A 72,089-nucleotide genomic window follows, 5' to 3' on the forward strand; every position below is an offset into this window, starting at 1 on the left:
GGTATACTATACTTGGGTAGTTTTATGGGAAAAGCGAGAGAAAAAGCGGGTTGAAGAAATCATTCATTTCATTCGCGTGCACGCATACATTCATATGAGTGTCGTATATGCGTATTATATTGATATCCTCAATTCTGCAGATAAGAAGAAAAAGAAGCCCGACGGGGGCCTTAAGCCAGTGAAGATACTGGAATGCAAACGTTTGCATTCAGCATCAGTCGCAGCTGACGGCAAGAAAATATACGTCAACTCAGACTCTTATCGGGTGACCTTCGCCGGCTCTGCCCTGCCCAATTACCTCCTCTTTGACAAGGTTCATCTACCTGTTCGCCTCTTTGTGCCGCGGGTCATGAACTGTACTAATTGCAAACAATTGGGACACACAGCCTCCCATTGTAGCAATAAAGCCCGCTGTGGGAAATGCGGTGGGAATCATGCGGATGATTCCTGTGGTAGAGATGTCGAAAAGTGTCTCTACTGTGGGGGAAACCCACATGATCTCCCTTCATGTCCCGCGTACAAACAGCGCGAGGAAAATCTTAAGCGTTCCCTTCAGGGACGCTCTAAGCGATCTTTCGCAGAAATGCTTAAGATAGCTACGCCACCTGTCTCTACGAACATCTTTACCAACTTGTCTACTGACGAAGGCGACTGTGATGAACCCCAGGAGGGAACATCTTCTGCTGTGCCTAGAAGTAGTAGAAAAAGGAAGAACATTTCCTCTTCCAAGCTTCGTCGTAAAGGCCAGAAGGTGTCTCTTCATGGTCCCCCTAAAATAACTACTCAAGGAAGTACTAGTGCAAAACCGAAGCAAGTCGCTCCTGGTCTCAGTAACCTGAGCTCAGAAAAGGAGTTCCCAGCACTTCCAGGAACATCAAAAACCCCAAGTGTTCCCATATCTCAGCCAGAGAAAGAAAACAGTGCTGGCTTAATAAATTTCTCTGACATTGTGGACCGTATTCTTACAACGTTAAACATTTCTGACCCCCTTAAAAGTATCTTGATAAGCTTTCTCCCCGCAGTAAAAACATTTTTGATGCAGTTCACTGCGAAATGGCCCCTTCTTTCAGCGATTGTATCCTTCGATGGCTAATTCATCGAACGAGGTCAAGGATTTAATCACTGTTCTACAGTGGAATTGCAGAAGCATTATCCCGAAAATCGATTCGTTTAAAATCTTACTAAATAATTTGAAATGCGATGCATTTGCCATATGCGAGACATGGCTCACTTCAGAAATAACCCTACACTTCCACGATTTTAATATTATTCGCTTGGATCGAGAAGACTCTTACGGAGGAGTACTTTTGGGGATCAAAAAGTGCTATTCTTTCAATCGGATCGACCTCCCCTCGACACCAGGTATTGAAATTGTCACTTGCCAAACCAGAATTAAAGACAGAAACCTTTGCATTGCTTCCACCTACATCCCCCCTAGAGCCTCAGTTAGCCACCGACGGCTTTGCGATATTGCGGAACTCCTCCCCGCACCGAGGCTAGTTTTAGGTGACTTCAACTCCCACGGCACGGCATGGGGTTGCCTTCATAACGATAATCGATCTACCCTACTCCATGAGCTTTGCGACAACTTCAATATGACTTGAATACGGGTGAAATGACACGGATTCCTGCCCCTCCAGCGCGACCGAGCGCCTTAGATCTGTCCCTCTGCTCGACATCGCTGCGGTTAGATCGCATGTGGAAGGTAGTCTCTGATCCCCACGGCAGCGACCATCTGCCAATCGTAATTAATATTGCTAACGGTTCAGGGCCACCGAATACAATCAATGATTCGTATGACCTCACACGAAATATTGATTGGAAGAGCTACGCGTCCGCGATATCCGACAAAATCGAGTGCACTCAAGAGCTTCCTCCGGAGGAAGAGTACGGGTTCCTGGCTGGCTTGATTCTCGATACCGCGATTCAAGCTCAGACTAAACGCGTTCCAGACGCGAACTCACGCGGGCGTCCTTCCAATCCATGGTGGGACAAAGAGTGCTCAGGCGTGTACGCGGAGAAGGCCGCTGCGTATAAGACCTTCCGGGACGACAGGCTGCCAGCTAGCTACCGACAGTACGCGATGGCGGACACGCGCATGAAGAGTTTGATAAAAGCCAAAAAACGTAGCTACTGGCGCCGGTTCGTCGACGGACTAACGAGAGAAACATCGATGAGCACTCCTTGGAGTACGGCCCGGCGCTTACGAAACCGAAACAGTACTAATGAGAGCGTGGAATATTCAAACCGTTGGATATTCGATTTTGCCAAGAAGGTTTGTCCGGATTCCGCCCCGGCACAGAAGATCTACCGCGCCGTGTCCCCTCACAATAACGCGAACAAAACACCGTTTTCGATGGTGGAGTTCTCACTTGCTCTCTTATCATGTAACAATAAAGCCCCAGGGCCAGACAGAATCAAATTTAACTTGTTAAAGAATCTGCCAGACTCTGCCAAGAGACGCTTGTTGAATTTATTTAATAAGTTTCTTGAGGGTAATATTGTCCCTCATGACTGGAGGCAAGTGAAGGTCATCGCCATCCAAAAACCAGGAAAACCAGCCTCCGACCACAACTCGTATCGACCGATTGCGATGCAGTCCTGTATCCGAAAGTTGTTCGAGAAAATGATCTTGTTTCGCCTCGATAATTGGGTTGAAGCAAATGGCTTACTGTCCGATACACAATTTGGTTTCCGCAAAGGCAAAGGGACGAACGATTGTCTTGCGTTGCTCTCAACAGAAATTCAAATGGCTTATGCTAGCAAAGAGCAGATGGCATCAGTTTTCCTAGATATAAAGGGGGCTTTTGATTCTGTTTCTATCAAAATTCTTTCTGAGAAGATGCACCAGCATGGTCTTTCACCGACTCTAAACAACTTTTTGCTAAACTTGCTGTCTGAAAAACATATGCATTTTTCGCATGGTGATTTATCGACATCACGAATTAGCTACATGGGTCTTATCCAGGGCACATGTCTAAGCCCCCTTCTCTATAACTTTTACGTGAATGACATTGACGAATGTCTTGTCAATTCCTGCACGCTAAGGCAGCTTGCAGATGACGGTGTGGTCTCTATTACAGGTCCCAAAGCCGTCGATCAGCAAGGACCATTGCAAGATACCTTGGACAATTTGTCTGCTTGGGCCCTCCAGCTAGGCATCGAGTTCTCCACGGAGAAAACTGAGCTAGTCGTATTTTCAAGGAAGCGTGAACCAACGCAACTACAGCTTCAATTAATGGGTCAAACTATTGCTCAGGTTTCAACTTTCAAATATCTCGGGGTCTGGTTCGACTCTAAAGGAACCTGGGGATGTCACATTAGGTATCTGAAACAGAAGTGCCAGCAAAGGATCAACTTTCTCCGTACAATAACCGGAACATGGTGGGGTGCCCACCCAGGAGACCTGATCAGGCTGTACCAAACAACAATATTGTCGGTGATTGAGTACGGGAGTTTCTGTTTCCGCTCCGCTGCGAACATACATTTCATCAAACTAGAGCGAATCCAATATTGTTGTTTGCGTATTGCTTTGGGTTGCATGCACTCGACACATACGATGAGTTTAGAAGTGCTGGCGGGCGTCCTTCCGCTGAAAAATCGATTTTGGGACCTCTCATATCGATTGCTCATCCGATGCGATATCTTGAACCCATTGGTAATTGCAAATTTCGCAAGGCTTGTCGAGCTCAATTCTCAAACCCGATTTATGTCCTTGTACTTCGATTACATGGCACAAAATATCAATCCTTCTTCATACTATCCCAACCGTGTCAATGTCTTTCATGCTTCTGATTCAACTGTATTCTTCGACACATCCATGAAAGACGAGATTCGTGGAATCCCGGATCACATACGCCCGCAAGTGATCCCAAGCATCTTTCATAGTAAATTTCGAGAAGTCGACTGCAACAAGATGTTTAACACCGACGGGTCAAGCCTCGACGGCTCCACTGGCTTCGGTATATTCAATCAAAACCTCACCGCCTCATTCAAACTCAATGATCCTGCTTCAGTTTACGTCGCAGAACTTGCTGCTATTCAGTATACCCTTGGGATCATTGATACTTTGCCCACCAATCATTACTTTATTGTCTCGGATAGCCTCAGCTCAATCGAGGCTCTCCGTTCAATGAAACCTAGAAAACACATTCCATATTTTCTGGGGAAAATCTGGGAGCGCCTGCGTGCTTTGTCTGTAAGATCGTACAAGATTACCTTAGTTTGGGTTCCCTCGCATTGCTCCATTCCAGGCAGTGAAGAAGCGGACTCTTTAGCTAAGGTGGGCGCTTTACAAGGTGACATATATGAAAGACTAATTAGCTTCAGCGAATTTTTCAGTATTACTCATCAGAGAACCCTCGAAAGTTGGCAAACTTCATGGAGCAATGGTGAACTGGGAAGGTGGCTACATTCGATAATCCCTAAGGTATCAACGAAACCTTGGTTCAGGGGGATAGATGTGGGTCGGGATTTCATTGGCGTGATGTCTCGGCTCATGTCCAATCACTACACGCTAGACGCACATCTCCGGCGTATTGGGCTCGTGGATAGCGGTATCTGCGCTTGTGGCAACGGTTATCACGAAATCGAACATGTTGTCTGGGTATGCGCCGAGTACTGTTCTGCCAGATCTCAACTATTCGATTCCCTTCGGGCCCGAGGAAGATCACCCAATGTCCCGGTTCGAGACACATGTCCCTTATATACACGTTCCTCAAAACCATCAATATCCAAATTTAAATACCCCTATCTTTTCTCTTATCATTCCCAGAAGTGCCCTCTTCCGCCTACCGTACCCCAACGATGGTTTGATACGACTCCAAGACGAGACAAAACATCTGTCGAATGAACCAACAACACGAGATCTACAGTACAACATCACACGCGCAGCGCAGTGTGTTTCCGATCCGTATCTGAGCCGTACTACGAAGTCATCTGGAGGAACCCCTGCCGGCTCGAGGAAAACCGCCCGGCGTCCCAATACTTGATACATCCGTTCGAATCTGTAATCCTGGCCGTTGATTCCTGATGCCGGAAACTGAAAGTTTATATCCCCCCCCGTTCAGCCTTGTCCACCCTCTCTCCCATGTCTCTGATACACAGATGTATGACTTCACCCCTTCTCCCCTTGAATATCTTCCCAAAACTTATGTGCCCCCCTATCTTCTAGTTTTAGTTGATCAATCCGTTCGAATCTGTAATCCTGGCCGTTAATTCCTGATGCCGGAAACTGAAAGTTTATATCTCCCCCCTCCCTTCAGCCTCGTCCACCCTCCCTCCCATATCTCTGATACACAGATGTATGACTTCACCCCCTTCTTCCCTTGAATATCTTCCCAAAACTTATGTGCCCCCCTATCTTCTAGTTTTAGTTGATCAATATTTAATCTCGTTAAGAAATGCACAACAGTACCACTACTTTAAAATAGCCCTAATTAATTCCCCCTAATCTTGAACCACTCTCTCTAATTTTTTCTAGTTAATAAGCTCGTAAAATGTTCCGCTTAGTTAATAATTAATTTCTCCTACAATCTCCCTTCTAAAAATCATAAAGTGAATTACTATAAAAACAACACACAAAATGACCCGTCCCCCAAATCTTACGAATAATATATTATACCCTCTTTTGTATGTATAAGTTAGCTGTAAAGTTTTTTTTTAGTTTCATTATATAAAACAAAATAATATTGAAATGTGTAACCTCCTAGTTTTAAGAAATTCAAGAATGAACAATGAAAAAATGGCACCTTTAAGCTAACGCATACGTGCCTTATCAAATAAACAAATTGAAAAAAAAAAAAGACTAAATCTTTGATTTTTCCAGAAGCATGAAATTGGTACATAATATAGAATATTTTAATCAGAACAAATATACGTAACAAAACAAATATTTTGGCAACATTGGTCGCACGCGCATGCATGATGTCGATTTTGTGTCAGACCGGACTAAGCGATATTATATTGATACAGAGAAAAACCTGTACAAAGATTGAATCTTTGCATTCTTTACGGTATTATTCGCAATGGATTTATTCCACAATTCATGCTAATGATAATATTTTTCAAATATGGCGCAAATGAAATGTAGCTGAAGAAGAAATTCTTGATTCAATCCTATCATCATCTCATCTTTTGAGATTTTGCTACTTAGTCCGGTCTGACTTTACACCGATCATATAGCACAATGGTGAAACAGGTAAGAAATCACAAATGTCGGTTAGCCGCATGCTACCACATGGTTGTTTATGCAGAGCCACATGTTTTCCCATTGATGATTCCTATGGTCTGTCTGTTGATTTGAATATTTCATTCTTTCCGATATGTTATTATAGTTATCAAACTGCCTGGGCGTTCAATAATAAGGGATGCCGTTGAGGTGGAGCTTCCATACTGCATTGTCAGTAGCTTTTCGCAAGTTCTTGAGAGGTGAAAATTTGGTTACCCACCCACTAATGAAGAATAAATAGACGATAAACTACTTGGCGGGGAAATAAACGCACAATTCAAATGTTTATATTTACCAGTCAATCACATTGTTGAATGCCACCTACAAAGTGTTCACCGCTGCCCATAGAGAAAAATGGGGAATTCATAGCAGGTTTTACTGGGGCATGCATCACAACAAACGAAATATTCTCGATTCGACTAGTCTTTCAAAAATGTTGCGATTACAACGTGCCACCTGTTTATAGATTTCAAAGCCGCATATGATACAATCGATTGAGATCACCTATGGGATCTAATACACGAATATGTGTATATGTTTCCGGCTAAACCGACATATTTCATCAAATCGACAATGGATCGAGTGATGTGTTACGTCCGAGTATCGGGGACACTATCAAGAGCTTTTGAAACTCAGAAAGAACTACGGAAAATATGGAGCCTCTTATCTAATGTTTAATATCTTCTGGAAAAAAAATGCGGTAATAAATGGTAATAAATGCATCAAAGACAAATACACGGTAATAAATGGTAATATGTACACGAAAGCAAGAGGTTCGAAGGAAGAAACATTATACCTTATACTCATATGCTCGGTTCTAAACCAAGAGGCGTGATATAGGATCATATCAATCATCATTTCAACACTCTAATAACCAGACATCGAAAGCAAAATTTCCAACTCGTTACATCTTAGCAGTTTAGAAAATATTGCAAACTACAATTTATTTGAGCTATCTAGACTACTGTATTACTACTACTGCATTTAGATGCAACCAAAGTTGAATTTTCTACGACTAAAAAGTCGGTGCAAGTACAGTAATGTTTGGATTATATCATGGTCGGTTTGTATTTTAGCGTGATATATTTGAAACGTGATATAGTGAAAACAAAACAAAAGATTACATTTAAGCATTAATCTATGTATTTCTATAAACAAAAAGTAATGAAAAGTTAAAGTTAGTCACAAAGAATAAATCATAGTAGGGTGATGAGCCTATCTTTGCCATGTTTCTATTATCACACTACTTATTTGAAGCCGTTGGATGGAGCAGCGTTCGCCATCTTTGTTTAACGCATTGGGTCAAATGGTATGGCATCAGCGAATAGTTTATTTACTTATTTATTTATTTATTTCGTCAATCGATGTAGACTACAGATTTCCTTAATTACTAATGTGTATATTTCGTGAATTTAGTATAAGTGAAGCAATTTCGGCTTTTACAGAATCATCCTCTTACGCGTTAGAATTTATTTTGTGTATAAAATATTGTTTTAGTTTCAGTTTAGATATTGTAAAATCAATTGAGTTGCAATAGTGATTATAAATAGCCATCATTCGATTTATGGGGCTATATTTTGCATAGTTTGTGCGAAAAGGAGTTATTGAAAATATACTTCGATTTTGTAGCTGTCGTGAAGTTGCATAAAAGTTCAATTTGGATAAAATTTCAGCTGAATCGATACGATGCGAAACGATATTATTAATGAATGAGAGCATTGCAAATTCGCGACGCTCCTTTAATGTTTGAATATTGATAAGCAAGCAGCGTGCTTCATAAAATGGCAGAGGGAATGCTGTCCATCCTAATTTACAAAGGGCAAATAATAAAAACTGTTTTTGTACCGATTCTATTCGTTCTTCATGTCTGCTTGAAAAAGGGCACCAAATAATACTGCAATATTCCAATATCGACCTAACATATGCAATATATAATATTTTTATTGTATAAGGATCTTCAAAATGATAGCTAAAGCGTTTTATAAAACTGAGCATGTTGTTAGCTTTGTGTATAATTGTGTTATAATGATCAATAAAATTTAACTTTGAATTTAATATAACACCTAAATCCCTAATTCTTTCACATTTTACTACAGTCTGATTTCCTAAGGTAATCTCAACATTCGGTGTTTGTCGTTTTCGACTAAAGGTTATTGAATTACACTTTTTCACGTTCAGTTGTAAGAGGCTTTTTTGACACCACATGTGGAAAATTTGTATTTCGTTTTGAAATGTATTAATATCCTCGGCATTCCTTATCTCCAAATAAAGTTTCATATCGTCCGCATAAATTAGTATTTTCAGTTTTTTGAGAATGAAGGAGATATCGTTCACGTATAAAATAAACAAGAGAGGGCCTAAATGAGAGCCTTGTGGAACTCCTGAGGTGACTTTAATTGGATTAGATTGCTTTCCTTTAAATTTAATTATTTGCTGACGTTCGGAGAGATATAATTCTAACCATGCAAGTAGCCCAGGCTCAATGCCGATCTTTGTCAATTTATAAAGTAACATTGGGATGTCAATGCGATCAAATGCTTTACTAAAGTCTGTATAAAGTGCCTCCACGTAGTTTCCATTATCCATTGCAATCAGTGTATAATTAATAAATTCTAGTAAGTTTGTTGAGGTCGAACGACCTTTGAAGAAGCCATGCTGGAGGTTGGAAATTCTGTTTTTTATTTGAAGAAATATTTTTTCGTTAATGATTGATTCGAAAAGTTTCGGAATACACGAGATTATGGCTATCCCACGATAATTACGAACGTCAGATTTTTTGCCAGATTTATATATAGGCACTAAAAAAGATTTTTTCCATATTATAGGGAACTGTCAAGATTGCAAAGACATATTAAACAGCCAGAACAATGGGACAGTTAACTCGGTTGCTAGGTTTTTCATAAATAATGGTGGGATTCCATCAGGGCCAGAACCTTTTGATACATCTAAATGTTTTAGAGAATTGAAAATGTCTTCCACTATGACATGATTGACACTAATATCCAAAGGAAAATCGGGAAGAAAAGCGAAGTAATCACGATCACGGTCTTGTTCAGAAAAAGTCGTATATATTTCTTGGAAGAATTTTGCAAATAGGTTGCAGATTTCTTCCGAGCTATCACGTACGTTGTCATCCAAGTGCATTGTTGATGGGAAATTGTCTGATTTTAATTTAGTTTTGACGTAGTTGAAAAAATTCTTTGGACAAGATTTGATCTGCTATTCCGTTTTTGAGTTATAATCCGCAAGTGCAGAATCTATGGCCATATTTAGTTTATCGCAAATGTCGAAATATTTTTCCAAGTGCTCATTATTTTGGTTTTTCTTATATAGCTTATGGGCTTTTTGCTTCCTATTTTTCAAACTCTTAATTTGTCTATTATACCAAACGGGGTGCTTCGAGTTGCCGTGTCGTCTTTTTTTCCTTATAGGCACCTCTTCATGAATTATCTTGAAAATAATTTTGTAAAATACGTCCACAGCGGTTACAATATTTCCTTCATTTCTAAGGCTATTTTGCCAGTCGACACTACTTAGTTTCCGCCTGATATTGTCATAATTGGCTTTATGGTATTCAAAGACTTCCTCAAAGTCACAATCACTGGGTTTTTGAATTTCATGGATGAATAAGGAAAATTCAATAGCAGTATGAAATGCTTCATTTTTCCACAAAGGAGTTAGAGATTCAGATACACAGAAGTCTTCCTGAATGTTTGTAAATAAAAGATCAAGATAGCAATTCTGTCGATTTTTTACGTGATTTATTTGATTTAGTCCTATGCTAGCAGTTTCGTCGAAATTATACTGCAATGTTTCGTTTTCTCCCACGACTGGGATTAAAATATGTTCGTTTTCAGAGTCCGGAATAAAATCTGCGTTGCGTTGGTTAAAGACTCCGTAAATGTGAACTTTAACCTCGGCTGGGAGTTCAGATAAAATTTTCTCAGCAATTTGGAAAAAAGCTTCGTACGATGTTATATTAGCATGCTCTGGTGGGAAATATACAGAGGCAAAAACATGCATTTCGCCGGCAATGTTTGATTTAACCCACACATGTTCAAATTCCTTAAACTTCACTGTGACTAGAATTTCTGAATTAAATTGAGCCGAAATACCCACAAGAACTCCCCGCCAGACTTCTTTTGAGATTCGTGAAGATTTTGGTCGTCTCTGAATACGTTAAAACCACTGCCGAAAATTTCTTCACTTTTTACGCTATCATCCCAGCTAGTTTTAGTACCTAATATAACCAAAAATGACGAACCTAATATACGTTTATGAATTTCTGCCATTTTGGCTGGACTTTTCATCCTATTAAAATTTTGACAATACATTAATAATTCTGTCGCAGTCTTTTTTGTATTGAAAAGTCTACCATCATTATCTAATTCTTGGAAAACACTGTGCTCAACAGCACACTCGTCTTTTTCTTCTTCTAAGGAAAGTGTCGAAACTACCGAAAACACGAATGTTGAAAGCGGCATGCCTCAGACGGTGATGATGATGGCGAACATTCCGTATTCACTGCATTTAATTGTTGCGATGATCTTGATGTATCACGTGCTGGGTAGGGATTCAAAATCTCGCCTCGTGTAAATTGAATCGATGGAATATAATTTGTAGATAGGCCGGAAAAACGATCCTTGGCTGCTGCAAGAAGCACTCTATCCGGTGGTAGAAGATTCGTGTTGCAGCTATGATTGGGATGACGGTTTTGGTTATGACTGGAGCTACTGGCACGATTAAATAAGTTGCGATTGGAAAAATTGGCCGGCGGGCCATAATAACGATCGTTTATTGTTGCAGGGGATCGGTCTCCGATCAGGTGGAAAAATATTGTTGTTGTTGTTGTTTTTAATATTAGTGTTCCGGTTTCTAAATATTTGTTTCTTTTTACGCCTTCTAGCCTTATCCGCCTGTTTTGCCTTTCTCATATAGAAAGGTTATGCAATCACTCTGAAAAACGTCAACCTAATCCCGGCCCGGAGGGCCGAGTGTCATATCCCATTCGACTCAGTTCGTCGAGATCGGAAAAAGTCTGTATGTGTGTGTGTGTGTATGTATGTGTGTGTATGTGTGTGTGTATGTGTGTGTGTGTATGTATGTGCGTATGTGTCAAATAATGTCACTCATTTTTCTCAGAGATGGCTGGACCGATTTGCCCAAACTTAGTCTCAAATGAAAGGTGTAACCTTCCCATCGGCTGCTATTGAATTTTGGATCGATCGGAATTCTGGTTCCGGAATTACGGGTTTCAGAGTGCGGCCACACAGAAATTTCTCATAAAAACTATAGAAAAAATTAAAAATAGAATTTTTATTTTTGATGCTAAATGTATTCAAGGTGCATAAAACGTCGAGATTTGATGCAAACACGAAAAAAATTTGACGAAGATTCACTTTTTTGGATTTTGCACATTTTTGCCTTTCTCATATAGAAAGGTTATGCAATCACTCTGAAAAACGTCAACCTAATCCCGGCCCGGAGGGCCGAGTGTCATATCCCATTCGACTCAGTTCGTCAAGATCGGAAAAAGTCTGTATGTGTGTGTATGTATGTGTGTGTGTGTGTGTATGTGTGTGTGTGTATGTATGTGCGTATGTGTCAAATAATGTCACTCATTTTTCTCAGAGATGGCTGGACCGATTTGCCCAAACTTAGTCTCAAATGAAAGGTGTAACCTTCCCATCGGCTGCATGTTGAATTTTGGATCGATCGGAATTCTGGTTCCGGAATTACTGGTTTCAGAGTGCGGCCACACAGAAATTTAACCTTCCCATCGGCTGCTATTGAATTTTGGATCGATCGGAATTCTGGTTCCGGAATTACGGGTTTCAGAGTGCGGCCACACAGAAATTTCTCATAAAAACTATAGGAAAAATTAAAAATAGAATTTTTATTTTTGATGCTAAATGTATTCAAGGTGCATAAAACGTCGAGATTTGATGCAAACACGAAAAAAATTTGACGAAGATTCACTTTTTTGGATTTTGCACATTTTTGCCTTTCTCATATAGAAAGGTTATGCAATCACTCTGAAAAACGTCAACCTAATCCCGGCCCGGAGGGCCGAGTGTCATATCCCATTCGACTGTGTATGTATGTGTGTATGTGTGTGTATGTGTGTGTGTATGTATGTGCGTATGTGTCAAATAATGTCACTCATTTTTCTCAAAGATGGCTGGACCGATTTGCCCAAACTTAGTCTCAAATGAAAGGTGTAACCTTCCCATCGGCTGCTATTGAATTTTGGATCGATCGGAATTCTGGTTCCGGAATTACGGGTTTCAGAGTGCGGCCACACAGAAATTTCTCATAAAAACTATAGGAAAAATTAAAAATAGAATTTTTATTTTTGATGCTAAATGTATTCAAGGTGCATAAAACGTCGAGATTTGATGCAAACACGAAAAAAATTTGACGAAGATTCACTTTTTTGGATTTTGCACATTTTTGCCTTTCTCATATAGAAAGGTTATGCAATCACTCTGAAAAACGTCAACCTAATTTTTTTTTCGACTCGCATAAGGTTTCTGGATTTTAACAGGGGCGTAGTTGATGGTTTACGGAGAGGGGTTACACCCCCCCCCCTCTACTGTTCACTCCCCTCCTTTAAAAATCTCCTTAAATCACCCCTCAGACCACCACCTCATACCCCTCCCTTTCAACCCCATCATCTTTAAACCACCACTATATTACAAAGCATACCAATTTATGCTGGGGAGTCGTTCGTTCATGGGACTTTCGCCCTCCTCACATACCCATCCCCGCATGACAAAATGAGTTAGCAAGCAGATAACATTGATCTAATGCTGATTAGGCTAATGGAGTATGATATTTTTTTGTTTCAAGTGTTTCACCGTCGACACCGTAGGACATTTCCACAATTATGTTGAACATAAAAAGCCTCCGTGCCATAGTTTAGAGAAATGAGAAAGGCACAATTGCACCGCTAGGTGGATTAAAACAGGTTTTTGTTGATTCAATCGATTTATTTCTCGCGCATCGTACTCACTCCAGTCAGCTTTCCATACTTTTTTCGTGCCCAAGAAGCGCCATCCTGAGTTAATAGCGTTATTTAGTTCAATTTTCAAACTGGGGCGTGAGTCATTCGGCGATAGCAATTGCGCGGTCTTATTGTTCGCATATACATATGCTTACATCGATTTAACATCGTTGAGAATTTCTGACAGCAACGTTGATTCATGTGACGACCGTAGTTGCCTGGTGCTTTTGTTTTCATTGAGGGCAACTGAGACCGACTTTAACTCGTCGAGAATCTCGTATCCTAGGGTGGAATTTGGGTTCATAGGATTGCTGTTGGCTGTGTCTAACGACAGCTGACTAAGCTGACTTATTTCCGCGTTCATGTCACGCAAATCAGCGGATAATTCCGAAGTAACTGTTTTTAACGATTCGTATACACTATCTGATGTTGACTTAATTGATGTGTCAAGCAGAGAGGTAACGTGGTTTTTTATTGCAATTTTTCCCCACACAGCTTCACTTTATGTATCCCGTACCATTTCTTAAAATTGTTGAACCACCCAAGACTAAACTTGAAGGAACCTAGCACGTTAAGATTCTGGGCAAATATCTTGACTATTAAAATCAGTGTATTGTACTGTACGTACTCCCCAGTAAATTACCCCTGCGCATCAACCCAATAACTTTAATTAAACTAATCTAATTTAATTCATCCCAAGACAAATCATCACGCCAAACATTCCCCGCAATACTCGATGACTTGCTTAACCGTTGTGTGTCCGACGCGGTACCCGGGTACCTTTTTAAGTTTCAATTAATTAAATTCCTATGTTTTATCCATAGCTGGAAATTGGAACTTTGTGACATCTTAGAACTTCACTAAGTCAAGTTTTTGGGTTAATAATATTGCTGATATAGTAAGGGTGGGAGTGAGGAGGCGCTCCTGAATTTTTTTACTACGTAACAGGCCGACGTGGGTATACGGGTACCCACAAAACTAAAATGCCCGTAACTAAGGTAATATCCAACCGATTTCGATACTTTTGGCCGTTTTGGATTTAGGAACTCATTCACTTTTGGACTAGGTAAAAATGAATCGGGTTACTTCATTCGGTTCCCGGGAATCCGGGTTTCCGGAAGCAGGTTCCAGTGCTGGGGTACTATTTGCTAACTTCGATGGAATACTAGCAATATGGGTATCATATATATTATGGCGTGCACTGTACAGTGGTCCCAAAGAGCAAAAAATGGGTTTTTTTTAGATTGCATCAAAACTGTTGACTTTAGCAATGTGGTGTCTTCGAGAAAAAACTCCCCTTCGTTCTGTCTTATCTTATTGATGATTAATGCCCCTAGTAGTGAGTTACAAAATTTATTTTCTGCAATAATTCAGATAGACAAACACTTACTTCAGTAAACTAGTGGAGAAACTCACTGCAAACATTCTACCTGAAGACTTAACTCTCTAGCTTTTATGCTTTTTGAAATATAGGGGATTATTTGTGAAAGGACCCTTAAAAGCAGTTTTTTCATCATAAGTTTTCTTCTAGATTTTTTCCACCATATAAATATTCTAGAACATTGTTTAGACTGTTAAACTGCATTACTTTGCCAAAGACGGAAACTTGATATCGTTGGTATGTGTGGAGATAATAGCGATTCTTGATTGAAAATAGATCTTTTTCCAATACCGATTACTTTTAAATGGGCAAACCACTCGGTAAACAAATTAAAGTGCAGAAGAGCACAACAAATGTTGGAAAAATTAGATCTCCCCAAAGCGTCCCTCTATGGAAATACTCGAGTTAAAGTTTGTCTCATTCCGTCATCAAATGCATGTTCCCCTACTTACCATTTTGTTGCACTTGCGCCATTATTATGAAGTAGGCGCAACGGAATTGTCAGTTTCTAATGTCAGACGTATGTATTAAGTTGTTAAACAACTGTAACTTTCGATTTACTTAAGACGTGCCAACAAAAGTAAGAAAGGCTAATATTGCGACTTTATCCCTTCATTTCAGAACTAATAGTAATATATAGTAATGTAATTGATGACGGAATGAGACAAACTTCAACTCGAGTATTTCCATAGAGGGCCGCCTTGGGGAGATCTGTTTTTTCCAGCATTGGTTGTGCTTTTCTTGCACTTTAATTTGTTTATCGAGTGCAGGGTTGTTAATACGATACATTTTTCACGATAATTTACCGGCGTTACTCGTTAACGATAATGCATCGTCATCGGAAACTCCGTTAACGATAATGTATCGTCGCCTTCATCGTCATCGTCGATAATTGTATCGTCGTTTTCATCGTCATCGTCGATTCATCGGTTATCGCGATACATTTTGCGTTACTTTCCCATTTATTGGAGTTGAAGTTGATCCGGTTAACTTTCAATTATTTAGAAATAAATACCTATTGAAGGACATGTTGTTGGCAGTTGAAAATCAAGAGTTTTGGACATTTTCTATGCACAGCGGGGTCCAACGATGCGTCAAAATGAAATTATTTAAACTTTTCGGGAAAGTGTATTATATTGAAGGGAAAGTTTTTGGCAATTGAAAATCAATAATTTTGGACATTTCAATACGCAGAAGGGTCCGACGATGTATCTGTAAGCGCGGCGAACTCTAACTCCTAACCGAGGGAACGTGATTTGATAAATCTGGTTCTTACTTGCAATTAAAACTGAACGATTTATTGTAACGACACTCTATTTCTTACAGCGATGTAGGTATAATAAGATGTGATCACTTCGATCTTTTATTTCAACTGACTGTGTACTGGTTTGCATATAGCTATATATAGGCTAGTGATAAGGAAAGTAATATTACTGATAGCATTCGTATAGGTGAAATGAGAAGGATAATTAATTAATATGATTTCATGACGCTTAAGCCTAGAGTTGCTCCAACATATGCCGGCCCCTATTGAAAGGACGAACCTTTCAACCTATCTGATGCTATCGATGATGCAGACGAGTATGATGCTCCTGTGATGATTGGCATATGATGGTTAGACGAATCGCCAATAGTTGGAATGTTGTCGTCGTCGTTCTCGTTGCTTGCAGTGACGTCAACGGAATTCTGCAGGGTACCTTTCAGCAGCTTTTGTTGTTTTCGGATAGTTGAATATGTCGTAGTTCATCCTTCAGGACTTCGCTCGTCGCATCCACACCATTCGCGGGTCATCTTGAAGCCATCGGGTTGGGCGTACTCGTGGTTGGGGGTTGGAGTAGCCATCGTAATGCACAGCACATGCCGGAGGACGAAAATTCTTAGAATTTTTTACGAATCATTATCGGAGGACGAAAATTATTTGAGTTTTTTGCGAGAACATTATAAAACAATACTTACAGGGATCGGAGACCCTCAGGCCCCCGATCGTTGCGCAGATCGTAATTCTGCGATGCGACCTCCTACTGCAGATCTGGGATGCGGCTGTCCGCCTCAATCGTGTCGGTTGTGGGTTCGCGAACAGGAAGAATACAGATCTTATTAATAGCGCGCCGGTACTCTCCATCCGCCGTTCGAACATCTACTACCCGGATGGTGTTGTCCTGGCCGTGGAAGATGTTGGTAACTCTGCCGTATCGCCATTTAAGCGGTGGGAGGTTTTCCTCTTTCAAAAGCACCATAGTGCCAATAACGATATTGTCTCGTATTCGCGTCCATTTCGTACGTGGCTGTAGTCCGGACAAATAGTCGATCGTCCACCGTTTCCAGACATGCCGTAGAAGTTCTTGATTCTCTTGCCAACGATCCAGCCGATTTCGAGGGATTTCAGAGAGATCGGGTTCGGGAAAGCACGTAAGGGAACGATGCACAAGGAAGTGGCCCGGTGTTAAGACTTCCAAGTTGTTAGGATCGGCTGACAGCGGTGTAAGGGGTCTTGAATTCAGACAAGCTTCTATGCGGGCAAGCAATGTTACGAATTCGTCTTGAGATAGCACGGAGTTTCCCGTAGTTCGACGGAGATGGTGTTTCAGCGATTTCACCGCCGCTTCCCACACACCTCCGAAATGCGGGCTGCGGGGTGGGATGAACTTAAAGGTGATGCCATCTTCTGCACAGCGGTTAATCACTGCGCCCTGGTGTTGCTGTGAGTAAACTGTCTCGATAGGTCAGCCAACTCCCTTGCCGTTCCTTTGAAGTGCTTGGCGTTATCACATTCGATGAGATTTGGCTTCCCTCTACGAGCAATAAACCGATGCAGCGCCGCTATAAATGCTGCTGTGGAGAGATCGTAGACGAGCTCTATATGGGTTGCCTTAGTGACAAGGCACACGAAAATTGCCACAAATGACTTGATGGGTGATCCCTTTTTGATCTTACGATACTGGAACGGGCCACAAAGATCTATTCCAGTGCTGAGAAAGGGTAGTGTTGGAGTAAATCTCTCTGGCGGCAAGTCTCCCATAAGTTGCTCAAGATTGTGGGGTCGGCAACGAAAGCAGTTTATGCAGGAATACACCACCTGACGTGCCAAATCGCGGATGCGAAGTGGCCAAAACTTTTCCCGGACGCATGCTACGAGAAGCTGAGGTCCGGCGTGGAGATGGCTTTGGTGATAGTGTATCATGATAGCCTTAGTTAACGGATGTCGTGCTGGCAGGATCATTGGATGTTTCCTATTCTCGGAAATAGCTACATGTCTTAGCCGACCACGAACACGCAGAACTCCATCAACCAGTTTGGGGCATGGGTTTTTAAATCGGAGTTTGGTCCCACCTGGCCGTTGGTTTTCACTGCGATAATATCTTTAGAAAAGGCTTCAAACTGTGCTAATCGAACCAATGTTTTAACGGCTTTGTCTAGTTCAACTGTACGTAGGAACCCATATTTCCGGTTATTGCGATTTTTGGGTTTGGCGTTATGATGGAAACGACGAACAAGCGCCACGAGGCGAATAAGAGTCGAAAACGACGATCGCAGTGAAAATATTTCATTTGGTGGCGGCACCTGAACAGCGAGCGATACTGGTCTTTCTTCTAATATATCCTTTGGCAAGTTAACAGATGTTTGTGGAATTAGGGTGGGCCAAAAGCGGGATGGTTGATCAAGCCATGGTGCACCATTCCACCAGGTTTTCAATACCTTGAGCTGATCAGGATATACTCCGCGAGAAACTATATCTGCCGGGTTTTCTATGCCAGGAACATGTGCCCAGATGCTACCAGCAGTGAGATGCTGCACCTCCGACACTTGATTGGCTATAAAAGTTTTCCATCGTGATGGACAAGAACTGAGCCAATGAAGGGTAATCATTGAGTCAGTCCAAAAAAATGATTGGACGTTGAGTGCAGTGCTAGTTTGGACCTTGTGATAGAGGTGGCTCAAAAGAAGCGCAGTCGAAAGCTCCAACCTTGGAAGGCAGACACGCCTTTGCTTTTTCGAATCTCCCAGAGGCGCGACCTTTGATTTGGCGGCCATTAGGCGCACGGAGATAGTCCCGTTTCTAGAAACTGTTCGTATATAAAGGCAGGCACCATATGCCTTCTCGGATGCGTCACAAAATCCATGGAATTCGATGAGTACAGGAACACTGGCGGCGGATGCCCATCGAGGTATAACTAGCGAATCAAGGTCTTCTAAGCTGCTACGAAAATTTCGCCAGTACTGCTACTGAGTGTCATCTAACGGTTCGTCCCAATTTTTCGAAGTTTTCCAAAGTGATTGGATGAAGATTTTGGCCAAGACTACGACCGGACCGATCAGTCCGAGTGGATCGTAGAGTCGGGCGGTGTCCGATAGAATGATTCGTCGAGTTATTGGACCCTCCTCGGTCCAATCAGGAACGGAATAACGGAACATGTCATCGGATGGATGCCACTGCAAGCCCAAAGTCTTGATCGACGTTGACGGTGAATCGAGAGTAAGGGCAACACGCTCATCTTGCAAGTCAGTGGGGATTGTTGATAAAATGGTAGATGAGTTGGATGCCCATTTACGAAGGCTGAAACCGGCAGATTTTAGCAAACATAGAAGTTGTCAACAAAGTTCCACTCCCTCTTCCTCATCATCGACACCGGTCAGCATGTCATCCATATAAAAATCCTTCTCCAGGACTAGTGATGCATGGGGAAATTCCTTCGACCCATCTCTTGACAGCTGCTGTACGCACTTCGTTGCTAGATATGGAGCAGAGGCCGTGCCGTAAGTCATTGTCACTAATTCGAATGTGCGGAGAGGTTCAGAAGATGTGCTGCGCCATAGAATTCGTTGCAGTGGGTAGTCCGTGGGGTGTATCCGAATTTGGCGAAACATCTTCTCTATGTCGGCGATAATCACATAGCGATGCATTCGAAAACGGAGAATAATTGCCAACAAATCATCCTGGATTACAGGACCCACCATCAATGCCTGATTCAGAGATATGCCGCTGTCAGATCGACATGCGTCGAATACCACCCGCAGTTTTGTTGTGATGCTATCCACCTTCTTAACGCCATGGTGTGGCAAGTAGTACGAAAACGGATCAACGGAGGAAGTGTCGTTGATTTCTCTCATATGATTCAACTGATGGTATTCATTTATGAAAGAAGCATAAGCTGCACTTAGCTTTGGATTCGAAATTAGACGACGCTCTAACCCTAGAAATCTTCGAGTGGCAATCTCTTTTGAGTTGCCCAGTTTGCTTATAACCGACGGACGTTTTGGAAGGGTGACTACAAACCGACCTGACTGATCCCGAAAGGCAGTATTGGCAAAGTGTTCTTCACAACCCGTTTCTTCCAACGAATGAGTGCTATTGGTCCAGCATGACTCAATCTCCCAAAAACGAGAAAGCTGCTCGTCAAGGGATAGCGTAGTTGATACATGAACGAGTTTGGGAGTTGATTGTGGGTTGGATCCTATTTTCCCTGATGCAACCCAGCCAAAAACGGTGTTCTGTAGGACTGGCTTTTCGTATCCCAGCTTTGTAAAGCCTTCCAAGAGTAGATCGTAATACATATCCATTCCAATTAGGATATCAATAGGTCTAGGCTCGTTGAAATGCGGATCAGCTAATACGACATTGGAGGGGATGGTCCATTGTGACGAATCAAGGCATTTCACTGGTAGTTCTCGACTAATTTTCTTCAAAATATGACACCGTGCCTGAGCAGTGAAATCGGTGCAGCGAGACCCTATCTGAATGACAACTGCGTGATAGGAGACGACGATTGAGTTACCCACACCTCCTATTTCTTGACGATCGGAAATGCGGCGTAGCAGGAACATTCCGAGAACAACCGACTAGAGTGGTGGAGACGAGGCTAGAGGCGGTGGCTGGTGGCGATTGGAATTCTGGCGACGAGATAGGCCGAGAGTGCGAGGGAGATTGGTTCGATAAATTGGCTTGGTTGGGTTGGCTGTTCGAGCTAGGTGCGCTCGATGAGGGTGCCCTCTATTGAGCTACTGACCGCTTATTTGTTGGTTGGTGGAGCATGGTATGGTGTTTCTGGTTGCATACTCTGCATGTACTGGATGAGCAATGCCGCAGGAGGTGGGACGAAGAGAAACAGTTAATGCAGAGGTTTTTCTTTTTCACTTGATCAAAACGTTGGGTGACCGATAATTTTTGGAAAATATCACATTTAAAAGGTGAGTGTGGAAGTTTGGAGCAGAACGGACACGTGTTGGACGACGAACTGGTAACTGTGTGGACTGTATTAATTCGTGATTTGAGTGTTCGAAAGGTTTCCGCTTTGCCAGAATCAGAAGAGCGAGACTTCGACGGAGCAAGCGACTGAAGCACCGTCAGGTGTGTACGGAGAAATGCGACGACGTCCTTGTATTTGGGAACCTCGGTAGATTTATGGTGAGTCTCCCACTGCTTCAACGTGGATGAATCTAAGCGACTGCAAACCATATGTGCCAATAACACACTCCAGCCGTTCGTTGGGATATCCATTTTATCGATCATACACAAGTTCCTTTCAAAATCATCCACCAACGACATAAGTGAGTCATAACATTCTCGTTTCATAGAATCGATGGCAAACAATGCATCGATAAAAGTTTTAACTACAAGTTTCTTATTGTCGAACCGTTTTTCCAACAGGTTCCATGCAACAGAATAATTGGCAGCAGAGAGCTCTACTGACTCGATCACCTTTCTGGCATCTTTCGATAACGATGCCACCAGATAGGAAAATTTATCAATTTGCGACAACTGGGGATTAGATTCAATAAGAGATTTGAAAGTATCTCGAAAGGTAATCCATTCGGATACTGTACCGTCGAATGTTGGAAGTTTCACTTCAGGGAGCTTGATGCGAGAAAATGAACCTTCCATTGTGACCATTTGATTCCCTGAGCTTGAAGGAATTGCAAATGGCGGTCTTACATCAGGTCTACTAAGTTCGTTAGTAAGAAAACTGTAGACGTTTACATAATCATTTTCAAATCCCTGTCGTACGAGACGATTGGCTTCTTCACTAACCTGTGGTCCTTCCTCACCAGCAACGGGCTTGGTGGTAACATCGCACATCACCTCTATTTGGAGACGATTATTCTGGAACTCTGTATACAAATTTTCTGCTCGTTACTTCCATCCCGCCAGTTGCGCTTTGTCGCGTTATGCATTGTAGTTTGCAACAAACTTTTTCAGATTATTCATCGTATCAAGGTAAAACCGCTCTTGGCGGGACAAGGTTCTTAAAGCAGACATTTTATTAATTTAGCTCTCACCTACGTTCACAGTACGACTATCGATCTAGCACTCAATGCATATAACCAACCAACCAGCTCGGGATGAAAGCACACGGAGCAAATACGATGAAATAAAATCATTTGATATTGTAGCCAATTAAACGATTGGGCCACCTTATACAATTGATAGCACTCGCATGTGGTACTTACAAATTCGCAATTCGAGACAATGATGGCGTCACCTCGATGTCTTTGTTCGATGTCTATTGTCCACTGGGCCACGCCAAGCCTGTCTGTATAATGTGACGATCACCACGCGGGTACCACGTTGCCCGCTAAACGACGAATCCTCCTTTTACGACACTAACGAGACCAGATTTAATACAAACGGTCTTTCGCGCACTTCTAATAACTGCTTCTCGATCAATAACGATACTTATCACACTCGGTATGGTACCGACGGCACGTGGCAAGACGAGATTGTTCACTCTCCACCCGTATGGAGTCTGCCCGCGAAACACTGGTTCACTTTTTATCAGCTGTTAATGTTCACAAAACGCGGCTGATCCGGCTCGAAGGACCAGAAAATGTAAGCGCGGCGAACTCTAACTCCTAACCGAGGGAACGTGATTTGATAAATCTGGTTCTTACTTGCAATTAAAACTGAACGATTTATTGTAACGACACTCTATTTCTTACAGCGATGTAGGTATAATAAGATGTGATCACTTCGATCTTTTATTTCAACTGACTGTATACTGGTTTGCATATAGCTGTATATGTGAATTCAGAGCAAAGGGAATCAGCAAAAGGCCTATCCGAAATGTACTTCGATCACTAGCCGAAGGCTAGTGATAAGGAAAGTAATATTACTGATAGCATTCGTATAGGTGAAATGAGAAGGATAATTAATTAATATGATTTCATGACGCTTAAGCCTAGGGTTGCTCCAACAGTATCAAAATTGAATTTTTCAACTTTTGGAGTAAGTTTGTGCACAGAAGAGTCCCAGGTGCACAGTGTTTCCAAGCGGCAAAAAGGTGATCAAAATTGTGTTGACCATGAAAAAAAACAAATTTTGGGCTATTGTATAATTAGTAATTTATAGCACGCAAAATTGTAGTGTATTGAAAAAAACATCTAAACCACTATTATTAGGCCATTCACAAATTACACTACACATTTTAGTGGTGTGGTGATTAACAGATTTTATTTTAATTTTAATTTAAACTAGAAGATTTCGGATTTTAAAAAAGAGAATATACATACATATTTCCAATGTTTGATTACCTTTTCTAGTTAGGAAGCTATTAGCCCCCTCTTTTTTTAATACAATGAAGACCCGTTTTTATCAGCCCCTTGGCGAATTTTAGGCTGATAAATCGATGACATTAGCACAATCGGCACATATTTTTTCTGGTTCTGAAGAGATAAAGTCGAAACGCAAACACCTGGACTAACATATTTTTTCTTTCTTTTTAATAAATCGGAGCGGTTAAAATATTCTTCTTTAGTCCCTCGACAAAGCCTCTTAACCCGTTCTGACCATTTAGTAAAAATTTCCCTTAAGGAGGTCTTACAGTACAGTATTATTATTTTTGTATATTTTGCATCTCTAAGATAAAAAAATATTCTAAAGAAGGAATTTACTCGAATTTGACTTGGACGTAGGCTAGAGTCCACCAAACGATTTTGATAGTGTTTGTTTTACAGATTCGTATTGGTATTCGTCTGCGGAAATTTGCGGCTTCCATACCAAAATATTGCTTTTTGGGCACTAAAACATTCGATAACTTCTAAGTTGTAAGAGATACAAATAAACTTACATTACAAAAATTCTGTATTTTCTTATACTGAACAAAATCTTGGAACATTTTAAAACTCTACAAAATTACCAGGAAAAGTATTTTTTAAACGCAATTTTCAGGGGTATATCAAAGAAATCTCCACAAATGTAATTTAAAATCGACAGATAGACACATAGTCTCTTCAGCGAAGTTAATACTTAAGATATTCTCAACAACTTTGCCAAAGAAAGTATTTTTTATTTTCATAAATGACCAAACAAAAACTTGCTGCTCAGCTTTAGAGGGATTAATCACCCAACTAATACTTTTTAAATGCAAAAAAATATAAATAAACTTTGCTGAAGACACTATAGCTAAAAAATGTTTTTCGTGGTTCAAAGAATTTCTTTCACCTTTTTGCCACTTTGGAAACACTGTGCACTGGTGGATCCTCCTGTGAATTGAAAATGTCCAAAACTATCGATTTTCAACCGCCAACAACCTGCCCTTCAATATAAAAAGTTCGCGAAAAGTTGAAAAAATTTCTATTTTGACGCACCGACGGTACATTGAAAATGCCCAAAACTATTGATTTTCACTTACCAATAACTTCTTCAATATAACTTCTTCAATAATAAACTTTCACCAAAAGATGAAAAAATCCATTTTGACACATCGTCGAAACCCCTGTGTATTGAAAATGTCCAAAACTATTGATTGTCAACTGCCAATAACTTTCCTTTCAATATAAAACTCTCCCGAAAAGTTGACAAAAAATTCTATTTTGACACATCGTCGGACCCCACTATGCATAGAAAATGTCCAAAACTATTGATTTTCAACTGCCAACAACATGTCCTCCAATAGTTATTTATTTTAAAACAATTGAAAGTTAACCGCATCAACTTCAACTCCAATAAACGGGAAAGTAACGCAAAATGTATCGCGATAACCACCGATGAATTATCGACGATGACGATGAATCCGACGATAAATTATCGTTAACGGAGTTTCCGATGACGTTGACGGGTGGTTAACGTTATCGACGATGACGATTAATTATCGATTAACAACCCTGATCGAGTGGTTTGCTCGTTGTTGCCCGCTTAAAAGTTATCCGCATTGGAAAAGAACTATTTTCAATCAAGAAACGTGAATATCTCTACATATACTAGCGATATCAAGTTTCCGTTTTTGGCAAAGTAGTGCAATTTAACAGTCTAAACAATGTTCTAGAACATTTATATAGTGGAAAAAATCTAGAAGAAAATTTATGATTTGAAAAATGCTTTTAAGGGGCCTTTCACAAATAATGCCCTATATCTCAAAAAGCATAAAAGCTAGAGAGTTCAAGTCTTCAGGTAAAATGTTTGCAATGAGTGTCTCCACCAGTTTGCTAAAGTAAGTGTTTATCTATCTGAAATATTGAATAAAATAAATTTCGTAACTCACCAATTCGATAAGACATAAAGAAGGGGAATTCCATTCCAAGAAACTTTCTCAAAAACACCACATTACTATAGTCAACAGTTTTGATGCAATATATAAGCCCCTTTTTGCTCTTTGGGACCACTGTGCACTGTAGAAATTTGGAGTGATAACCGACGACTCGTTGAGTTTCAACAACCACGTCGACTACGCTTGCGAAAATTCGGCGAGAGCAACAAAAGCAATAGCGAGAATCATGCCAAACGTCGGCTGTCCTAGAAGCAGCACGGCACGTCTGCTATCTACCGTTTCGTCATCGATACTTCGATATGGGGTTTCCTGGGGTGCTGCGCTGCAAACCAAACGGAGCCGTGTAAAGCTGAAAAGGACATTCCGGTTAATGCCCGTACGAGTCGCGAGTGGTTTCAGAACAATATCGTCGGAGGTAGTATGGGTTATCGCCGGCATGATCCCGCAGATGCATCAATATGGCTGAGGACTCATCCCAAATGTGACAGCTTGGGTACATGGGAAGCATGGAGATGTGAACTTCCGGATGCTTCCGGAAGTACTTGTACCGGTTCGGACATATTTCGTCACTCCTTTGCCCGAAGTATGTGAACGTGCAAAGACACCGGAACACGTGGTCTAGGTTCGGAGAAGTTTTCGTAGGGTGTGATAGTTGACAGTATCGTCGAAGAGATGTGCCACGACGAGCATACCTGGGACGCTGTCAACAGAGTGGTTATACTCTCCGAGATGCAGAGGAAGTGGCGAATGGATCAACAAAGTAGCGCCCTTGACTAGAAAGTCGCCGTGAAACCACAAATTGGGATTCGAGAGATATTCCGCCACCGGGGAACTCTCCGTCGGTGTAGATTAGGTCCCCCGCCGGGGACCAGTTGAGTAGTACGCAACGTAGAACCGGGTTCTAGTCATCCGGGCGTCAGTGATACGGACGTCAGACTTAACCGGAATCGTCTGACCGACCTCAACACCCTACCAGATAGCTCGTGAGTAGAGTAGATGCACAGCCGGGGATCAGACTGCGTCGAATAGCTAGCAATGGGTCATTGGGGCGCCAGTGAACCGGAAGCTACGCTCCACCTGGAATCAGTGGATGGACCTCAGCACCTACTGCCTGGTCCGTAGAGTAGGCTAGGTCCATCGCCGGGGGCTACAACTAGTAGATCCCCAAGATGGAGGGAACGGAGAAGGCCGACATAGGTACCCAGGCAGGGGCCTTCCCCTTCCCCTTCTATGGAGTAGCCAAGTCGCTCGAAGCGGCGGCTGAGTTCCCCTCGAAGGGTAAGGGCAAGCGCAAGACGGCGTCGAACGCGAAGCGCCCTAGGAAGTCACCAGGCGAGGGTGCAAAAACCAACACCATACGACGTGTAACCGTCACGGCCAAACGCCGTTTGGTCGAGGTAAACCGAGACGCAAATGACCCCGCCGGGCAGAGAGAAGGTACCAGCAACTCGGTGCAACCGTGGTAGGGGGGCGTAAGCCCTCTGGACGCTGGTCACCAAGAAGACGCCGACACCGGATGCACTGAGACCCGCGAAGAAGGCCAAGGAGAGAGGCGAGGCCTTGTGGTTAAAGACCGACAAGGACAAATATGCCGACGTCCTAAAGTTGATGAGGGCGGCCGAAAGCCTCTCGGCCCTCGGGCAAGACGTGCGCAGCGTGAGACACACCAATACAGGCGAAATGCTTTTGGTGCTGAAGCGAGGCGCACAATCCAGTGCTGTCTATAAGGCCTTGGCCCAAGAGGTCCTGGGTGAAGGCGCCCAGGTGAGGTCGTTAGGGGTGGAAATGACTCTCCAGTGTAAGCATCTGGACGAGTTCACGACCGCAGACGATGTCGTCGCAGCCGTCAAGGAGCAATTCGACGTAACAATCGAGCGGGCCTCTGTGCGCTTGAGAGGGGGACCCTCCGGCACCCAAGTAGCCTACCTCAGGGTACTGAAGGCAGATGCCAAAAAGGTTACCGTAATAGGTTTAGGTAATCTGAAGATCGGCTGGTCAGTATGCCCAATTAGCATACCCTAGCCGCCTTCAGTGGATAGGTGCTATCGGTGCCTTGAGTCCGGCCATAAATCGTACGAATGTGAGGATACAGACAGGAGCAAACTATGTCGTCGCTGCGGCGAGGAGGGGCATAAGGAGTTGGGCTGCACTAAGGCACACAAATTCCTTATCTGCACCGCTAAGAAGCAAGCCCGTAATCATGCTATGGGCGGACCTTCGTGTCCCTTCGGCGAGGCAAATAAGAAGAAGCCGTGAACGTCACACAGCTAAATCTTAACCATTGTGCAGCAGCCCAACAGCTGTTGTGGCAGTCGGTCTCGGAGTCGAGGACAGATGTCGCCCTCCTATCAGACCCGTACAACATCCCTGCCGGCAACGGCAATCGGGTGTCGGACGGGCCTGGGATGGTGTACAACGGGACGGTTCCCAATTCAAGAGGTAATACACTCCTCCGCCGAGGGTATTGCGATTGCCAAGATCAATGGTGTGTTCTATTGTAGCTGCTACGCTCCACCAAGGTGGCCCATAGAACAGTTCAACCAGACGATCGACAGGCTCTCGTCAGACCTAGTGGGCCGGAAACCGGTAGTTATAGCGGGAGCCTTTAACGCTTGGGTAGTAGAGTGGGGCAGCCGCTGTACAAATAGCAAGGGCCAAGCGCTAATGGAGGCGCTTGCGAAACTCGATACTGTGCTAGCTAATAATGGCTCCGCTAGCACATTCCGTAGAAACGGGGTGGAGGCATGGATTGACGTAACATTTGCCAGCCCAAGTCTGGTACCAGACATGGAATGGAGGGTAGACGAAGGCTACACTCATAGCGATCATTTAGCAATCCGCTTTAGGATCAACTATGGTGTGCAGCATCCGAGGGCGGGAGATCCCTGTCAGGTACGCGGGTGGAAGTCCAATCGCTTCGACAGCGAAGCTTTCACCGCGGCCCTGGGACTGGAGGCCAACACCGACAGTCTAAGCGGGACGCGCTGGTAGCCGTTCTATCACGTGCGTGCGACGCCACTATGCCGAGAAAAACCCTGCCAAGAAACGGCAGATGCCCGGTATACTGGTGGAGTGCCGAGATTGCAGCTCTACGATCAGCCTGCCTCAGAGCTAGACGTAGGATGCAAAGAGCCCGCACCGAGGATGCAAGAGAAAACCACCGTGAAGTGTTTCGAGCTGCGAAATTGGCCCTTAACAAGGCCATTAAAAGCAGCAAGAGAGCGTGTTTCGACAACCTGTGTGAGAGTGCTAACGCGAATCCGTGGGGTGACGCCTACAGAATCGTGATGGCCAAGACCAAAGGGGGCTCTTCACCCCCAGAACGGTCTCCGGACTGGTTGGCAACGATTATCGAAGTACTCTTCCCGTCTCGAGCCACAAGCCCCTGGCCACCTGCACTACGAGACAGTGCGGGCACGGCCGAAATGGTGGCTCCGGTGACGAATGAAGAACTACTCGCAGTGGCTAATTCCCTAGCAATGAACAAAGCTCCAGGGCCGGATGGAGTTCCAAACAGCGCTCTCAAGGCAGCGATCATAGCGAACCCGAACATGTTCAGGCTAGCTATGCAGAGATGCCATGACGAGTGCCGTTTTCCCGATAGATGGAAAAGGCAGAAATTGGTGTTGTTGCCGAAGCCCGGGAATCCACCAGGCGACCCATCGGCGTACAGATTAATCTGTCTGATCGACACGACTGGCAAATTGCTTGAGAGGATTATCCTCAACAGGCTTACCCCGTACGCAGAAGGTACGGACGGCCTATCAAGCAACCAGTTTGGCTTTCGGAAATATAAGTCCACGGTGGACGCTATCAACTCAGTGATAAAGACTGCCGAGATAGCGATCCAACGAAAAAGGTGAGGCATTCGATACTGTGCGTTAGTAACACTTGACGTGAAGAATGGATTCAACAGGGCAAGCTGGGATACCATCGTGCTCTGGTTACACCGACTTAGCCTACCGGTGGGTCTGTACCGGATCCTAGAAAGCTACTTCCAGAACTGCGTACTGCTATACGAGACCGATGCCAGTCAGAAAAGAGTTCCGATTACAGCCGGAGTCCCGCAGGGCTCGATCCTAGGACCGATGTTATGGAACCTAATGTATGCCGGGATTCTGAGACTGAAGTTCCCTCTTGGGATCAAGATCGTCGGCTTTGCCGACGACGTAACCTTGGAGGTCTATGGGGAGTCAATCCCTGAGGTAGAACTAACCGCAGAACACGCGATCAACACGGTGGAGGAATGAATGAGCGCGAGAGGCCTGGAGCTCGCTCAGCATAAGACGGAGGTAGTTATCGTCAACAACCGCAAGTCGGCACAACATGCAGTTATCCATGTGGGAGAAGTCGTGATTACCTCTCAGCGGAGTCTGAAGTCTCTCGGAGTCATTATAAACGACAAGCTGACCTTCGGCAGCCATGTCGACTATATATAGAAGAGAGTGTCGACTGCTGTTGTGGCATTATCGAGGATGATGTTCAACAGCTCAAAGGTGTGCGCCATTAGACGTAGGCTACTGGCAGGCGTTGCCATATCTATCCTCAGGTACGGCGACCCGTCATGGCCCAGAGCACTGAGGGTAACCAGTTACCTACAGATACTGGAGAGCACCTAACGCGTGATGTGCCTCAGAGTGATATCTGCTTACCGCACGGTTTCACACGATGTATCCTGCGTGATAGCGAGCATGATGCCAGGCGGGCTGGTCATCCGGGAAGATGAGGAGTGCTTCGAGCTACGTGGAAATAGAGGAGCCTCGGTCGCCAGATGGCAGCGTGAGTGAGATAACTCCTCGAAAGGTAGGTGGACCCACCGGCTGATACTTAACATATCGAGCTGGGTGGGCAGACCACATGGGGAAGTTCACTTCCATCTGACACAATTCCTGTCAGGCCATGGCTGCTTCCGACAGTACCTCCAAAGGTTCGGGCACGCGGAGGTCCCCGTCTGCCCTGACTGTTCAGGTGTCGACGAAACTGCCGAACACATACTGTTTGTATGTCGTAGTTTCGACGTCGAAAGAAGAGCAATGCTTGACGTCTGCGGCTGGGACACAACCCCTGATACCCTTATTCAGCGGATGTATCAAGCGGTGGAGAAGTGGAACGCAGTCTCGACTGCAACCACGCAGATTGCCTGCAGGCTACAGGGAATCTGGCGCACCGAGCAACAGACGACGGGCACGACTAACTAGTGATTGGTTAGCTGGAGCGGTAAAAGGTCGAACGCAAAAAAGTGAGTGAATGGTCTGTTCAGGCTGAGGCAGGTGTGGCACAGCAACTGGCAACCGCGTAAGGGGTAAACCCAGCCACCCGAAGCAAGGCAGAAGAGCGAGTGTATAGGTGTATATGTGGACTACCTCATGCCAAGATGGGAGAGTCGTAGCGTAGTATGTTAGAACTTAGCTATTGATGCCTCGTGCAGTGGCAGAGGAGTGAAAGGTAGGCATCCAAGTCAGCCTCACATGGTATGTTAAAGGCGAGCACAAAAGTAAGCCTAGCAAGGTATGAAAAAGGTGAGTACACAAGTAAGCCTCGCATGGCGTGATAGAGGTGAGCACAAAAGTAAACATCGTGTGGAGTGTTAGAGAGTGAATAAAGGTGTGACAGAGAGAGTACCCAAGTAAGCCTCATACAGGATGTATGAACGCGTGAGCCAGAGTGAGTGAGTACAAGTACAGCCATCCCTTTAGAAGTAATACCGATAGGTAGTCCCTGGGGGGAACAATGGAGTTTAGTCGGTATTACCTAGTCATGGTGTAACACGAGAGCCCGACACTCCAGTACACCCCGTGCGGTAGCTTGGCATCTACTAATAGCACGTGTATTGGGTGTGAATGTGGGAAAAAGTTACCTCTGATTCTCAGAGATGGCTGGACCGATTTGCACAAACTTAGTACAACCTTCCCATCGGCTGCTATTAAATTTTTGTTGATTGGACTTCTGGTTCCGGAGCTACGGGTTGAAGAGTGCGACCACACAGCAAATTTCCATATAAACTGAAATGAAAAATTCTCAAAGGGGGGAGTATGGGAAAATTTCAAAATCGAATTTGTATTTTGTATGCCAAATGACTTTAAAATGCATGAAACGTTGAGATTTGATGTTAACTCGAAAATTTTTTTTTGACGGAAATCGACTTTTTTGACTTTGGCATATTTTTGCCTTTCTCATGTAGAAAGGTTATGCAATCGTTCTAAAAATCGTCAACCTAATCCCAGCCCGGAGGGCCAAATATCATATGCCATTCGACTCAGTTCGTCGAGATCGGAAAATGTATGTGTGTTTGTGTGTATGTGGAAAAATATCACCTCTGTTTCTCAGAGATGGCTGGACCGATTTGCACAAATTTAGTTTCAAATGAAAGGTACAACCTTCCCATGCCAATTTTTCGTTGATTGGACTCCTGGTTCCGGAGTTACGGGTTGAAGAGTGCGACCACACAGCAAATTATAGTCTAGTCTAGTCTACACATACACAGCTAGAGCCAGGGTTATAGCGCCCTTACTCGCTCTCTGAAACAATAGAGAAAATTGGCTAAATCAGTCAACTAGTAGTAATATAAACAAAAAACGCATAAAAATACAAACCAACAGACAACTCACCTTCGACAAAAATCCAAACAGGACTTCTATGTCCTAATAGGCAGTACAGGATCATGAAAACAGAAACCTTCCGCGTTCGTTGAGCGTTGACGGAAAACACAAATAACTGTACCGTATATTTCACAATAGGCCAAACTGATACTAAAAATCGACTGAAAAGTCATTGCCTTTGAACACTTCAGAAACCTTTTATCACAAAATTCAATGAATTTTGTTAAATATTTTTCAAATTTTAAGATGTCATGAGTTGTATTACACAGCTTTTCAAACGATTAAACACTACTGAATCGTGAAAAAATATATCAAAATAAAACGAAATAAAATTTCCTTTTGGTGTACAAGCCCACGGAATGTCATACAGATATTGTTTCTTAACTATTGTCGCAAATTGGCACAATGACGATGCCTGAAAAGTAAAACATAATCGGAACGAGCTCACCAAACAATGCGGGGTCCAACATAAACTATCTTCTATACGGCATCCGTGATGTGTGACAGCCACGCTTTTCTTCGTCGGTTCTGACAGCAGCCCAAGTGCTACTGGTACGGTGATAAGATACTTCGTCAGGGCAACTTCCGCAAAAGAACCACCGGTGCTGACAAATTTGTTGGATCCGACTGGAGCTCATGTGGTTCAGCTTCGGTTGTGTATAAATGTATAAATGACGATGTAGATGGTAGGACGATTACATAATGCTGCTGTAGCTGCTGTGGGGGAGGTTTCCGGCGGAATGCCATCCGAATCACCTGGTTTATCGGTAGTCCAGGGTTAGCCCCAGAATTCCAGACACGGAACCACATTAGTGGGTAGGAAGCCCATTGTATATTCCACTTGCCACACAGCTACAATTATATATATTTTCTTGTCTTGAAAAATCTTGGAAGAGCGGTTGGAAAATGCCAGATTGAAAAAACCCATCTCAGAGTGCGACCACACAGCAAATTCCCATATAAACTTAAATGAAAAATTCTCAAAGGGAAAATTTCAAAATCAAATTTTTGTATTTTTGATGCCAAATGACTTTAAAATGCATGAAACGTTGAGATTTGATGCAACCTCGAACAAATTTTTTTGACGAAAATTGACTGTTTTCACTTTGTCACATTTCCACCATTGTAATGAACATAATGAGCCATGGAATCGTAGTTTGGACAAATGAGAAAGGCCCAATAGCACCACTAGGTGGATTAAAACAGGTTTTTCCTCTTAAGAAATAGAAAATGTTTCATCCGCACAAAGTTTCTCAAAATACGATCCTCTACAAGGTTTGCATAGACACTTTACCATTTCAACAATAAATGAAAAAGCTATTTTTGACATCTTAGTATATTCCCCCTTAAATGAAAATTTGCTACCGTTACATTAAAGGGGTCAAAAAATAAAGAAAACTTTCTGAAGACATCGAAGTGCTACAGGTCGGACTCGATTATCCGAGGATTTCAAAAAAATCTCAGCCCCGGATAATCTAATCACCCAGATAATCGAGTCAAACTTTTTTTGTGTTGTTTAAGAATTTAAGCTTCATTCGTAGAGAAATTGGAAATAAAATTGTCAAGGTAAATTTTCCTATTATAGTAAACGTAAATGTACCTATTTTGGCCCTAGTCGATAGTTTAGACTTTCATGGTGTGCTTTGTATTTTCAGTTGGTTTTCATTTATTGTTTATATTGGTAATGAGTTAACGGTATGTATCAGTTTATAGCTATTTGTGCAAGAATTCTTAGACAAACTCTTTAATAAGGTGTGTCTTTTGCAATACAGGTCAAACTCGTTACCCGGGTAAGTAAGTAAGCTGGGAGTCGTCTGCTTCTTGGCTCCAGTTTAATTTACGTGGTTGTGTAACATATCACAGCTAACATTACTTTTAATCCTCATCCTAGTTAGAAGAGTGTGCGTTGTGCCTACATAAAGAGATCCTTGACCTTGTCCTTGTAGCATCATTTAGTTGACCAATGTCGGACCGACGCATGTAGTCTTCGAAAACTCTCCCACTCGTGTTTGTCACCAGCGAAGGACTACCAAAGGTTACGTAGATGATGGGCTCCCGGCCGCCTCAACGAGAAGTACTACCTAGTCTAACGTCCACCTTTGTTTGAGCTACCCAAATATTGAAAGCGCCTCCAGTAATCGGGTCTCTTATTAGAATCTTGTTATCCTTCACCAACTTTTTTCTACCGCGTATAGGGCTCCAAAACTATTTTTCCTTGGAACTGTTGGCGTCATGAAACATGAAAAACCTGCTTTAAAAACCGATTTAATCCACCTAGCAGTGAGATGAGACATTTCTTACACATTTCACTATTGGATTAGTTTGCAAAGCTCACGAGCAGTAGGCACCCAATTAGAGGTGGGATGAAAACAGTTTCTAGTCTTGCACAAATAAAATCTCGAATAAACTGAATAAATTATAGAAATCAACAAAACGACCGAAATAAAAAAGTAAAGCAAAAAATGAAACAATAGGTTTTTAAATTCATAAAATGAGTAGAAAAATTAATGGAAATCATTATAATTTTGATCCAAATACACGAATCAAATTAGATTAGGTTATTACATAAAAATTAAGATTATATTTAGAAATAGTTATAAGATTAATAAAATAAATTGACTTATACTAACAAATTGAATGAAACAAAACGAATGACTGAACATGAAATGCATAAAATTAAAGATATGAATAAAATGAATCAGATAAATCAAATGAATCAATGATTCAAATGATTCAAATGAATCAAATGAATCAAATGAATCAAATGAATCAAATGAATCAAATGAATTAAATCAATCAAATAAATCAAATAAATCAAAAGAATCAAATGATTAAAATGATTCAAATGAATCAAATGAATCAAATTAATCAAATGAATCAAATGAATCAAATGAATCAAATGAATCAAATGAATCAACTGAATCAAATGAATCAAACGAATCAAATGAATCAAATGAATCAAATGAATCAAATGAATCAAATGAATCAAATGAATCAAATGGATCAAATGAATTAAATGAATCAAATGAATCAAATGAATCAAATAAATCAAATGAATCATATGCATCAAATGAATCAAACGAATCAAATGAATCAAATGAATCAAATAAATTACTTGGATGAAATGATTAAAACTGAAAAAGTAGTCAGATTATTAAAATGAATAAACTGAACAAAATGAATAAACTGGAAAAAATGAATAAAATCCATACAATGAAAACAATGAATGATATGAGTAAAATGCACAAAAAGAATAAACTGATCTGAGTGAATCCAAAGAATGAAACGAATAAAATAAGTAAAATGAACGCAGATGAACAAAACGAATAAAAAGATGCGGAATGAAATAATTAATTAAAATGAAATGGTCATATTTTTGAATAAAGAAAATGAATAAACCGGATTGTACGAATTTGAAAACCATTGCATCAGAAAGCTTTGAAATGTTTTTGAAAATCCCATCTTCTGAGAAAAGGCTAATAAATATGCAATGGACTTCCTGGGCTTCCATCTTTTTTTGGTTTTATTCTTTTTGTTTTCATGCTTCTTTACTTGACGAATTCAAAGTTTACTTTTTGGCCACATATTCCCGAAAAAAGATTTATGTGCAGAACAGAATTTACTGGTCCAGTATTTTAACGCGCAATTGAATATAGTAAAGTGAGACAAGGTCACATGTGCTTTCAAGCCCCTTGAACAGAGAACGACAGAGGGAGAAGGCGATTCGTGAATGAGACAGGTAGATATTTCAAAGTTTTTATTTGCATTGAAGTAAATAGTGTGAAATGTCTATGCTATGTCGATTGCATAAAAGCCGTGTTTGTATTGTTTCGTTCGGAATTCTCGTGTAGGAAATATGGATAAATAAGTCCTATACAGACCTATATTGTGAAACAGAAATGGTTCAAACTACTCAGTATATCCAAATATGGACGACGATAAGTTAGAAGTTGCATCCCCCATCGAGAGTGGGTACTTTGGGGACTTCTTTTCCTGGATCTAATTTGTGGATATTTTTGGTCTTTGATCCGTCATTTTTCATGAAAGTTCGTACCAATACAACGAATGTGCAGCTGATACAACTCATGGTTCATTCTCCAGCGCAACGTTCCGTCTTCCATCTGCATGCCACCATAGATGGTACGCAACACTTTTCGTTCGAAAACTCCAAGGGCGCGTTGGTCCTCCACGAGCATAGTCCAGGTCTCGTGGCCGTAGAGGACCACCGATCTAATCAGCGTCTTGAAGATAATCAACTTCGTGCGGCGGCGAATTTTGTTCGACCGGAGCGTCCTCTGGAGTCCAAAGTAGGCACGATTTCCCGATATGATCCGTCTCTGAATTTCTCTGCTGTTATCATTGTCGTCGGTTACCAGTGAGCCCAAATACATGAATTCGTCGACCATCTCGATTTCGTCACCGTCAATCCGAACTCGGGTAGAGGTTCACATTGTCATCTTTAGAACCTCTTCCTCTCATGTATTTTGTCTTCGAAATCCTGGCTTCAGCTTTCAGTCTTTGAGCATATAGGGTAGACGAGCCCTTATTCATCTCATTAGTCAGGTTGTCACACTATTTCGCTGATAACTCGGCTTACAGTGATTGGATTACGCTTATATATGTATTAACATCTTTGCTTCGTTCTTAAGAAACAGTTCCATAAAAAATCTAGCTTGGAAAATGTAAAATATTCGCGTTTGAGCGAAGTGAAAAGTTGAGTACGACGCACCCTTATTCATCCTACCATATGAGCTAATGCGTTGAATAGAGATAGCTGACACTGCTCTAACTAATGTTTTCAAATGGGTGAGATGAATAGAGGTGCTAAGATGAATTAGGGCACAGTAACCCTATTTCATTCAAAATTCAATAGAGATACGAATAGTTTAAATATCGCAAGTGGAATGTCTCTTTTGAAAATTTCCATCGTCAAACTTTCATATTACCCAGTTAAGCCAAATATTTTTCTGATATAGTCATGAATGTCCCTAATTATAGTGTAGATACAGGCTTTGAATACAATTGAATTAAAGTTGAGTTGATGTAGCAGCAGACAAAAAATAGTTTTGTTTTCTCAAACCTTCGCAATTACAATTAATAAATATTTCAGATTGGCAGAAGGTCTTATCACACAACTTAGAAATGCATACAGAAATAGCTAGATAGATGCGATAGAAGAGAGATAGAGAGAGAGAGAGAGAGAGAGAGAGAGAGAGAGAGAGATGGGGGGGGGGCGTGTGAGAAATGGCAAATGATGGTTAATGCAGTGACATTATTTTTATAGGTATATTATTATGATATGTTGATTCTTACACTCTTATCATAAATAATGTAAGTAGTAATTTTTGCGCCATAACCAGTATAACCTAAATCTTGCAAAAGAGCTAAATTTTCGCCAGATTTTTGAGCTTCAAACATACAGTTGCTTTCGGTGACGTCACGAGTATAATTATATGAGAAATCTTTTATCTCACTACTAGGTGAATTACTTTTTGATCTGTGTATTGATATACCATCCAACATTTACCTCATGATTAAACGCAATGCCTAATCCAAGGAATAAATACTAGAACTCACTGTTTCTTTATCAACACATTATTTTGTCTTTGAAGTGAACTTATATATTGATTTTTGAGAAATAGTTCATTTATTATAAAGGTAATTCACAAAATGTTCTCAACATCGAATTCCTTGAATCACGTAGATGTGTTTTCATACCCCGATATTCAAAATCGGTTTAGTTTTGCCCCTAAAACACCAGTAAAGCAATACTCTGTATGAAACAATCTCATTTTTAATTAGTGGAAATTGGTAAGCGAGGACTAAATACAAAATGTCTGATATCTCCGCCGCTCGTGCTCGGATTTAGACAATCTATAGCTTGTTAGAAAGGTATTTTTACAAGCTTTCTATTTATGTGCAGTTTGCATTGTTCGAAAGTTATTTGCAAAAAAACTTGTTGTATTTTGACAAAATTGCCCATATCTCAGAAAGTAAACAACATATCGAAAATCGAAAATAATAGTGTCAAATGGCAACGTTAGGCCTTTCATTTGAAACTAATTTCATTAAGATCGGTGCAGCCATTGCTGAGATAATTACATGACATTTTGTACATACATACATACATACACACATACACACACACATACAGACATTGTCTCAATTTGTCGAGCTGAGTCGATTGGTATATGAGACTCGGCCCTCCGGGCCTCGGAAAAAGTTTGAGCGAATCCTATACATTTCTTTTGTAAGAAATGTAAAAAGATAGGTACTTCTATCACAGTGCTAGAAGCTGCTCAATATTTACCTTCCGATCTAGTCCAATTGCATGAAAAAGGTTTTTATTAGTTTTCAATAATATTGCCAGGCTACGAAAATATTCCAAAATTTCATTTTCACCATTAACAGAAACTGTCCATGGCGGCACTGCTACAGCGAAACCCAATCAGATTAATGGTTGTACTGATAATGTTTATAACCTTTAATGCTGAAATGAAAGATCTTAGTCCCAGTTATTAGCCTTACATGTAGTTGTAAACATATGTTGTGTAAACCAAAAGCTATAGTTGTTTAGAAACGTGATTGTTTATCAACAAGATGGGCATGACGGGGTTAAAGGTGCCATTGGAATTCTGAACAAAACAGGTTTTTGCTCTTTGGGACCACTGGTGCACTGTAGCAATTTGGAGTGATAACCGACGACTGGTTGAGTTTCAACAACCACGTCGACTACGCTTGCGAAAATTCGGCGAGGGCAAAAAAGCAATAGCGAGAATCATGCCAAACGTCGGCTGTCCGAGAAGCAGCACGGGACGTCTGCTATCTACTGTTACGTCATCGATACTTCGATATGAGGTTCCTGCCTGGGGTGCTGCGCTGAAAACCAAGCGGAATCGTGAAAAGCTGAACCGGACATTCCGGCTGATGCCCGTACGAGTCGCGAGTGGTTACAGAACAATATGGTCGGAGGTAGTATGCGTTATCGCCGGCATGATCCCGAAAATGCATCACTATGGCTGAGGACTAATCCCAAATGTGACAGCTTGGGTGCATAGGAAACATGGAGATGTGAACTTACATTTGATGCAAATTTTGTACGGACACGGATGCTGCAGAGGAAGTGGCGAAGGGACCAACAAAGTACGCCCTTGGCTAGAAAGTCGCCGTTAAATCACAAATTGGGATTCGCGAGAAATTCCGCCGCCAGGGAACTATCCATTGGTGTAGATTGGGTCCCCCGCCGGGGACCAGTTGAGTAGTACGCAACGTAGAACCGGGTTCGAGTCATCTGGGCGCCAGTGATACGGACGTCAGACTTAACCGGAATCGCCGGACCGACCTTAACACCCTACCGGATAGCTCGTGAGTAGGGTAGATGCACAGCCGGGGATCAGACCGCGTCGAATAGCTAGCAATGGATCATTGGGGCGCCAGTGAACCGGAAGCTACGCTCCACCCGGAATCGCTGGATGGACCTTAGCACCTACTGGCTGGTCCGTAGAGTAGGCTAGGTCCATCGCTGGGGCTACATCGAGTAGATCGGAACAAAGCGGGGAGCTAATTGACTCTCGGAAACGAACATCGGCATCGGGAGAAATCTACCGCTCGGTATCGGGAGAACCTGTCTCGCCTAGGAATTCTCCTTCGGAATAGAGGTGTGCGCCGCGCCGCCGATTTCACGTAAAGGTCGGCGGCGCGCCGGCGTCACGCCGATGTGCTTACTATTTTTACATGCAATCATCGGCGCGGCGCGGCGGCGGCGGCGTGGCGCACACCTCTACTTCGGAGTAGGCCAGATCCATCGTTGGGGACTGGACCGAGTAGTTTGCGAACAAGTCGGGAGCTGAACGAGTAAGTGGTGCTGAATGGTACGAGAAGAAAGTTTCGGTGCAGAGTGGCACAAGGGAGCCGAAGGGCTAGGTAAATTGGACACTCTGAAGTTTGCCGCCCAGATTGTCTTCGTAGGGGAAGAGCATAAAGTTTCGACTCCCTGCTAGCTTTCCGACTACCATGTAGAAATTGCCAGTCTGTGTTGATGGTGAAGAACACACCACCGTCGAGGAGTAGTGCTGTAACCCTACTGAAGGAACTAACTGCTAAGTAGTGGAATTAGAGAGGGTGTTATGCTCATAAAAACCCCCTCCCCGAAATAATGCCGTAAGGTAGTGCCGGGGAGGATTCAGGTTTTAGGCAAGAGTAGTGGTTTTTGTCGAGTCGGGTGGTAACACAAACCAGCTCCCTGAGACGTTATAGTTTAATATATTTTTTTCCTGCAGCCTCAGGGCTTTTTTGGAAGTTTTTTGCTATCATCTAAAAACAAAAACAAAAAAACACACACAGTCGATTGGTATATGAGACTCGGCCAAATAACAAATCGGAATTGAAAATAAGAAAATTTTCTGAACTATATATGAAGATATAATAGCTCATTGAGTTAAAACTATCAGCAATAGTCTAGAAATGTCTCGCTCATATACATACTAATTTCATAATAAATCCAGCGAAGATAAATTTTCTGTATTGTATTGTAAAGATATTTTTGTTCCTTACATGAGAAACAATCAACGGTCTTCTAGAAATGTTTCGCTCACATACAAATAATTTAAGGTTATATCATTCATGGTTATTCACGATAGATTTAAATTCTTCCACATAATTGTAATTTTCAGTGTTTTGTAGTACTTGCACCGTTTTTTTAGTCGTAGAAAATTCTACTTTGGTCGCATCTAAATGCAGTAGTAGTAATACAGTAGTCTAGATAGCCCAAAAAATAGTAGTTTGAAATATTTTCTAAACTGCTAAGATGTAACGAGATGAAAATTTCGCTTTCGAGGTCTGGTTATTAGAGTGTTGAAATGATGATTGACATGATCCTATATCACGCCTCTTGGTTTAGAACCGAGCATATGAGCATAAGGTATAATGTTTCTTCCTTCGAACCTCTTGCCTTCATGTACATATTTATTACCATTTATTACCGCATTTTTTCCCGAAGATATTAAACATTAGATAGTCCTTCCTGAGTTTCAAAAGAACTTGATAGTGTCCCCGATACTCGGACGTAACACATCACTCGATACATAGTCGATTTGAGCAAATATGTCGGTTTAGCTAGAAACCCATATTCGTGTATTAGATCCCATAGGTGATCTCAATCGATTGTATCATATGCGGCTTTGAAATCTATAAAAAGGTGGCACGTTGTAATTGCAACATTTTTGAAAGACTAGTCGAATCGAAAATATTTCGTTTGTTGTGATGCATGCCCCAGTAAAACCTGCTCTGAATTCCCCATTTTTCTCTATGGGCAGCGGTGAACACTTTGTAGGTGTCATTCAGCAATGTGATTGACTGGTACTTGCAACAATCCAGCTTATCACCTTTGTTATAGACGGGACATGCGTACTACTCCCTCATTATTTTATATGAAGAGTAAACTGAACGAATTTCTATTCGAAAGGTTCAAGCCAGCAATAAGAACGTAGGGAAACGTATATCTGCAAAAACAAACACGGACATTTAAAAACTACAGCCATTTTCAAAATCTCTCTCGATTTAGCAGAAGCTTTTACTAGATCGAACAATCGACTAATGATACATATGCATACTGCGCTGAAGTATGCTCTCTAAAATGTGATTTTGTGTAAAGGTTTGGGAGAAAAGTTCTTCATTCAAACATAGAATGAAGAATTTTGCTCCCAAACATTTACGGAAAATCACCTATAATTCTCACAAGCTGACATCAGCAGCCTGGTTAATATAAACATTTGAATTGTGCGTTTATTTCCCCGGCATCGTCTATTTATTCTTCATTAGTGGGAGGGTAAACAAATTTTCACCTCTCAAGAACTTGCGAAAAGCTACTGACAATGCAGTATGGAAGCTCCACCTCAACGGTATCCCTTATTATTGAACGCCCGGGCAGTTTAGTAACTATAATAACATATCGGAAAGAATGAAATATTCAAACCAACAGTCAGACTATAGAAATCATCAATGGGGAAACACGTGGCTGCAACCATGCGGTAGCATGCGGCCAACCGACATTTGTCATTTCTTACCTGTTTCACCATTGTGCTATATGATCGGTGTAAAGTCAGACCGGACTAAGTAGCAAAATCTCAAAAGAAGAGAAAATGATAGGATTGAATCAAAAAAATTTTCTTCAGTTACAATTGATTTGCGCCAGATTTGAAAAATATTATTAGCATGAATTATGAAATGAATCCATTGCGGATAATACCGTAAAGAATGCAAAGATTCAATCTTTGTACACGTTTTTCTCTGTATCAATGTAATACCGCTTAGTCCGGTCTGGCACAAAACCGACATCTTGCATGCGCGTGCGCTTTGTATTCATTTTCACTTAAGTTAGAATGGACATACGGCATTTGGTAGAAATGCGGCTGCAAATATGGGTATTTCATCAACTTTACTAAAATATGAATAACTCGTAAACGAAGCATCGTAGCTGTACAATGCAAGCGAACAAAAAATTCTACACAAAGCAAGCTACAATCCTATGCAATAATATGGGGTACTTTTGAATAAAATATCGGAGATATTTTGGTTCGAACTAGAAAATGCTAGCCGTGAGTAATCATCAAAATTTTAAAATTTTAGTTATACCAAAAAATAGCTTAATTCCTTGCGCAACGTTACACGAGAGGGATTGTTGATATCTTTTACGTAAAAGTTTTAAAAATTCGAGAAAGCGCCGCAGCCGATCCTGTAACCTTTCGCCTTAATGTTAAATATCTCCTTTGATAATAATCCGATTTCAACAATCTATAGCTTGTTCGAAAGGTATTCGTTAAAGCTGTCTAAAAACATATAATTTGGTAATCTATATTGTCAATTTCGGCAGATAATTTAAAAAAAACTGTAAAAAACGCCATTTTTACGCATTCAAACATTCATATCTTGGAAACTAAACATCAGAATCAAAAACAAATTAATAGCGTTCATACTGTTTTTTAGTTCTTTCATTTTAAATTGGTTTGGTTAAGATCGGTTCAGCCATTGCTGAGAAACACGAATAAGAATTTGTCCGTTACATACACACACACAGACACACACACACACATTGTCCCAAATCGTCGAGCTGAGTCGATTGGTATATAAGACTCGGCCCTCCGGGCCTCGGAAAAAATCTTGAAAGTTTGAGCGAATTCTATACATTTCTTTTATAAGAAATGTAAAAAGTTATTCATAAAATGGATAGAATGATTAACATAAATCAAATTAATAAAATAAATAAATCAAATTAGCTCAAATTAAAATTAGACGATATTAAAACGTAATGAAATTAATATAGTGAATTAAATTGATTCAGCATAACAAGCTATCATACAATAACATAAAGGACTGGCTATACCGAATTGATAAAATTAATAAACTGAATAAAATATGTGAACTGGGAAAAACTAACCATTTAATAAAATGATTGAAATAAATAATATGAAAAAACCATAAAAAATTGGAATAATAAAATAAATACCTAATATGAATAATATGGATTAAATTAACTCTTCCATACCTAATTATTTTGTCGCATATATAGGGTTCCAAAACCGTTTTTCTTAAAAGTGTTAGAGTAAAGAAACACGAAAAACCTGTTTTGATCAAGATAGATGCTTCTCTAGCAGTGTTAGAAGTTGCTGAATTTTTACATACTAATCCTTAATACACATCTCCTGCAAAGTTTTCAATAGTTTGGTTGGGCAGAAAAGGTAGCCGAAAGCAGTTCAAATTAATAAGATTTATCAGTTTTCAAAAATATTTGAAGAAAACGAAGATATATCAAAATATAATTTTTCACCGATAACTGAAAATGTCTCTGGCAGCACTGCTCTAGTGAAATCCAATCAAAGCAATTGCAATAACTTGAGTTTTACGGATCTTTCTTGTAACTATTAGCGCTCAAATAAACGGTGATTGTCACAATTATTAGTTTTACTTTTTTGTAAAGAAAACTTGTCCAAGCCCAAAGTTATACTGCCCATGAATGCATATTTGTCCCGTTTTCTATCTTTATGGGACTGATTTGCGAGCATGGGCAGTAAAGCTATTTGAAAATGTTGTTCATAAATAACAGGATAAACAGAGAGTTAATAAAATCAATAAAATGAATGGAATGAATAATATGAACAAAATAAAGAATTTTTATCACAATAAAAATGTTTTCTGTCTTTTTATCATTTTTTTATTTTGTTTGTTTTTAAGCAGTTAAATTATTAAAATGAAAAAAATCAGCGATATTAAAAAGTAATAGAATTAATAGCAGAAATTATATTGTATCTAATTAATGTTCTAGATGAAATGAATAAAGTGAATGACTGAACAAAATTAGTCAGATTATTAATATGAATAAAAGTGTGAACCAGAAAAATATCAGAAAAAAATATTAGAAAAAAGTGAATAAAATAAATTAAATGAATAATTCGAATAAGATTCATAAGATAATAAACTGGTCGGAATGCATACAAAGAATTAAATCAATACAATAGATAAAATTAGGTCACATAAGCAAAATAAATAAAAACAATGCTAAATGAAAAAAAATCTTTAAAATGAAATAATCATATATTTATTATTAGTCAAACATTTAAAATGCAAAAAACAAACCAAACGAATATAATGCATTAAAGGAATGAGCTGGAAAAATGAGAATATATAATAATATTTTAAGAAAGTTATTGAAATGAAGTAAATGAATAAAACGAATTTCACGAATTCCAAAACCATTGTTTCAGAATATTCTGAAATGTTTGTGAAAATCCCATTGCAAAGAGCACGTTTTCGTTCTTCTTTTCTTGACGGAATTTTTAGGATTATCTGGTGTTTCTACTTTATTGATGGTCCTTAATTAGTCATCAGAAAATCTAGAAATCAGGAATTTGTTTTGGAATTAAAAGATATCTTTTTGGTTACAGACATCTGAAAAATGATTTTGAATAGAATGGAATTTTCAGGTTCAGTATTTTAACGCGTAATTAGAAATAGCAAACTGAGAACAGGCCAGCTGTAAATAGTATTCATTCGCATTGAAATATCTAGTAAAGAGTGTCAAGTGTCCAGGCTATGTTGGCAATTATATTATTGTCGATGGCATAAAACTCGTACGTGCAGTCGATTACAATGCAGTCTTTTTCCACCCATCCTTATTACTTACGAATTGTTTCGTTCGGAACTCTCGTTCTGGAGATATGGGTTAATGAGTCCTATACAAAGCAATACCATTGCAAAGAAATAGTTCAAACTACCAGAATAAGTATTTAAATTCATCGAAAAGCCAGTTAGTATTGAAAGTACCCCTGCACTGCTTTGAGACATGAACATTCTTGAAATTACACGTCGTATTTTTTCGCAAATAAACATGCTTTTAGTCACATTGATCATGAAAAATGTATATTGGGGTTTTCAATACAACTCAGTGTCAGTTGTGAGGAATGGTAAATGAGAGAGCTGTGACATTATTTTTCTTTATAGTGCGAAATTTTGAATCCTTACATCTTTATTTTCAATAATACAACTGATAAATTTTCACTACAATTTTGTTATTCAAAAATACAGTTGCTCTTGGTGATGCTACGAGTCTAATACGAATATGAATTATATTAGAAATCTATTTTCTCACTACTAGGAGGATTACTTGATGTATTCGTATACCATCCAACGTTTATCTCACGAGTGAACGCATTGCTCAATCCAACGGGTAAATACATCAACTCTGGACAATGAGGGTGGGCGTAGCGTAGTTGGTAAATCGATTGCCTTGTACGCAGCGCACCTGGGTTCGAGTCCCGACCCCGCACATAGGGTTAGAAATTTTTCATAAGAGATTTTTCTAACCCGAAGAGGCGAATGACCTTAAGGTTAAAACCTCTATAATCGAAATAAAAAAAAAAAAAAAAAAGTCAATTGTTGAAGGGGATAACTCGAGAAGAGCAATATTGTGTTTAAGTCCACTGGAACTCAGAGCAGGATAATTATTAGAATTTTACACCAGATTTAATTGAAAATAGGACCATGATTCTATCAGCATCTTGAATAAATTATAATCTTCAGCAGAATTCTTTCTTGAGAAGGATTCCACCTTACCTCTAAGAAGCTTTTCTCTAGCATTTTGCATCAAAATTCAAAAAAAAACACCAGAAATTCTGACATAAATTCTATTGGAATGTTAAGAAAACTTGAACCCTGGAAAGTATCCAAATAGAATCCTTAGAAGCATGTCATCATTATCCCAAGAGAGTGCTAGAAACCGACCGAGCAAAGTAGGAATAATGACATGTTATGCAACAAAAAAGCCTGTAGTAACCGTTATGGGTATTACGAGAAAAATTAACTTTTAGTTTAAAATTAAAAAGTTTCACATTTGGCAACACTGCCGTTAAAGACTAGAATTTTTTTTCTAGATTCCTTGAATAAATCTTTCCAAAATCATCTCGCTGATTGATTCTAGTGCGAACAGTATCAGAAATATATCCGAAGAAAAACTTTTTTTAAATAATTTGTTAAAATTAAGAGTGTTACCATGGACTCAGGGGTAGTTCTAACGACGCAATAATTTAGGTTATTACATATTGGCTCTAGATGAACAATTCCTTCAAAACTGGTTCCAAGCCGTGAAGATTGGTTCCAAGTTTTGGTTTCTTTTGGTCACTTTGCGCGGAGTAACCAATCATATATATAAGCTATTTTTGGTAGGTCAGTATTTGAGAGGAGGTTAGCCCTAGACTTCCCATTTCCCCGAAAAAAAGTTCTATTGACTGCAATGATCGAATTAGCACTATCATCAGACATTCCAGTTGAAATTTGATTTTTTTTTCAAAACACCCGAATAATCGAATCATTTTCCCCGGATAATCGAATCACGGATAATCATATCCCCGGATAATCGAATCCCCGCATAATCGAGTCCGACATGTATAACTAATGGTTTCGTCACAAATATCAATGTCCGGCTTTTTGCCATTCTCATATAAAGAAAGGCTATGCAATCACTTCAAAATTAGATTTTCCAACCGAGGCCCGGAGGGCCGAGTGTCATATCCCATTCGATTCAGTTCGTCGAGATCGCAAAATGTCTGTTGAATTGTTAGTTGATTGGACTTTCGGTTCCGGAGTTACGGATTGAAGAGTGCGGTCACACTGCCATGTCACATTCCCATATAAACTGGTAACCCTATGCTGTCAAATACGTTCAACATTACTTGGATTTGTAGGTCTAGATCACTAATTACCAATCAAAGAAGTAGTAGTAGTCACCTATGACGGATCTTGATGCCCCGTGGATGTCACAATGTCACACATATTTTCCAACAAATTCTTAACCGATTTTTACAAACTTGATTTCAAATGAAAAATATAATACTCCCAATGTTCTGTTGAATTTCATTCAGTTCTGACTTTTGGTTCCGGAGTTATAGGTTGGTTATTGCAGTCACATAGCAATTTCTCATATAAACCGGTAAAATCGCAATACGTCATAGGTTTGAAATCTATTGAAATGAACATCAAATTACTTCGATTCGCAGGCCTAGATCACTGATGGTGAATCAAAGATTATTGGAATATATTGTCCACTATCGATAATTATGGAAGTCCCAAGCATTTTTCAGATCTAAAGCCACTTCGGAGATGACTGAACCAATTTTTACTAAGCTAGTGTCAAATGGAAAGTATAATATGAAGTTCGATGTTGAAAACTCCATCTACCCCTCCACCTCCTACCTCTTAATCCTCTCCCTCCTTCTCTCACCACACCCCTCTCAGACCAACCTCTCTCTTGCATTCCCTTCATCCACCCCGTATACTAAAATAAGTTATATGATTCCCGACGCATCTTGCTTCTCCCACTAATTGTATCCCTTACCTTCTCCACCATGAAGTTAATATGAAGATTACATTGAACTCACGCTGATTAAGCTATATAAATATTATATTTTTGTTTGTTTTAAGTATGTCCATGTCGACATGTTACTTATCAGGTTCGTTGCAGTTGTGCACTTATATATGCTTATCAAGTGTTATAAGAATATAATAGACATTTCCACAATGTTATATTGAACGTAACCAGGCATTAAATCGTAGTTTGGATAAATGAGAAAGGCACAATTGCACCGCTAGGTGGATTAAAACAGGTTTTTGATTTCCTCCCACTGTGCGATGCAGCAAACTGCATCACAGGCATACGATGTTATTTATACGGATGTAGGTATCACTTACCATAAATATTCATTTTGTAGAAAGTGCTTTCTCGATACAAATCTTCTTGTAAAATATTGTTTTCGAAAAAATGCCATTTGGGCATGATAATACTAAAAACTCGATCTTTATAGCTGTTTATGTCCACAATAAATCTTAAAGGTTTATTTGTTCTTGGAAACCTCAATAATAAATGAGTCCACGTTGGATTTCTCAGTTTAATATCATGTAGATCAACTTCCACAATTTGTCGTTCGTATTCATAAGCTGGCAGCACGCGCGTAAGATTCCTCAAAGGTATGACTGTTGAACTGAAAATTAGAAGAAAAAATGAATATAATATCTTATATAGCAGAATAGGGTAGCTTGGTGGGTAGATCAGTAGATAAAAGAAATGTATTAAAAATGTCACTAATTTTCCTAAGAGTTGGCTGGACTGTGCAAATTCTCTTATACTGTTTTCGTTTCATATGGAGAGTCGCTCTGGATAGGGTGACCATATCAGACGAGTAAAGAACCAGGACAGTCGAAAGAGTACTGCTTCCCCTCGCTACCTCTCAATCGACAGTGCCACGCCTCAATGCATTACCTGAGCAGTGGATCTTTTAATATTATCCATGTGTAAATAAAAATAAATAAATCGAATTGGGGGTAGGCGTAGCGTAGTTGGTAAATCGATTGCCTTGAACGCAGCGCACCTGGGTTCGACCCCGACTCCGCACATAGGGTTAGAAATTTTCATAAGAGATTTTTCTAACCCGAAGAGGCGAATGACCTTAAGGTTAAAATGTCTATAATCGAAATAAAAAAAAATCGAATCAGGTCTTGAGTACGCGCTTTGTTACTTTGCGTAAAGATTTTATTTCTTATCGAAGATCGATTTATTTCATTGCCTCTTGTTGCTTGTGGATCACTTCGTCCGCTTTCTCTCGGTTTATCGTTTTCGTTCATGCTATCCTCGCTGTTAGTGTTCTAAGGGCTTTCATGATTACCTGGTTTGAGTTGTTTGTGGGGCCTACGGGTCACGATTGCGTATCTGTGTTCTTTGTTATTTACTTTATTATCGGTGGTGCTAGCAGTTGATTGGGAAGTAGTAGGCGTATCACAATGATCAAACACGTTGTGCGTAGGTTCTGTTGTTGCAGTATTTGTTGGTGCCTGAGCTGCAACTCCAGTAATTTGTGATTTAGTTGATGTTGATGAAGGCATGTGTGATGGGTATGCTTGCAGTTGATATTGCTTCGTTAGAGGTTTGTGTACATGGTTTCTCGTAGTGTGTCTTCTTGTGTAACAACGTAGGGCACGTAGGGGTCTGTCCTTCATACGTGCACAGCGTGATTTGGGATTTGGTCACGCGTTTTGCTTTGAATTGAAAGTTCAGATATGACGGAATAGGTTCCGTCACTCGCATTTTCACGAAAGAAATACCGTTGGAAATACCTAGAAAAATTTTCTCCTGGTTTCAAACTTAAATCTTACGTATTCCGACATGATGATTGCAATAAATTTATTAATAGTACCCAGGTGTAGATCGTGCAGACGCATATCAATCTTATCATTGTAAATATATACGGGTATTTTGGTCCTAACATTATCATGCTCAACGACGTATTGCATATTGTCTTCCATAGCGTAGCTTTCCGTTATGGCCAAAGTTTTAATCGTTATCAGTAACGAGAGTGTGGTGGGTTTGTATAACGACGACTTCCGTTAGTCTGAACTGCATTTGCAAATTTGATGTTGAATTTTGCTGTTGAGTTTCAAACATCTTAAAATGAATGATCGATATCGCACCGATGAAAGTAACGGTGCTTTATTGTTCACACTGGCTTGGGACGAATTTTATTATTCGATTGCTTTGCTTGTTTATAATACTGGCACGGTACATATAGACAGCAGACTTTAGGTAGAAACGCTCGTTTGATTCACTGCACTGTTAACAAGCAGAGCGACTGAATAGGTACTGGTATCGACACTGTAGTAATCCCATGATCCCCAGCTCGAGAGAGCACTCAATGAAATTTTTACACGATAGTTGATATTTTTCTTTTTATGGAATGGATTTCCAGTAAGACGAACACAAGTGAACACAAGTAGAAGCAGAAGCACCAAAACGCCGATGTGTCTTTTCAGAGGTACCAAAGGGAATTCTTCGGGTCTCGGATTGAAAGGCGATTTGAGCCGAGAAGAAGCGCTGATAACCATTGTTTCATCGATATTGACGAGGCACTCTTGAGAGATTAAAAAAACCATCGGAAGGTACAATGCACAGTGGTCCAGGAAGCGAAATTAGCGGGAAACAATTGTTAACGCATTCATCTTTAGGTTTAGAGATTTGGTGTCTTAGAAACATTTATTGTGCGTGACAAACTGCATCTTTTGGTTGAAACGGTTTTAGGGTGGTTCTTAAAATGTCAAAGTTGTAGATATTATTTCAAATTATAGTTCAGAGAGAATGATACTTTCTTCTGCAATATTGTAGAACAATCAATTCTGAGCAACTTTGCTGAAGATATTAACTTTGTATCTCAAACCGTTTTCATTTTATAGTGAGTTCCGTATCATAATTTAGGGTGTCTCTCAAAAAAGCAGTTTTCTCCGTACAGTTGTTTAATATGATTTTTCTCACAAAAGTATCTTTCAGTGTACTTTTATAGCATGATTAGAGGCAACTTTTGCTGAAGAAAGAAAAATTTTATCTTGTCGGGTTCAAAAGTTATACTTAATTTTCACTTAAAAATACACCCTTTTCAAATGTCGATATCTCAAAAGGGGGCAAACAAAAATTGATAATTTTTATTGCATTTAAAAGGCTGTACTTTTGCCTACAATATATTGAAGAATTGGAGAACGTTTTTTGTCTTTCTTAAATAAATCAAATTTAAGTAAAAGCATTTTTGCGTATAATCCTACAGCTCTCGTATTAAAAAATATTTGTTTTACGCTGATTCTGTGAATTTTTATAAAGACTTTTCAAGGATCACACACATTTGCAGGCTATGTAATTATGAAATAATGCAGATAGGGTAAAGACCACCAATCACCAATGACTTGACCTATAATTTGCTTCCAATTATTGCCAAGATTTCCCAAAATCCACACAAATTTACAATCGATTTCGTTCATTTGCAGGAACGGTTTCAGCAGGTAGCAGTATCAAGATCTGCAATCTACTAACCTCAAACCAAAAACAAAATTGACCTTCATATAACAGTAAGTAAAAAAAAATCTGATATCCTTCTGTTATATAAACGCAACAAATTATTCAACATAGTTTTTAATATTTTTAAATGAAATAAGAGAATCACTCAAGTAATTTAAAACGACTGTCGTAGATTTGGTAGACCACTCTGCAAAGCGCTTAATTGAGTACAACAAGTGAAATACTGAAACCCAGAAACTAAGCATGATTTTGATTATCAAATGGGGAACTGATGAGAGTTCGACTCATTGCAGTTAAGATGTTTGGTAACGATTTCCAGTATTACACACACTAGCAGTAAGCTTTAAAAGACGTGCTTATTGTGGTTTTTAAATCACCAAACTAATCTTCTACTACAAAAATTAATGGGTATGATCAAAGATTCATCGACGAAGATGAAAACAGAGAATTGCGCGAATGCAACAATTCCTATATACAGTATGTAAAAAATTAAAGACACCCCTATATCGTTTCAGTAGTTTTGGACATAGGAAAGGTTTGTTGTATTGTACGATGAGCATTCTTTTAAAATTTTTGATTTACCGTTTCACAGCCAACAAATAAAAAACTGAATAAGTTAGTCGTCGTAATAGTAGTAGTGGTAATGGGATTAAATAGAAAAGAACGAGGGTGTCTTTAATTATTCTACATACTGTACACTTAGGCTTCTTTATGTAGGGGAACCGCCTAAAAAGACTTCAGTGTATATTTGCATTTTCGATAGCTCCATTATGTTTGTTGGTGGTATGGTAGGGTGGAAGTAAGAGGAAAGCGATTCTAGTTTCTATTACACTCGTATACAAGTTATTTAATATACTGGTTCTCAGGAATAAAGCAAATATATTGACCACAACGCATTGATCATAATTTATGTGCATTTCAACGATTGTACTTAGGTCGAGAAATTAATGATAGAGTGCGCCACCCTAACGAGTGATCCCAAAATAGGGTCATCACCCTATTTGCAATATGAAAAACCTGCAAATGTATGTGATCCTTGAAAAGTCTTGACAAGAATTCACAGAATACGCGTAAAACAAATATTTTTTAATATGAGCGCTGTAGGATTATACGCAAAAATGCTTTTACTTAAATATGGTTTATTTGAGAAAGACAGAAAAGCGTTCTCCAATTTTTCAATATATTGTAGGCAAAAGTACAGCCTTTCAAATGCAATCAAAATTATCAATTTTTGTTTGCCCTCTTTTGAGATATCGACATTTGAAAAGGGCATATTTTTAAGTGAAAATTAAGTGTAACTTTTGAACCCGACAAGAGAAAATTTTCCTTTCTTCAGCAAAAGTTGCCTCTAATCATGCTCTGAAAGTACACTGAAAGGTACTTTTGTGAGAAAAATCATATTAAAAAACTGTACGAAGAAAACTGCTTTTTTGAGAGACACCCTAAGTTATGAGATGGAACTCACTATAAAATGAAAACGGTTTGAGATACAAAGTTAGTATCTTCAACAAAGTTGCTCAAAATTGATTGTTCTAGAATATTGCAGAAGAAAGTATCATTCTCTCTGAACTACAATATGAAATAATGTCTACAACTTTGACATTTTAAGGACCACCCTAAAACCGTTTCAGCCAAAAGATGCCGTTTGTCACGCACAATAAATGTTTCTAAGACACCAAATCTCTAGACCTAAAGATGAATGCGTTAAGAATTGTTTCCCACTAATTTCGCTTCCTGGACCACTGCACAGTGGTCGCAATGGTACCAAAACGTGCGTTTAATTAATGGTGCTCTAGGAGTTCAATTTGGCGTTTTGGTGTGTTAGGAACACTTTTTCAGAATGGAAGCCCCCTTCTTTTGATGTATACAGAATTGTGATTGATCCACCTAAAAGTGAGATAGAAAATTTATTTCTACTAACTTTCGAGATAGAGGCATAATGTCAATGACAAAGTTACAGAAAATTCTACTGCGAGAAAACTTGTTGAACATGTAAACTCTCCAAAATGTAATGGTGTTAAGATAAAGCGCGTTGTTTGTGGGAAGCACCCTAAAATCATTTGTTCATGATAACTTTTTTCTGAGATTTTTGCAATTCTTCAAATGTTCTATGAAGTAGTTGAAATTAAGAAATTACAGATATTTGTCGAAGACGTCAACATTTTTTATTTCAAAACTTAAGAGTTATTAAATAAGGTGGGTTGAAAATACCGCCATTTTCAACGCCAATTACTAAAAGATGTGGAAATATGTGGAAGACATTTTGATTCTATGAAAAAGACAATGACAAGTACTACAAGAAAAAAATTCTTCCCACAACGGACATCCACCGGCCTGTATATAAAAAATGCTTTTCGGCAATGTATGTTTTGCATTTTGTAACAAAGTAAGTACGACTTTTTAAACATAACTTTTTTAGCGATTTCTTTCTATATGTTGAATATTCTAAAAAATCATAAATACACATATAAATCGTGAACTTTGAATTTCTGTTATCTGACACTTACGAGCAGTGTTACGAAATTTCAAAATCAGTTACCTATTTCTGCTTGCATTTACCGAAACCGACATTCAGATTCAACGCCTCTCTTATTCATTCACTTTCCAACTGACTGAAATTTCATGCAGAATCGAGTGATTGAGTGTAGAGGAAATATAAATTCATTCACCAACCAAAGCATTCATTTGTTATTATGTCGACAGTTTGAAGGCAGAAGTTAGCATCTTTTACATTTTCGAGCATAAGTGAACTGCGTAATCTATATCTGGTGCACTTTTAATCGATAATCCCTCTGAGCCAGCATAGAAATAAAATTCACTTTGCTTCTGAAACCAAACATGTCCGTACCTGAAAGCGCTGCGTCGGGAGAACGAATGGCGATGGAAACGAACCAAAAATTTCATTCATCGCAGCGGGCATGAAATGAATTTCGTTTTCTTTCAAGTTTATGCAGCGATGTCAATTTTTTTAAGCTCTGCTTACGAGTTTTTCATAAATTAACAGTATTTGGAAAGTTAACACTAGAAACGTTTAAAAAGGTTTACTGTATTTTCATGAGCAGGAACCATTGCGACTAGTTACAGTTACAGATATTTGTCGAAGACGTAAACATTTTTTATTTCAAAACTTAAGAGTTATTAAATAAAGTGGGTTGAAAATACCGCCATTTTGAACGCCAATTACTAAAAGATGTGGAAATATGTGGAAGACATTTTGATTCTATGAGAAAGACAATGACAAGTACTACAAGAAAAAATACTTCTCACAACGGACATCCACCGGCCTTATAAAAAATGCTTTTCGGCAATGTATGTTTTGCATTTTGTAACAAAGTAAGTACGACTTTTTAAACATAACGTGCCTTATTCATTCTATCATTTGAGCTAATGCATTGAATAGAGATAGCAGATACTTCTCCAACTAATGAGTTCAAATGGGTGGGATGAATAGAGGAGCTAAGATGAATTAGGGCGCAGTTACCCCAATACTATATGTAATGGTTTTTACTCTTGTAAAGACAGTCAAAAAATTTTGCACATTTTTTAGATGATCACTTTTGTTGTTGTGTTAGTTTATAAATAATTTGTAAGTTGGAGACTACAGAGCTGAGAATTTTGGATTCATATGTGTACTTTGACATTTCCAAAGTTTTTTTAGAATATTTGTAGAATAGAAATACACATAGAAACAATTGCTAAAAAAGTTATGCCTAAAATGTCGTAATTATTTTGTTACAAAATGCAAAACATACATTGTCGGAAAGTATTTTTTATGTACAGGCCGGTGGATGCCCGTTGTGAGTAGTATTTTTTCTTGTAGTACTTGTCATTGTCTTTCTCATAGAATCAAAATGTCTTCCACATATTTCCACATCGTTTAGTAATTGGCGTTCAAAATGGCGGTATTTTCAACCCACCTTATTTAATAACTCTTAAGTTTTGAAATAAAAAATGTTGACGTCTTCGACAAATATCTGCAATTTCTTAATTTCAACTACTTCATAGAACATTTGAAGAATTGCAAAAATCTCAGAAAAAAGTTATAATGAAAAAATGATTTTTTGGGTGCCTCCCACAAACAACGCGCTTTATCTCAACACTATTACATTTTGGAGAGTGTACATGTTCAACAAGTTTTCTCACAGGATAATTTTCTATAACTAAAATAAATGGAAATAAATTTTCTATCTTACTTTTAGGTGGATTAATCACAATTCAGTATACATCAAAAGAAGGGGGCTTCCTTTCTGAAAAAAGTGTTCCTAACACACCAAAACGCTAAAATGAACTCCTAGATCACCATTAATTAAACGCACGTTTTGGTACCATTGCGACCACTGTGCACTGTGCAATTGGGAGATTCGACTGTATTAAGTTTTGTTTGTCGCATTCCAATGGAGGATGAATATACGTTGCAGTTATGATTGCGGTCGGTCATAACTGCGATCTGGAGCATAGTGAAAAGCGAAGACTGAATAAATAGAAATTTATTAGGCTTCCAGGAGAAAAACCAGAACAAATCAAGCATTTTCCTCGACTTCCCAGGACACCAGGACAGTCAATGCAAAACCAGGACATGTCCTGGGAAACCAGGATGTATGGTCACCCTAGCTCTGGAGCAGCCCGATGATTGATTATTGGATAATTTTAAGTAGGGTGTAACGGCCCCTTTGAGTGAAATTTCATTTTGTAATCTAAAAAAGGCATAAAAAACCTACTTATCTTTTCAAAATATATAAATATAAATTTTTTTTAAATTGATGTAGCCCACTCGGTTAAATAAAACCATAACAGAGGTAAGCTTCATTCTTCCGATGTATGTAAAGTGTAATGTTTGATTGTGTAATTTCATTCGATCAGTGAGTCAAACATTTAATGTTTGAAAATGTATAAACTTTATGAACTATCAAAGTTTAATATTGGAATTCAAAATGATTCAATAATGATTTTAAGCATAACATAGTCTCTATTAGCTAATACATCTCTAACGGAATGAAAGATACAATCAAAATAATCCACACGTCAATGTTACGTGAAAATTCACATAAGTTCCAGAAAATGCTTTTTCGCTTCAGTTTACCTGACAGAGGTAACAATCCGCGGACTATGAATAATATAATAATACGTTACTTTCATTGCAGTTGCCCCATCACTCTAAACTGAAAATCACGTACTCGCTCAAATTCATTTTGGCCGCCATGTTCTGCGTTCATTCAATGGTGTATAACAGGCAATATGGCGCGAATTAAAAATAAACTGCAAGAGGTGCTCTCGGATTTGAGTACAGTCGTGATTCGTTAGTTGGGCCACAGCCTATGTCTAACTAACGAATTTAATTCGCTAGTTGGACCGACTGACAAATGTCAAAAACTCTCCAAGGAAGACATTAGTACTGTGAAAGATTGTTAGATAAATTTTTAAAAGTCAGTTTGACATGAGATTTTGACGTTTAGATGCTTTTTAGTTGGACAGTCCAACTAGCGGAGGTCCAACTAAAAAGCGGTCCAGATAAAAAGTGTCCAACCAGCGAATCGCGACTGTATTACCTAATACCTTATTAGGAATATTTCAAGGTAAAAACTAATTTATATTAACTTATATTTTATACTTTTATTTTGAAATTTAGAACGCAGAAATATTCGGTCGTGCATGAATAAATTTAACAGAGGGCAACAACAGTCTGGATTTTGCCTACTGGTGCAAATGATCCTGCAGCTTCTGAAAACGAAATCATGTCACCCACTTTTCATCGTGAAACGGATATGCTTGTTAAACCGTTTGCCGATGCTACCTTTAGGTCTGTAGATGACGACAAGATTGAATACCTAGATCGAACGTGAGCTTGAGCTTGTGCGACCGCCCCTGACTGCCACTTCGTTATCGATCGTGACTAGCTGAAGTAGATAATTATGCTTGGGAGTAGCGAAACATCTTGCAATGTGCAACTCCTGGTAATCCTAAAGTATTTATTGACCAATACCGGCGCCGGCCAGTCCCGAACGTAGATCGCGGAAGGAAAGGAAAGGAATGGTTAGTCCGATACTTGCTTTTGCTAGTAGCCGTATATGGTCAAGGCTTCTGTCTGTCACGTTACATTTTTACGCATATTTCATAAGAAAAGTCAGCAAATCGATAAAACCAGATTCTATCACAACTGCACATTATTAAGGTCACTAAACCGCACGTTTTTCTCTACAGAAAGTTTTTTTTTCTATCATGAACCGTTTTCACCTTATTGTCATTTTGATATGTCTGTCACGTTATACAATTTTCGCAGTTAGTTTGGAGGTTGCCCGACTAAATTGAAAAAGTCTTCCGTTGGCCTACAAATTTGAATGAACACAGTTTTAAGTTGAAGCTTGGGCAATAAGGAAGAGTTTGAAATATATTTTTCCTGAAGAAAAACTTTGTTTTCGATTTTATGGAGTATTCTCAATAATCTGTCACGTTACAACCAGAATCTTTCACGTTACAGTTCTGCATTTTTATTGAAGCAAGGATATCAAGACAGTCGTACACAAATCATCCTTGATCTAAGAACTGAGTATTAACGGGAAATTTCATGTTTATTTTGAAAAACATATTGGTTTTGATGAACAGACGTGAATAACTTTTGAAAAGGTCGTAATTTTAAGAAGTGACATATTGTCGAAAGAAAATCCAAAATAACTTGAAAACATCTGCATTTTGAAGGACAATTTTTCACGACTATTTTGAATTGAAAAACTATTTTTAAATACATTCTAAAACTAAATTACATAAAAAAATTAAATAAAAATTAAAAGAATTTTTGAAATATGTTAAAACTTTTTTTTATTGAGCACAAAACCGAAAATACAGTATAATGATGCCGTCAATCTATTGCAATTTTAATATAAAATAAAATGGGGGCTCCCTACACTATCTTAGTAGTAAGGGTTGGGAGGGATTTGGGGAAAAGGAAAAAGTCATAGGATGCCGACGGTTAGTAAGAGGTTTCTGATTTTCACAACCATTTTTCTTGTTCAGCTTGTTGCCTGTGGTTGCCGGGGCCATATGGTTTTCTGAAATTACAAGAGAATTTTGGTGTTCATAATAAATTTGTGGACAGCTTTCATAAAATATATATTCATCGTTCCCAAAACATCTCGTATCGGTGTATTTTTACTGAATCCCTGTTCATGCAAGGCTTTTAACAGTTGTGTCTTAGATTCCGCATAACTGGAGCATCTCCATAACACGTGGTCAAAGTCGGCATATCCTTCCCCACATGTGCAGATATTAGACGGAACCATGTTTAAAAATATAAAGTGATTCGACATCAGTCTACTCATATGTCTAATTTCAGATCAATTGAGTTTTATTTTGTGGAACCAGGGCGTGCTTTCTACCACTGGTCTTATTGAATAGCAATATCTACCAAGCTGATCCTCATTCCACTTCTCTTGCCATTTTTTCATAATAAAGTCTTTTATTTTCGGATAAAAATCTGCGTGACTTATTTCTCTTTCAAATGTCTCTCCTTATGCCGCCCTTTTTTAGCGAGCTCATCTGCGAATTCATTACCTTGTACTTGGTAATGTGCAGGAACCCTGAGTAAACTTATTTTGTATTGTCTAGTTTCTAAATCTTTTAAGATATGCTTTATTTTTAGAATAATAGGATTTATCTTCCAAGATATATTCCGGGATTGCAGAGCCTGTAGAGAGCTATAGCTATCAGTGCATATCATATACGATGCGCAAGGTAGTGATTGTATTATTGAGCATGTTCGATACAAAGCCGATGCTTCCGCAGTGAATACAGATGCCAATGAATCTAATTTACATTTTTCTTGATATCTCGTTGAATATATTCCAAAGCCGACGTTTCCTCCTTGCTTAGATCCATCCGTATAAAAAACGTTTTGTTCTGGGACACGACGAACTTTGTTCGCACACCAGGGTGGTGCCGTTCTAGTCCAGTGTATTGCTGGGATATTTTGTAACTCTGTATAAACTGATAGATCAATGCGAGGAACATATACACATGTTTCAATATCATGGTTGGTTTTTGGTGAGCAAGTCAGACTTGTGATATCTAATGAATACATAATGTTGTATATCTTCACTAGATGGTAATTTGAGTCCATGTTTACTAGCTTATTCAATGATGGCAACAAATTGGAGTCTCGGTAGGAGTGTTGTATTAGAAATCTCAGGTTCAATTCTTCGAAGCGTAGTCTTAAAGGTTTTAATGCCAGACATTACCTCCAGTGACATCGTATGTGTTGACATCATGCTCCCCAAGCACACTCTAATTGCTCTGTATTGAATTCTTTCTAGTTTAATGATGTGGTAATTCGCCGCACCACTAAACGAAATGCATCCATGTTCCATTACGGATAATACTGTTGTTCTGTATAAGGTTAACATGTCTGTTTGGTGATCATATGTGGGACCCACCAGGTCCCACATATGATCTTTAAAAAGTTCACCCGTTTTTGGCATTTACGAACTAAATCTCTGATCTGTACACCCCAAAGGCACTTTACGTCAAACCACATTCCCAAGTACTTGTGGGTATCATTTTCTTGAATAATTTGTTTATTAAGTGACAGGTGTAGTGTACGTTGCTTATGTTTTCTTGAGAAAATCACTAACGAAGTTTTGCTTGGTGAGAAGTTTAGTCCATTTTCGTTCAACCAGCTTTCTAATCTATCCAATGAATGTTGCAAATGCGTTTGAGCCAATCTTTCTTCTCTAAAACGCACCCATACTACTGCATCATCGGCGGACTGCACTAGTTCACATTCCTCGTCTATGCAGTTATCGATATCGCTGACATACACGTTGTACAAAAACGGAGAAAGGCATGATCCTTGAGCTATTCCAATGTAAGCTGTTCTAGATATCTTTGTTATTTGCAAAGAAGTGCAGGTTTCTGTGTGCAAGTAAAGTGTACAAAAAGTTTATTATACCAGGTGGCAATCCTAACCAGTTCAATTTAAAACAGAGTCGATCTACCAACACAGAGTCATATGCGCTTGAAATATCTAAAACACAGCAGCTAGTGCTCCTTTTTTCTCGAACGCAAGATGTATAGCAGTAGTTAAGTTGGCAATGCAGTCCCGAGTGCCCATACCTTTTCTGAACCCATATTGAGAAGGGGATAATAGCGTTTTGTTCTGCCCATCGATGTAACCGAATCAGTAGCATTCTTTCAAACGTCTTTCTATCACATGCGATAAGTGAAATCGGTCGATACGAATTAGCATCTAGAGCACTTTTACCAGGTTTCAAAAGTGCTACAACTTTTATCTCATACCAAGTTGGGGGACATACATTCTTAATGAAAAACTCATTATAAAGGTACAATAATAGCTGCTTTGCATTTTGTGGAAGATTTTTCAAAACAGCGAATTTGATCCGATCGATACCTGGTGCTTTGTTTTCACTTAACATAAGCGCCGACTCGAGCTCCCCGATAGAAAATTTGGTCGTGAGGGTGTTGTATTCTGTGTCATGGGACCTAATACTAACTCGCTCCGTAGGTACGAAATCTGGATAAATTTTTCGTGAAAAATTCTCCAACCATTCTTCCGAATGCTGATCTTCGTTAGCGTTCACGACATTACAGTTTCGCATTTTCCTGGCGGTCGACCAGAGCGTACTTAAAGCGGTGTCTTTATCAAATTGTATGATTTCGCGGGATTATTGTATATGTCGGGATAGGTTTTGTTTGAGCATCTCTAGCTGTCTGCAGAATGTTTGCTATCAGTGTGTTATGGAGTATTATAGGGTCTTCGTGCTGCTCGAGGCTTTCAACAAATGAGCTTAGGTTTTGAGAGTATACGGACCAGTTTATGTGTTTAGTCAAATCATAGTTTTCAACGGATGATAGATCTTGCACGTTAAATTTAATGGAGACTACAATTGGAAGATGATCACTTCTAGAAGGGTCTTGCATAACTCTCCAGCCACAGTTCAGGGCGAGACTGGTTGAACACATGGAGATATCCAGTCGGCTATTAGGCCTTGGTGGACAGGCTATTCTGGTTATCTCTCCAGTGTTTAAAATGGACAATTCGAATTCATCTGTTAATTCATCCAACACCCTTGCTCTACAATCGTCTACTGCTTTGCCCCACGCACACCCGCGAGAATTAAAATCTCCTAAAATCATCATTGGTTTTGGTAACAGATCAATAATCTTCTTCAAATCGGCATATCTCATAGTTGCATGGGGGGGACATAAAACGACGCGACGGTAAACTTGAATTCTTCAATTTTTACCAGAGCGGCCAACACTTCAATAGGGTATGACGACCTCAAACGCATTTTCTTATACTCAATGTTTTTTCTAAGGCCTAACATTACTCCACCATACGGCGTATCGCGATCATTTCTCAATATGTTGAAGTTGGGGATATACATTTTATTAGCTTCCGTAAGCCACGTTTCCGATAACGCGAACATCTGAATCTGGTTCGCATTGAGTAACGCTCTAAAATTAGCTATTTTTGGCAAAATGCTTCTGCAGTTCCATTGAAGTATCTGGACACTGGCAACGGTTGTACTATTCATCAGCAGTTGATATAGGGCAAGCACACAACGATTTTTTTCCAGATCATTTTGAGGCGGGGCATCAGGTTATCGATTATTTCGAGCCACGGAGAACTTATACTAAACATGTTGCAAATTAGTTTAATCAGATCAGAAAGTGTCATATCTACCGAGGGATGCCCTGTTGCTGTGGGAATCGTGTCGTTGTTGCGGGGGAGGGGCGGAAATTGATTTGTATCTTGGAGGTTAGGGATTTTTGTTTCGGATAGAGGCTCGGCCATTGTTCTCCCGGATAGCTTTTTTCTATTGTGGTTTATCCCAGCTGAGGAAGTAAAAGTTCTCATTCTCTTCGCAGGAGTGGTGTAACTGCACTGCCCTAGTGAGTCAGAACTTGATTGTTCGGGTGAATTCGCCAGAATATCAAAAGGGTTTTCTGAAGCAATTGACTGTGGTTCCGAATTACTTAACAATTCGGCAAAGGATAGCCGGGATTTTGTCATCAGTTTTTTACGCGTGGTTTGAATTCATTCTAGATAACTAGGACAATGCTTTACATCAGCGTGGACTGATTGGCAATGGAAACACGCATTACCGTCAGTGGAACAATCTGATTCAGGGTGCAGTTCACCACACTTCCCACATCGCTCCTTGTTGTCACATAGTTTAGCTGTATGCCCAAACCTCTTACATTTGTCGCAAAACATCACTTTCGGAGAATAAAACCGGACAGGGAGTAAAACTCTATCGATCTCAATATAATCTGGAAGAGCAGTACCCTCAAATGTGATTCGAAATGAGAAGCATGGCACATATGACTGGGAGTCATTCTGTGTTTGTAATGTAACCAATTGATTAACCTCTAAGACTTTCAAGGAAGGGGCGTTCGGGTTCCGAAAGCGACCAACTGCGTGTTAGCGAATATACTGAGTACTTAGATTAGAGCCTGTCACTACACCATCAATTTCAACCTGTTCACTTAGTATGTACACCCTGTATTGGTCAAACTGCTTGTTCTGAACAATAGCATTTGCTTCTGCCCGGTCTGAAAGAGTAACCCTAAGTTTTTTTAGTGACACCTTGCGGATTTCTTTGACAGACTTGTACAGCTTATGTAAATCTCCCTAAATTTGCAGTAAGCTAAGAGGCTTTTCAAGTTGTCTAAAGTACACTACAAATGGTGCCTTGGCATTGCTAGGATATACTCTGGCTCTGGTGTTCACTTTACAACTATCTGCCTGGTCACTAGACTCTTCGGAACTAGACTCGTCCATATTAGGTGGGTCTGGATTGTTGTCTGCCATTGTCGCTGAACCAGCGACATCAGCTTATAAGCACTCTTTGTTGGAACACAATCGGATCGGTTATTGCTTTGTATGAACAACAAATGAAGAAAACAATATAACTTAGCTTATCACACTGTGCCTTGTAGAGATAAAGACGTCTTTCAACACGTAAACACTCGATAGCTGTGCTCGAAAAACAGAACCGACTCTGAAGGAAGCCAAACTACGACTCAGTTAAAACTTTTTATTGTTATTTTAAGCTTTGCAATTAAATTTTTAAATTTTTTTTATTAACCCTTTCATGCCCAACTTTTTTCTAGTGCATGTAGGGTTTCAAAACTATTTTTCCTTTGAAACGGTGGGGTCAAGAAACTCGAAAAACCTTTTTTAATAAAGGTAGGTGCTTTCCTTGCAGTGCTAGAAGCAGCTCAATTTTTACCTTTCAATGCTCACTACAATTTTCCTAGATTACTTACAATAGTCCAACTGCGTGGAAAACGTAGCCAAAAACAGTCTAAATAGATAAGTTTTATCAGTTTTCACTAATATTGCAACATAACGAAGATATATGAAAAATTCATTTTCCGTCGCCAACGTAAACGGTCCCTGGCAGCACTGCTCCATCGGAGTTCAATCAGACTAATTGCAATAACTTCAGTTCTAGAGCTGATCCTTGTAACTGTTAATACTCAAATGAAAGCCAAGTTACATTTATTAGCCTTACTTGTTTTTGGGAGCAAATCTTGCCTCAATCAAAAGTTATAGCTGTTTAAAAACGTTGTTGTCCACAAACGACATGGGCATGAATGATATTTTTGCTAAAAAAAATCTAAATATTTCGGTAAATTTTTCTTAAGAACATTTTGCTTCGAAATGATATTTAGTATTAATATTGTATAAGAAGATTATATTTATGACTGGCAAATACTAAGAAATTTAGAAGAAAACTTGAAGTTAAAATGCTTTCTTACTAATAACTTCCTAATACTGCAATTACAGTTTCTTCAATGTTTAGGCTTTCGTTAACAAAAAAATCATTGTTTTTCTGTAATTGTATCTTTATTTTTCTGTTTTTCAACAATGTATTTATATTTTTAACATTTTTGCAGTAGTATTTAACGGTTTTTAGTTGTTTTGAAAAATTTCACCAAAAAATATTCACACAGAAGAATTCGCTTCCATATAGTTTAGCTGCACAAGTGGCGATTTTCGAACAATATATTTTGAATGTAGTGTATTCAAGATCTCATACGCCCTTTTTAAATATTACTCTTGGATAAAAATTGTTTGTTTAATATTGCAAAATACTTAGTCTCTCTTATAGATGAAACGTAAAAGGTTTCATCGGAATTAAAGATGGTCACCACTCTTTTTTTTCAATTTGTTTATTTGATAAGGCACGTATGCGTTAGCTTAAAGGTGCCATTTTTTCATTGTTTTACATTTTGAATTTCTTAAAACTAGGGGGTTACACATTTCAATATTATTTTGTTTTATATAATGAAACTAAAAAAAAAACTTAACAGCTAACTTATGCATATAAAAGAGGGTATAATATAATATTCGTAAGATTTGGGGGACGGATCATTTTGTGTGTTCTTTTTATAGTAATTCACTTTATGATTTTTATAAGGGAGATTGTAGGAGAAATTAATTATTAACTAAGCGGAACATTTTACAAGCTTATTAACTAGAAATAACTAGAGAGAGTGGTTCAAGGTTAGGGGGAATTAATTAGGGCTATTTTAAAGTAGTGGTACTGTTGTGCATTTCTTAACGAGATTAAATATTGATCAACTAAAACTAGAAGATAGGGGGGCACATAAGTTTTGGGAAGATATTCAAGGGGAGAAGGGGGTGAAGTCATACATCTGTGTATCAGAGACATGGGAGGGAGGGTGGATAAGGCTGAAGGGGGGGGTCGAACGGATTGATGTTTTGTCTCGTCTTGGAGTCGTATCAAATCATCGTTGGGGTACGGTAGGCGGAAGAAGGCACTTCTGGGAATGATAAGAGAAAAGATAGGGGCATTTAAATTTGGATATTGATGGTTTTGAGGAACGTGTATATAAGGGACATGTGTCTCGAACCGGGACATTGGGTGATCTTCCTCGAGCCCGAAGGGAATCGAATAGTTGAGATCTGGCAGAACAGTACTCGGCGCATGCCCAGACAACATGTTCGATTTCGTGATAACCGTGGCCACAAGCACAGATACCGCTATCCACGAGCCCAATACGCCAGAGATGTGCGTCCAGCGTGTAGTGATTGGACATGAGCCGAGACATCACGCGAATGAAATCCCGACCCACATCCATCCCCCTGAACCAAAGTTTCGTCGATACCTTAGGGATTATCGAATGTAGCCACCTTCCCAGTTCACCATTGCTTGAAGTTTGCCAACTTTCGAGGGTTCTGTGATGAGTAATACTGAAAAATTCGCTGAAGCTAATTGGTCTTTCATATATGTCACCTTGTAAAGCGCCCACCTTAGCTAAAGAGTCCGCTTCTTCATTACCTGGAATGGAGCAATGCGAGGGAACCCAAACTAAGGTAATCTTGTACGATCTTACAGACAAAGCACGCAGGCGCTCCCAGATTTTCCCCAGAAAATATGGAATGTGCTTTCTAGGTTTCATTGAACGGAGAGCCTCGATTGAGCTGAGGCTATCCGACACAATAAAGTAATGATCGGTGGGCAAAGTATCAATGATCCCAAGGGTATACTGAATAGCAGCAAGTTCTGCGACGTAAGCTGAAGCAGGATCATTGAGTTTGAATGAGGCGGTGAGGTTTTGATTGAATATGCCGAAGCCAGTGGAGCCGTTGAGGCTTGACCCGTCGGTGTAAAACATCTTGTTGCAGTCGACTTCTCGAAATTTACTATGAAAGATGCTTGGGATCACTTGCGGACGTATGTGATCCGGGATTCCACGAATCTCGTCTTTCATGGATGTGTCGAAGAATACATTTGAATCAGAAGCATGAAAGAGATTGACACGGTTGGGCGAGTATGAAGAAGGATTGATATTTTGTGCCATGTAATCGAAGTACAAGGACATAAATCGGGTTTGAGAATTGAGCTTGACAAGCCTTTCGAAATTTGCAATTACTAACGGGTTCAAGATATCGCATCGGATGAGCAATCGATATGAGAGGTCCCAAAATCGATTTTTCAGCGGAAGGATGCCCGCCAGCACTTCTAAACTCATCGTATGTGTCGAGTGCATGCAACCCAAAGCAATACGCAAACAACAATATTGGATTCGCTCTAGTTTGATGAAATGTATGTTCGCAGCGGAGCGGAAACAGAAACTCCCGTACTCAATCACCGACAATATTGTTGTTTGGTACAGCCTGATCAGGTCTCCTGGGTGGACACCCCACCATGTTCCGGTTATTGTACGGAGAAAGTTGATCCTTTGCTGGCACTTCTGTTTCAGATACCTAATGTGACATCCCCAGGTTCCTTTAGAGTCGAACCAGACCCCGAGATATTTGAAAGTTGAAACCTGAGCAATAGTTTGACCCATTAATTGAAGCTGTAGTTGCGCTGGTTCACGCTTCCTTGAAAATACGACTAGCTCAGTTTTCTCCGTGGAGAACTCGATACCTAGCTGGAGGGCCCAAGCAGACAATTTGTCCAAGGTATCTTGCAATGGTCCTTGCAGATCGACGGCTTTGGGACCTGTAATAGAGACCACACCGTCATCTGCAAGCTGCCTTAGCGTGCAGGAATTGACAAGACATTCGTCAATGTCATTCACGTAAAAGTTATAGAGAAGGGAGCTTAGACATGACCCATGTAGCTAATTCGTGATGTCGATAAATCACCATGCGAAAAATGCATATGTTTTTCAGACAGCAAGTTTAGCAAAAAGTTGTTTAGAGTCGGTGAAAGACCATGCTGGTGCAGCTTCTCAGAAAGAATTTTGATAGAAACTGAATCAAAAGCCCTCATTTATATCTAGGAAAACTGATGCCATCTGCTCTTTGCTAGCATAAGCCATTTGAATTTCTGCTGAGAGCAACGCAAGACAATCGTTCGTCCCTTTGCCTTTGCGGAAACCAAATTGTGTATCGGACAGTAAGCCATTTGCTTCAACCCAATTATCGAGGCGAAACAAGATCATTTTCTCGAACAACTTTCGGATACAGGACTGCATCGCAATCGGTCGATACGAGTTGTGGTCGGAGGCTGGTTTTCCTGGTTTTTGAATGGCGATGACCTTCACTTGCCTCCAGTCATGAGGGACAATATTACCCTCAAGAAACTTATTAAATAAATTCTTCAAGAAACTTATTAAATATATTCAACAAGCGTCTCTTGGCAGAGTCTGGCAGATTCTTTAACAAGTTAAATTTGATTCTGTCTGGCCCTGGGGCTTTATTGTTACATGATAAGAGAGCAAATGAGAACTCCACCATCGAAAACGGTGTTTCGTTCGCGTTACTGTGAAAGGACGCGGCGCGGTAGATCTTCTGTGGCGGGGCGGAATCCGGACAAACCTTCTTGGCAAAATCGAATATCCAACGGTTTGAATATTCCACGCTCTCATTAGTACTGTTTCGGTTTCGTAAGCGCCGGGCCGTAATCCAAAGAGTGCTCATCGATGTTTCTCTCGTTAGTCCGTCGACGAACCGGCGCCAGTAGCTACGTTTTTTGGCTTTTATCAAACTCTTCATGCGCGTTTCCGCCATCGCGTACTGTCGGTAGCTAGCTGGCAGCCCGTCGTCCCGGAAGGTCTTATACGCAGCGGCCTTCTCCGCGTACACGCCTGAGCACTCTTTGTCCCACCATGGATTGGGAGGACGCTCGCGTGAGTTCGCGTCTGGTACGCGTTTAGTCTGAGCTTGAATCGCGGTATCGAGAATCAAGCCAGCCAGGAACCTGTACTCTTCCTCCGGAGGAAGCTCTTGAGCGCACTCGATTTTGTTGGACATCGCGGACGCGTAGCTCTTCCAATCAATATTTCGTGTGAGGTCATACGAAACATTAATTGTATTCGGTGGCCCTGAACCGTTAGCAATATTAATTACGATTGGCAGATGGTCGCTGCCGTGGGGATCAGAGACTACCTTCCACATGCAATCTAACCGCAGCGATGTCGAGCAGAGGGACAGATCTAAGGCGCTCGGTCACGCTGGAGGGGCAGGAATCCGTGTCATTTCACCCGTATTCAAAATAGTCATATTGAAGTTGTCGCAAAGCTCATGGAGTAGAGTAGATCGATTATCGTCATGAAGGCAACCCCATGCCGTGCCGTGGGAGTTGAAGTCACCTAAAACTAGCCTCGGTGCGGGGAGGAGTTCCGCAATATCGCAAAGCCGTCGGTGGCTAACTGAGGCTCTAGGGGGGATGTAGGTGGAAGCAATGCAAAGGTCTTTGCCTTTAATTCTGGTTTGGCAAGCGACAATTTCAATGCCTGGTGTCGAGGGGAGGTCGATCCGATTGAAAGAATAGAACTTTTTGATCCCCAAAAGTACTCCTCCGTAAGAGTCTTCTCGATCCAAGCGAATAATATTAAAATCGTGGAAGTGTAGGGTTATTTCTGAAGTGAGCCATGTCTCGCGTAGGGCATTTGCATCGCATTTCAAATTATTTAGTAAGATTTTAAACGAATCGATTTTCGGGATAATGCTTCTGCAATTCCACTGTAGAACAGTGATTAAATCCTTGACCTCGTTCGATGAATTAGCCATCGAAGGATACAATCGCTGAAAGAAGGGGCCATTTCGCAGTGAACTGCATCAAAAATGTTTTTACTGCAGGGAGAAAGCTTATCAAGATACTTTTAAGGGAGTCAGAAATGTTTAACGCTGTAAGAATATGGTCCACAATGTCAGAGAAATTTATTAAGCCAGCACTGTTTTCTTTCTCTGGCTGAGATATGGGAACACTTGGGGTTTTTGATGTTCCTGGAAGTGCTGGGAACTCCTTTTCTGAGCTCAGGTTACTGAGACCAGGAGCGACTTGCTTCGGTTTTGCACCAGTACTTCCTTGAGTAGTTATTTTAGGAGGACCATGAAGAGACACCTTCTGGACTTTACGACGAAGCTTGGAAGAGGAAGTATTCTTCCTTTTTCTACTACTTCTAGGCACAGCAGAAGATGTTCCCTCCTGGGGTTCATCACAGTCGCCTTCGTCAGTAGACAAGTTGGTAAAGATGTTCGTAGAGACAGGTGGCGTAGCTATCTTAAGCATTTCTGCAAAAAAAACGCTTAGAGCGTCCCTGAAGGGAACGCTTAAGATTTTCCTCGCGCTGTTTGTACGCGGGACATGAAGGGAGATCATGTGGGTTTCCCTCACAGTCGAGAATCTTTTCGACATCTCTACCACAGGAATCATCCGCATGATTCTCACCGCATTTCCCACAGCGGGCTTTATTGCTACAATGGGAGGCTGTGTGTCCCAATTGTTTGCAATTAGTACAGTTCATGACCCGCGGCACAAAGAGGCGAACAGGTAGACGAACCTTGTCAAAGAGGAGGTAATTGGGCAGGGCAGAGCCGGCGAAGGTCACCCGATAAGAGTCTGAGTTGACGTATATTTTCTTGCCGTCAGCTGCGACTGATGCTGAATGCAAACGTTTGCATTCCAGTATCTTCACTGACTTAAGCATGGGGTCTTTGAAACAGCCAGTCCCATATTTTAGCAGGTCCTCGCAATTCAGACTCGAATCGGAAACGATCCCACTGACTTCAACCCTGCTAACTGGAATATACACCCTGTACTCCTTCGTAAAGGGCTCGTAGCCAGCAATATCGTTTGCCTGAGTTGAACTGTTAACCACCACCCGAAGCTTATCAGGGCGAATTTTCGATATTTCTGTCACGGCTGAATACCGATCCGTCAGAACTCGAGAAATCTGCAACAGATTCAAACACTTTTTTTCTTTGGTCCGAAAGAAGATCACAAACGGTCCGGTGGCCGAGCTCGGATATACCTTGAGCCGGGGAGCCGATTTTATTTCGACGTCCATCTCACCTTGAGATGAACCGCCGTCAGGGGAAGTCATTTTTGCACGGGCCTATTTCCCAGTGCACGTTATTAAGACAACCAAGAAGGGGAAACGAAAACTAATACTTAGCTTGTGTAGGTAACGGTATCCAGACGGCTTACTAGAAGAACACTGCTTCACTTCACTGACCGGCTAACGGTACTCAGAAACAGAACACAAAAGAAGGGAAAAAATACTGAAACCTCAACTAGGCGTAGAGTGTTCAAATAACCTTGAACGCGGATTAACACTATTTGTCGCTATAGAGTGTACGGACCGATGACAAAAGACTTCTATCTCGACTGAGTGCTCGATAACGAATGATGGTCACCACTCTTGACGTAATTGAATCAAAATTATTGGAATTGCTTTAGAGCAGAAAACATCTGTCGCGTTACAAAAGATCAACTGTGTTTTCTTAAAAATGAATAAAACTTTAAGGTTTTCACAATACAGTTTCAAAAAGTAGAGTCAAAATAGTAAGAAAAAATGCAGGTTAGACATTGTATGCATGCTGTTGGTGTGGTCAAAAAACTTTTTCGAATTTTTGATCTGACACGTTACAAGTTATTTGGTTTCCAATACTTCACAAATGAAAATAAGCAATAATCCATATTCATCTCAATTTTTCAAGCAATATCATCAAATTTAAATTAGACTACGATGGAAAAATGTGGTTCCAGGCAAAAAGTTGAAAATATGGATTTTGTTTACCTTTTTATCTCATTGCGGTCTTTTAGTCATTTTCAGGTCATGCTAGTAGCATCAACAAACTTTTATAAACCATTCGTAACCGAGCGCCTTTTCAGTTTACACACGCGCGTTGTTTGTTGTAACATTACCTAACGATATCGCCTAACTATATCGGTGAAGGTGTTTATCCCAGCAAGGGCTGGAGTATAAACATTATAAACATTATAAACGTTAAATTGTGTGAAGTAGTGAAAAATTAGTGCGGTACTAAACAGTTTTCTTGCCTGAAAGACGACTTTGTTTAGACGAGCTATACCAGCTCTCTACTGTGTGAAGGTCACGCGGGTGACGGACAAAAGAAACGAAGGATCAATTCACCTACCAGCTCGTCAGGAACCAACTGGTGAAGTGTTTCGTTTTTGCCTTTCTCATACAAAGAATGGCTATGCAATCACTGTAAAAACCGACTTTTTAATCGAGGCCCGGAGGGCCGAGTGTCATACACCATTCGATTCAGTTCGTCGAGATCGGCAAATGTCTGTGTGTATCTATGTGTATGTATGTGTGTGTGTATGTGTGTGTGTCATTTAAACTCACACAATTTTCTCAGAGATGGCTGAACCGATTTTCGCAAACTTAGTTTCATCTGAAAGGTATAACGCTCTCATAAGCTGTTTTTGTTGATCCGCCTTCCGGCTCCGGAGTTACCGGTTGAAGAGTGCGGTCACGCAGCAAATTCCCATATAAATTGGTACCACCATGATGTTCAAATGATGTAAAATATATTAAAATTGATGCAACATTACTCTAGTTTGCGAGTCTGGATCACTAATGATCAATCAAAGCTGCTTTGACCACATTGGCCACCTATGACGGTTCATGACGCCCCCGGGGAACCCGCCAAGTTCCTAAGCTAATATCACACCCATTCCCCAACAAATTCTCTACCGATTTTTACAAACTTGATTTCAAATGATAGATACAGTAATACCATTGACTGCTGCTGATTTTCATTCGGTTCTGACTCTTGCTTCCGGAGTTACAGGGGTGTTAGTAAGGATACACTGGAATTTCCCATATAAATCGGTACAATCCTAATGCCTAGGAGGCTAAAAACTATTGAAATGGTCACCAAATTACTTCTAATCGCATATCTAGATCACTGATTGCAAATCAAACATTCTTTGAATATATTGTCCACTATCGACGATTCCGGAATTCCGGGCATATTCTACAATTAAAGTCACATCGGTTCTTCGATGATGACTGTACCGATTTTCTCAAACCAAGTCTCAAATGGAAGGCAAAATATGCAGTTGAGTATTGCGTCGCCACCCCCCCCCCCCCCCGCCTTGCCCTTACACCTCCCTCCTTCATCACTCCCCTCTTCTTGGACCACCCTCACGCCCGCATTTCCTTCATCCACCCCGTATACCAAAATAAGATGAAGGATTTCTGACGCATCCTCCACTCCCACTCTACTAACCCACCATTCCACCAACATTTCAAAATATA

General features: G+C 40.1%; 3 protein-coding genes across 3 annotated transcripts; all 3 read right to left on the minus strand.

The window, feature by feature from the left end:
* Positions 1-16,634: 16,634 nt before the first annotated feature.
* On the minus strand, positions 16,635-17,797 carry LOC131696437 (uncharacterized). Its single transcript, XM_058984976.1, has 2 exons — positions 17,301-17,797; positions 16,635-17,244 (listed from the first exon to the last, which is right to left on the minus strand). Exons 1-2 carry the CDS (start codon positions 17,795-17,797, stop codon positions 16,635-16,637), a joined length of 1,107 nt encoding a protein of 368 aa, XP_058840959.1.
* Positions 17,798-19,206: 1,409 nt separating this feature from the next.
* Positions 19,207-20,439, minus strand: LOC131696438 (uncharacterized). The gene has a single exon (XM_058984977.1). It carries the CDS (start codon positions 20,437-20,439, stop codon positions 19,207-19,209), a length of 1,233 nt encoding a protein of 410 aa, XP_058840960.1.
* A 166-nt stretch (positions 20,440-20,605) lies between these two features.
* Positions 20,606-21,691, minus strand: LOC131696439 (uncharacterized). Its single transcript, XM_058984978.1, has one exon. It carries the CDS (start codon positions 21,689-21,691, stop codon positions 20,606-20,608), a length of 1,086 nt encoding a protein of 361 aa, XP_058840961.1.
* Positions 21,692-72,089: the final 50,398 nt, after the last annotated feature.

The sequence above is a fragment of the Topomyia yanbarensis genome, chromosome 1 (assembly GCF_030247195.1).
Source record: "Topomyia yanbarensis strain Yona2022 chromosome 1, ASM3024719v1, whole genome shotgun sequence".
Lineage (NCBI taxonomy): Eukaryota > Metazoa > Arthropoda > Insecta > Diptera > Culicidae > Topomyia > Topomyia yanbarensis.

Excerpts from the sequence above, each read along its gene's own strand:
- LOC131696439 (XM_058984978.1), bottom strand. The coding sequence starts at position 21,691 with ATGTGCGATGTTACCACCAAGCCCGTTGCTGGTGAGGAAGGACCACAG.
- LOC131696438 (XM_058984977.1), bottom strand. The coding sequence starts at position 20,439 with ATGTTCCTGCTACGCCGCATTTCCGATCGTCAAGAAATAGGAGGTGTG.
- LOC131696437 (XM_058984976.1), bottom strand. The coding sequence starts at position 17,797 with ATGATACACTATCACCAAAGCCATCTCCACGCCGGACCTCAGCTTCTC. Across the intron at positions 17,245-17,300 it reads CACAGCAACACCAGGGCGCA|CCCGCATTTCGGAGGTGTGT; the intron begins GTGATTAACCGC and ends CCCACCCCGCAG.